Below are 72,089 nucleotides of genomic sequence, written 5' to 3'. Positions count from 1 at the left end.
CACCTACACTATCAATAAATTAAATAAACTACAAATATCTATCTAAAAATACAATTAAATAAACTAAACTAAATTACAAAAAATAAAAAAAAGATTACAAGATTTTTAAGCTAATTACACCTATTCTAAGCCCCCTAATAAAATAATAAACCCCCAAAATAAAAAAAAATTCCTACCCTATTCTAAATTAAAAATAGTTCAAAGCTCTTTTACCTTACCAGCCCTTAAAGGGCCTTTTGTGGGGGCATGCCCCAAAGAAAACTGCTCTTTTGCCTGAAAAAAAAACACAATACCACCCCCAAACATTACAACCCACCACCCACATACCCCTAATCTAACCCAAACCCCCCTTAAATAAACCTAACACTACCCCCCTGAAGATCTCCCTACCTTTTATTCATCCCGCCGGGCAGAACTCTTCATCCGATCCGGGCGATGTCCAATCAAGCGGCAAAGAAGAATTCTTCATCCCGGTGATGTTTTTCTCCAAGCGGCAGCAAAGTCTTCTTCCATCGGGCAGCATCTTCCATCAAGCGGCATCTTCAATCTTCATTCGTCGCTCCTCCAACGCGGAGCATCCATCCCGGCCGACGACTGAACGACGAATGAGGTACCTTTAAATGACGTCATCCAAGATGGTGTCCGTCGAATTCCGATTGAAACAATCAGCCAATCAGATTGAACTTGAATCTGATTGGCTGATTCAATCAGCCAATCAGATTTTTCTACCTTAATTCCGATTGGCTGATAGAATCCTATCAGCCAATCGGAATTCGACGGACGCCATCTTGGATGACATCATTTAAAGGTACCTCATTCGTCATTCAGTCGTCGGCCGGGATGGATGCTCCGCGTTGGAGGAGCAAAGAATAAAGATTGAAGATGCCGCTTGATGGAAGATGCTGCCCGATGGAAGAAGACTTTGCTGCCGCTTGGAGAAAAACATCGCCGGGATGAAGAATTCTTCTTTGCCGCTTGATTGGACATCGCCCGGATCGGATGAAGAGTTCTGCCCGGCGGGGTGAATACAAGGTAGGGAGATCTTCAGGGGGGTAGAGTTAGGTTTATTTAAGGGGGGTTTGGGTTAGATTAGGGGTATGTGGGTGGTGGGTTGTAATGTTGGCGGGGTGGTATTGTGTTTTTTTTTTCAGGCAAAAGAGCAGTTTTCTTTGGGGCATGCCCCCACAAAAGGCCCTTTTAAGGGCTGGTAAGGTAAAAGAGCTTTGAACTATTTTTAATTTAGAATAGGGTAGGGAATTTTTTTTTTATTTTGGGGGTTTATTATTTTATTAGGGGGCTTAGAATAGGTGTAATTAGCTTAAAAATCTTGTAATCTTTTTTTTATTTTTTGTAATTTAGTGCTTGTTTTTTTTTTTGTAATTTAGTTTAGTTTATTTAATTGTATTTTTAGATAGATATTTGTAGTTTATTTGATTTATTGATAGTGTAGGTGTATTTGTAATTTAGGTTAGGATTTATTTTACAGGTAATTGGGTACTTATTTTAACTAGGTAGCTATTAAATAGTTCATAACTATTTAATAGCTATTATACCTAGTTTAAATTATTAACAATTTACCTGTAAAATAAATATAAACCCTAACATAGCTACAGTGTAATTATTAATTATATTGTAGCTATCCTAGGGTTTATTTTATAGGTAAATATTTAGATTTAAATAGGAATATTTTAATTAATAATATTAATATTAGATTTATTTTAATAAGAGTTTAGTTAGGATGTTAGAGTTAGATAAGGTTATTATACTTAATATATATATATATAATATAATAACGATATTAACTATATTAACCCTAATATAATTAGGGTTAATATAGTTAATATATATAATATAATAACTATATTAACTATATTAACCCTAATATAATTAGGGTTAATATAGTTAATATAGCTGGCGGCGGTGTAGGGGGATTAGATTAGGGGTTAATACATTTATTATAGGTAGCCGCGGTGTAGGGGGATGTAGATTGTAGGCAAAAGAGCAGTTTACTTTGTGACAAAGCTCCGCCAAAAGCCCTTTTAAGGGCTGGCAAAAGAGCTGAATTCTTTGGGGCATGCCTCGCAAAAAGCCCTTTTAAGGACTGGCAAAAGAGCTTTTACTTTGGGGCAATGCCACGCAAAAAGCCCTTTTCAGGGCTATTTGTAGGGTTAGACTTAGGTTTAGTGGTAGGGATAGTTTAGTATTTTAGGGGTTAAATAATTTAATATAGATGGCAATGGGGTAGGGGGATTAGATTAGGGGTTAATAATTTTAAAATAGATAGCGGCGGGGTAGGGGCTCACTTTAGGGGGTAGGTAAGGTAGATGGCGGTGGTGTTAGGGGCTCACTTTAGGGGGTTATAGATTTAATATAGCTGGCGGCGGTTTAGGGGTTAATAACTTTATTAGGTAGCGGCGGGCTCCGGGAGCGGCGGTTTAGGGGTTATTACATATTTTATTGTTAGGATAGTGAGGGGGGATAGCGGATAGAGGGTTAGACGTGTCGGGCTATGTTTAGGAGGCGTGTTAGACAGTGCGGGTGATTTAGACTTTAGTAAGGTTTTGTAGGCGCCGGCAGTTTCTAACGTGCCGTAAGTCACTGGCGACGCCAGAAATTTGTACTTGCGCAGATTTCTGGACATAGCTGGTTTATCCGACTTACGGCACTTTAGCCTCTGACGGCGCTGTATATGGGATAGCTCGAGTTGCGAGCTGAAACTGCGGGCGACGCGGGTTCCCTCGCTTGCGCCGCAAACTACGATCTATATCGGATCGCGCCCCAAGTGGGTAGGTGAAATCTTTGCAACATATGCTAAAAGGAAAAGAGGAGATGCTATTTTGATTAACAAACAACGTTCTTATCAAATTATATCACAGGATTTGGATACAAAAGGAAGATTTCAAATAATAGAATTACTGATTAACAAATGCCAATTTATTCTATGTAATATTTATGGCCCAAACTCCTTGGATAGAGGATTCTGGGATCAGTTAAATTTAAGTTATTCCCTTTCATTGGGAGGAATGTTATCTTGGCCGGAGATTTGAATATGGCTGTAAGGATTCCAGTCCTGCTTTTACCTTTTGCTTCAACTCACCTCCCTCACCTGTACTTACGGCATCACCACGCCCCAAACAAGTGCTTAGTTGTTGAGTATTGTTTGCTAAAATCAGTGCTCTGTTTCTTATAAGCTAAATTCATATTAAGAGAAGATTTACTTTTACAACTTCAACTTTTGGATTACAAATACCAGCTGCAGTTTGGTCTCATTAAGGACTGATAACAACTAGTTACATTTCATCCTGAAGCGTACTATTCCAAGAAGTAATAATCTATCTCAACTTAACATCTCTACAGGAATTGCTACTTTGTTACCAACAAAAGGATTCTACTTACTACTGCTACGGTATTTGTATCACTTCTACTTTCCTTTGGAAGCCTAATCTAACGGCTAATTTCAAATGTCATGTTTTCTCTTGAACATTTCTAAACTGACTTTGTCTCTGAAATACTTCTAACATTTGCAACGTATGTTTCATGATAATGCTATAACCATTCTTTGAATCATTCCCATAACGGACAGTAACGGACTTTCTGTGACGTCACACAGCTTCACATATCTCAGCGTGTCAGACAGCTCCTCACAACTCAGCGTGTCTCACAGCTCCCAATACACTCTCTGGTCTGTGTTCAGTTATCCACGCTGCAAACATTATTCAGTGTGCTGTGTCTCGCAGCAGGTCACGCCCCTGTCAGCACCTGCAGTTTGTCTATCTCATGTCTCTCACGCTTCAATGGTTATTACAATGAATTCTATCTCTCCTATATGGGCTTGAACTATGCAAATGTCAAAAGTTGTTATTAATACTAATACTTATTTTCAGTCTCATAGTACTTATATGGTATAACAACAATATATAACCATATAAAGTCTTCCTGCATTTCCTTATAAAAATCACTCTGAGTAAATACAGTCTATGCTGATATAATAGCCTGTACTCCAGTTGTGAAACATATATAATTTATTTAAACTCTGCAGTTGTGACTCAAATAAGCAAAGAACCTGATATAACAACTAAGCCATATATAATGGATCCAGCAGAGCTTCCTCAAATTGTTTATAATTTAACACAAAGTGTTGATCAACTTAGTCAAGCCTTTAGAGAGTTACAATTAGAAAATGAAACTTTAAGAAAAGTCATAAAAGATACTGTCTCCACTAAACAGAGCCTCCCTGACAATCTGTCAGAACCATTCATTGCACCCCCAGATTTTTTCAATGGAGATAGGAATTTATACCATCAATTTAAAAATGCTTGTCTGCTTAATTTCACCCTTAAACCTAGAACATACCCAAATGATAGGGTTAAAGTCCTTACAATGATACGTTATTTAAGAGGTGAACCTCGCATTTGGGCAGACACTCTCTTTCATCTTTTCTGGATATCATGGATGAATAATACTATGATTCTAACCTACAGTATACTGCTGTGAAAAAGATGAGGAACCTAAAACAAGGTATCAAACCTGTTGAAAGTTACATAACAGAATTCAAGCAATATTCTATTGACTCTCAATGGAACGCCATTGCCCTAAAAAACCAGTTCAGGCTTGGACTCTCTGACGCAGTAAAAGATGAATTAGCCCGAACTGAGTTACCTGAAACATTGGAAGGCCTCATGAAGCTCAGCAGGCAAATTGATAGGAGATTACGTGAAAGAAGATTTGAACGTCAATACCCTGAAATTGTTTACAAGAAGGATAAGGTTCTAAACCATCCCACTTCTAACAGTTCTCATACTGGTTCAACTGGTGCTGAAGCAATGGATATAAGTTTTATCAGAGGACCTCTAACTCCCGAAGAAATGTATTGTGCATCCTCATCTCATGCTTTAAAGGACTGCCCCTCTTTGCCACAGAACAAGAAGAGTAAGTACCATACCAATCTTTCTATCCAGTTAAAGCATAACAACCCTCTTCATTGTTCTTTACTTCTCTCTCTACAGTGGGCAAATAAGCAAGTGACCATTCCAGCCATCTTGGATACAGGAGCACAAGGAAACTACATTGACAGTTCTCTGGTTTCAAAAAATAAAATACCATTGATCAAAAAGTTGTCTTCCATTTTCCTTTGTGTGGTTGATGTGTCTGAGATATCATCAGGGCCCATTACACATCACACCATCCCGCTCTCTGTCACCACATTAAAAACACATCATGAACATCTCACCTTTGATGTAATCACTCCATTATTCCCTATAGTACTTGGGCTAGCTTGGTTACAGCTACACGAACCAGATATTAATTGGAAATCTTTAAATGTTCAATTAAATTCAGAATTTTGCCAACAGACTTGTCATAGAACCTTTTTTCACAGTTTATCCTCCACATCAGAGACTCTGATACCAGAAATGTACAAGCAGTTCTCTGAAGTCTTCAGTAAGAAGGAAGCAGACACCCTTCCCCCACACAGAATCTACGACTGCCCTATCGAATTGAAACCTGGAACCACACCACCCATTGGACATTTATACCCACTCTGCCAACCAGAATTGGATCATCTAAAGACTTACCTAGATGAAAATCTAAAGAGAGGGTTTATCCGTCCTTCAGTTTCTCCTGCTGGTGCAGGAATGTTTTTTGTGTGGAACAAAGACCAATCTCTTCGGCCTATCATTGATTTCAGACAATTGAACAAAATCACCATAAAAAAACGATACCCCCTCCCCCTCATTCCTGAACTCATAGAAAGACTGAGGCATGCTCAGGTTTTTACTAAATTAGATTTGAGAGGGGCGTACAATCTAGTACGTATTCGAGAGGGGGATGAGTGGCATACCGCTTTCAGAACTAGGTATGAGTTGTTCGAATATCTTGTTATGCCCTTTGGCTTAACCAATGCACCCGCAACTTTCCAGTTCTTTATTAATGACATTTTCCATGATATTCTTGAGACCTGTGTTGTTGTCTGCCTAGATGACATTCTAATCTACTCCACAAATCTAGAAGAACATATCAAACATGTTAGTTGGGTTTTAGCAAGACTCCAAGTCCATCGGCTCTACGCCAAATTGGAAAAATGCATTTTTCACACCAATAAAATAGAGTTCCTGAGCTATTCCATCAGCCCGAATGGGATTCAAATGCAAGATAACAAAGTGGAAGCAGTAAAATCCTGGCCCACACCTTCAACAAGGAAAGAACTACAAAAAATTCTTGGGTTCAGTAACTATTACAGAAAGTTCATTCGCAATTTCTCAAAAATAGCGAAACCTCTGACTAAATTAACTAGTGCTAACTGCACTTTCCAGTGGACCAAAGAACAGGATGATGCTTTCAGCTTTCTGAAGAATTCTTTTTCATCTGCTCCCATTCTGAAATATCCTGATCCAAACCTTCAATATATCCTAGAGGTGGACTCTTCAGATTATGCTCTTGGCGCTGTCCTCTCCCAAAGACAGTCTCCTAAAGAACCTCTACACCCATTTGGATTCTATTTAAAAATTATGACTTCAGCAGAGATCAACTATTCCATTGGGGACAAGGAACTTTTAGCCATTAAAAGAGCCTTTGAATTCTGGAGACATCTTCTTGAAGGTACCTCCCTACCTATAGTGATTTACACAGATCACCGGAATTTGGAATATCTACAAAATAACAAAACTTAATCTGTACGTCAAGTGAGATGGAGTCTCTACTTTAGTCGCTTCAATTTTGAAATCATGTATAGGCCGGGATCAAAAAATGGGAAGGCAGATGCACTCTCTCGACGAGATTCAAGACCTGTACAAGAAGACTCTCCTACTAGCATTCTTCCCTCTACTCGTTTCCTTGCTATCCTATCTCCACAGGATAAGGAATACCATTCTGATCTATCATCAGAAGACCAAACCCTATTAGATAGTCTAAGCCTCCAGAATGGTTTTTACTTTCATGGTTCTAGACTATATATTCCAGAACGTTTCAGACAGAAAATAATCAAAGAACATCATGACCCTCCACTAATTGGCCGTCCAGGTATCAAACATACTTATGAGCTTATCGCCAGAAGTTATTGGTGGCCATAGATGAAAACCAGTATAAAAGAATATATACAACATTGTACAACTTGTACAGTATTGAAACCAGAAAGGAGACCGCCCTACGGGTATTTGATTCCTCTGGAAGTACCAGAATCTCCTTGGTCTCATTTGGGAATGGATTTTATAGTTGATTTACCACCTAGTTCAGGACAAACTACCATTTTAGTTGTTACAGATCATTTTACTAAAATGGCACATTTTATTCCTTATCACAAGTTACCCACTTCCATAGAAACAGCATACTTATTGCCCCTCTTTGCCACAGAACAAGAAGAGTAAGTACCATACCAATCTTTCTATCCAGTTAAAGCATAACAACCCTCTTCATTGTTCTTTACTTCTCTCTCTACAGTGGGCAAATAAGCAAGTGACCATTCCAGCCATCTTGGATACAGGAGCACAAGGAAACTACATTGACAGTTCTCTGGTTTCAAAAAATAAAATACCATTGATCAAAAAGTTGTCTTCCATTTTCCTTTGTGTGGTTGATGTGTCTGAGATATCATCAGGGCCCATTACACATCACACCATCCCGCTCTCTGTCACCACATTAAAAACACATCATGAACATCTCACCTTTGATGTAATCACTCCATTATTCCCTATAGTACTTGGGCTAGCTTGGTTACAGCTACACGAACCAGATATTAATTGGAAATCTTTAAATGTTCAATTAAATTCAGAATTTTGCCAACAGACTTGTCATAGAACCTTTTTTCACAGTTTATCCTCCACATCAGAGACTCTGATACCAGAAATGTACAAGCAGTTCTCTGAAGTCTTCAGTAAGAAGGAAGCAGACACCCTTCCCCCACACAGAATCTACGACTGCCCTATCGAATTGAAACCTGGAACCACACCACCCATTGGACATTTATACCCACTCTGCCAACCAGAATTGGATCATCTAAAGACTTACCTAGATGAAAATCTAAAGAGAGGGTTTATCCGTCCTTCAGTTTCTCCTGCTGGTGCAGGAATGTTTTTTGTGTGGAACAAAGACCAATCTCTTCGGCCTATCATTGATTTCAGACAATTGAACAAAATCACCATAAAAAAACGATACCCCCTCCCCCTCATTCCTGAACTCATAGAAAGACTGAGGCATGCTCAGGTTTTTACTAAATTAGATTTGAGAGGGGCGTACAATCTAGTACGTATTCGAGAGGGGGATGAGTGGCATACCGCTTTCAGAACTAGGTATGAGTTGTTCGAATATCTTGTTATGCCCTTTGGCTTAACCAATGCACCCGCAACTTTCCAGTTCTTTATTAATGACATTTTCCATGATCTTCTTGAGACCTGTGTTGTTGTCTGCCTAGATGACATTCTAATCTACTCCACAAATCTAGAAGAACATATCAAACATGTTAGTTGGGTTTTAGCAAGACTCCAAGTCCATCGGCTCTACGCCAAATTGGAAAAATGCATTTTTCACACCAATAAAATAGAGTTCCTGAGCTATTCCATCAGCCCGAATGGGATTCAAATGCAAGATAACAAAGTGGAAGCAGTAAAATCCTGGCCCACACCTTCAACAAGGAAAGAACTACAAAAAATTCTTGGGTTCAGTAACTATTACAGAAAGTTCATTCGCAATTTCTCAAAAATAGCGAAACCTCTGACTAAATTAACTAGTGCTAACTGCACTTTCCAGTGGACCAAAGAACAGGATGATGCTTTCAGCTTTCTGAAGAATTCTTTTTCATCTGCTCCCATTCTGAAATATCCTGATCCAAACCTTCAATATATCCTAGAGGTGGACTCTTCAGATTATGCTCTTGGCGCTGTCCTCTCCCAAAGACAGTCTCCTAAAGAACCTCTACACCCATTTGGATTCTATTTAAAAATTATGACTTCAGCAGAGATCAACTATTCCATTGGGGACAAGGAACTTTTAGCCATTAAAAGAGCCTTTGAATTCTGGAGACATCTTCTTGAAGGTACCTCCCTACCTATAGTGATTTACACAGATCACCGGAATTTGGAATATCTACAAAATAACAAAACTTAATCTGTACGTCAAGTGAGATGGAGTCTCTACTTTAGTCGCTTCAATTTTGAAATCATGTATAGGCCGGGATCAAAAAATGGGAAGGCAGATGCACTCTCTCAACGAGATTCAAGACCTGTACAAGAAGACTCTCCTACTAGCATTCTTCCCTCTACTCGTTTCCTTGCTATCCTATCTCCACAGGATAAGGAATACCATTCTGATCTATCATCAGAAGACCAAACCCTATTAGATAGTCTAAGCCTCCAGAATGGTTTTTACTTTCATGGTTCTAGACTATATATTCCAGAACGTTTCAGACAGAAAATAATCAAAGAACATCATGACCCTCCACTAATTGGCCGTCCAGGTATCAAACGTACTTATGAGCTTATCGCCAGAAGTTATTGGTGGCCATAGATGAAAACCAGTATAAAAGAATATATACAACATTGTACAACTTGTACAGTATTGAAACCAGAAAGGAGACCGCCCTACGGGTATTTGATTCCTCTGGAAGTACCAGAATCTCCTTGGTCTCATTTGGGAATGGATTTTATAGTTGATTTACCACCTAGTTCAGGACAAACTACCATTTTAGTTGTTACAGATCATTTTACTAAAATGGCACATTTTATTCCTTATCACAAGTTACCCACTTCCATAGAAACAGCATACTTATTTCTAAACCACATTGTACGATACCACGGGTTACCCTCCATTTTAACTACCGATAGAGGAACCCAGTTCACTTCTCGCTTCTGGAAAGCACTCACTAAAGCACTCCAAATTGATCAAAGGTTAAGCACAGCCTTCCACCCTCAGACAAATGGCCAAACTGAAAGACTCAATCAGTGGCTTGAGCAATATCTACGTTGCTATTGCTTATATCATCAAAATAAATGGACTTCTTTCCTCTCTATGGCTGAATTTGCCTATAATAATACCATCAACAGCACTACAAATTACTCTCCCTTTTTTTGCCAACTATGGATTTAACCCAAGATTCACTATTCAAACGACTTCTACATATGATTCACCATCTGTCGATGTGTTAACACAAAACATAGCTGAAAATTTCCTACACTTACGTGATAACATCAAACATGATCAGGCTTCTCAGAAATTTTTTTATGATCTATGACGTAGAGCTTCTCCGAAATATTCCATTGGGGACTATGTTTGGTTATCTTCCAAAAATATTAAAATGCACTTACCAAGTAAAAAAATTGGCTGGGTTGTTCCTTGGCCCATTCAAAATTCTACACATCATCAATGAAAATGCCGTCCGGCTTGACCTACCTGATTCTTTACCCATCCACCCAACTTTCCATGTATCATTATTGAAACCCTACTTAGGAGATAAGCCTGATGCTCCTCTTTTACCCCCTTCTCCTATACAATTAGGCACTGATATCTATGAAATTTATGATCTCTTGGACTCAAGACATTATAATGGAGAGTTACAGTATCTGGTCCGTTTGAAGGGGTTCGCCCCAGAGGATGACACTTGGGAACCTCATGCACACATTAATGCTCCGAAGCTTATTGCTCGTTTCCATAGACGCTATCCAAGTAGACCTAAATTCCAACCCGTGGTCGGCTTGCTTGAGGTGGGGGATCTGTAAGGATTCCAGTCCTGCTTTTACCTTTTGCTTCAACTCACCTCCCTCACCTGTACTTAAGGCATCACCACGCCCCAAACAAGTGCTTAGTTGTTGAGTATTGTTTGCTAAAATCAGTGCTCTGTTTCTTATAAGCTAAATTCATATTCAGAGAAGATTTACTTTTACTACTTCAACTTTTGGATTACAAATACCAGCTGCAGTTTGGTCTCATTAAGGACTGATAACAACTAGTTACATTTCATCCTGAAGCGTACTATTCCAAGAAGTAATAATCTATCTCAACTTAACATCTCTACAGGAATTGCCACTTTGTTACCAACAAAAGGATTCTACCTACTACCGCTAGTTCAGGACAAACTACCATTTTAGTTGTTACAGATCATTTTACTAAAATGGCACATTTTATTCCTTATCACAAGTTACCCACTGCCATAGAAACAGCATACTTATTTCTAAACCACATTGTACGATACCACGGGTTACCCTCCATTTTAACTACCGATAGAGGAACCCAGTTCACTTCTCGCTTCTGGAAAGCACTCACTAAAGCACTCCAAATTGATCAAAGGTTAAGCACAGCCTTCCACCCTCAGACAAATGGCCAAACTGAAAGACTCAATCAGTGGCTTGAGCAATATCTACGTTGCTATTGCTTATATCATCAAAATAAATGGACTTCTTTCCTCTCTATGGCTGAATTTGCCTATAATAATACCATCAACAGCACTACAAATTACTCTCCCTTTTTTTGCCAACTATGGATTTAACCCAAGATTCACTATTCAAACGACTTCTACATATGATTCACCATCTGTCGATGTGTTAACACAAAACATAGCTGAAAATTTCCTACACTTACGTGATAACATCAAACATGATCAGGCTTCTCAGAATTTTTTTTATGATCTATGACGTAGAGCTTCTCCGAAATATTCCATTGGGGACTATGTTTGGTTATCTTCCAAAAATATTAAAATGCACTTACCAAGTAAAAAAATTGGCTGGGTTGTTCCTTGGCCCATTCAAAATTCTACACATCATCAATGAAAATGCCGTCCGGCTTGACCTACCTGATTCTTTACCCATCCACCCAACTTTCCATGTATCATTATTGAAACCCTACTTAGGAGATAAGCCTGATGCTCCTCTTTTACCCCCTTCTCCTATACAATTAGGCACTGATATCTATGAAATTTATGATCTCTTGGACTCAAGACATTATAATGGAGAGTTACAGTATCTGGTCCGTTTGAAGGGGTTCGCCCCAGAGGATGACACTTGGGAACCTCATGCACACATTAATGCTCCGAAGCTTATTGCTCGTTTCCATAGACGCTATCCAAGTAGACCTAAATTCCAACCCGTGGTCGGCTTGCTTGAGGGGGGGGATCTGTAAGGATTCCAGTCCTGCTTTTACCTTTTGCTTCAACTCACCTCCCTCACCTGTACTTAAGGCATCACCACGCCCCAAACAAGTGCTTAGTTGTTGAGTATTGTTTGCTAAAATCAGTGCTCTGTTTCTTATAAGCTAAATTCATATTAAGAGAAGATTTACTTTTACTACTTCAACTTTTGGATTACAAATACCAGCTGCAGTTTGGTCTCATTAAGGACTGATAACAACTAGTTACATTTCATCCTGAAGCGTACTATTCCAAGAAGTAATAATCTATCTCAACTTAACATCTCTACAGGAATTGCCACTTTGTTACCAACAAAAGGATTCTACCTACTACCGCTACGGTATTTGTATCACTTCTACTTTCCTTTGGAAGCCTAATCTCAATGGCTAATTTCAAATGTCATGTTTTCTCTTGAACATTTCTGACTTTGTCTCTGAAATACTTCTAACATTTGCAACATATGTTTCATGATAATGCTATAACCATTCTTTGATTCATTCCCATACCAGACAGTAACAGACTTTCTGTGACGTCACACAGCTTCACATATCTCAGCGTGTCAGACAGCTCCTCGCAACTCAGCGTGTCTCACAGCTCCCAATACACTCTCTGGTCTGTGTTCAATTATCCACACTGCAAACATTATTCAGTGTGCTGTGTCTCGCAGCAGGTCACGCCCCTGTCAGCACCTGCAGTTTGTCTATCTCATGTCTCACACGCTTCAGTGGTTTTTACAATGAATTCTATCTCTCCTATATGGGCTTGAACTATGCAAATGTCAAAAGTTGTTATTAATACTAATACTTATTTTCAGTCTCATATTACTTATATGGTATGACAACAATATATAACCATATAAAGTCTTCCTGCATTTCCTTATAAAAATCACTCTGAGTAAATACAGTCTATGCTGATATAATAGCCTGTACTCCAGTTGTGAAACATATATAATTTATTTAAACTCTGCAGTTGTGATTCAAATAAGCAAGGAACCTGATAATGGCATTCACCCCTGCTTTAGGTCTAATTTTTCTCAAGTGTCTAGGAATAACAGGAAAGTTAGGGTATTGCAAAATGTTTGCTATAAATTATCAATAAAAGACATTTGGAGATTACAACACCCAGATAGCAAGGAGTGTACATGCAAATCTAAGACCTTCAAGTCTTTCTCTCAAATTGATTATTTTTTAATATCAAGTAATATGCTGGGTTTAGAGATTAAATCAGATATTGTGGATATTATCACTTTGGATCATGCTATTATAATATTGGAGATTAATGCTATCTGTTCACAAAGTCAAAATAAGTTGTGATTCTTTTTCCCCCAGTAGTTAGTAAATAACCTTTAATTTAAGAATTGGCTACAAGAAAGATGGAAAGAATTTCATGAGTTCAATGCCTCATATACAGACAACCCAGAAATCATCTTGGAAACGGCAAAATCTGTATTTAGGAGTGAAATTAAACATTTCTTTGTAAATGGAAGAAAAAGAACAAAAGTAGGGAGGAACAATTAGCTAATCAGGTAAAGAATACCTACAGGAAATACCTAAATAACCCATCTCAGACTACCTGGGGTAAGTATACCGCTGTGAGACTAGAGAGAGACATTTTTTTGAAATAAGGAGTTATTATGGATGACTAGAAACAGAAAGCTAGGTTCAGAGGGCATTAAGGGAAATCTGCAAAATTTTTAGCTAAACTATATAAGGGTTGGAGCCAAAAGAATTTCATAGCAACAATTAAAAGTGGCGACAAAAGAATTACTAATATTTCAGAGATAAGGGGAGAATTTGTCAAATATTTTTTGGAAGTTTATGCTGAGAATAAAAGCAAATTTTGGCAAAGTATAAAACTGCCCAAAATTGCTACTCAGGATCTCCTCCAATTAAATGAACCTATTTCACTAATCAAAATTTCAGAAGCTATTAAAAAGGCTAAATTAAACAAGACCCCAGTTCCTGATGCCCTCCAAGCCGCGTTCTATAGACTCCTGCATGACCAAATCCCCTCCCCACATTATCCTTACTTTTTAATGAATATTATATCAAAAATCAAATGCAATCAAAGTTCTTTACAGCGTCCAATGTGGCATTGATTCTCAAAACGGATAAAGACCCAGAAGACTTATTCTCATACAGGCCTATATCCTTTTTGAATCAAGACTACAGTCTTCTATCTGCCATTATTTCGCAAAGACTTAAGCAACACTTGAACTCATTGATAAATACGGATCAAGCGGGCTTTATGTTGGGAAGGAATTTGGTGAAAAATCTCCAGAAAGCTATTTTGGTCATTGATCATTTTGGAACAAACCTATAAGGAAAATGTCCCATAACAGAACAGTCCTAGCCCTGCTCAAGTTGACGCAGAGAAAGCGTTTGACTATTTAGTGCACTTGAATGATTTGGTATAGTAGGCTGTTTCTATCAATTTTTCTGTGTGTTGTATCAGGCGACATCTTCTACTATTATTGTTAATGGCGAAATATCTGATAGATTCGTTTTACAACGAGGTACCCACCAAGGTTTCCCCCTTTCCCCGATGCTCTTTAACTTATCTTTAGAACCTCTAGTGATTTCATTAAGAAAGGAGTTAAAAGGGATTAAGTTAGGCTATGAGATATTAGTTACATCGCTATTTGAGGATGACATTTTAATATTTCTGAGTAACACCAAACAGTCTATCCCCAATTGTTACAGATTATCGAAGTTTATAGTTCCTTTTCAGGCTATAAAATTAATTGGGGAAAATCGGAGCTTCTTTGGATCCATAGACCAAAGAGCAATTTTACATCCTTTTAAGGAAGTCCAGGAAATTAAGTATTTTTTTTTTTTTTTTAAGTAGGATTCCAGTGCAATTGTATGATCTAAACTTTCTGAAATGCTTCGATGTATTTGAGAAGAAATTAATTGCGTGGGATAATCTCCCCATTTCTTTGTCGGCACGTGTTATGCTAATAAAAGCAATCCTCTTTCCAAAATTATTATATTTACTCCAGAATCTGCCCCTATTACTTCTGAAGAAAGATATAAAATATCTACAAACAATATGCTCAATGTTTATATGGCACGGGAAAAAGGCAAGGATCTTGCTCTTTAAACTATCCTTTTTTAAGCCACAAGGTGGCCTGGCGTTTCCCCATATCTAATTTTATAATTATGCTACACTCACTAAATTTGCCTTGGATTGGTTAACAGAAAGGGATTATGTTTCCTTTTATGCTATGGAATCCCAACTGATGATCCATTTTCACTTAAAACATTAATCAATATTCAGTTTTAAAGATTACAAGTAAATGTTGCACAAATGTATACATTTAAATACATAGTATCTGCATGGCAAAAGGTCTGCTCTGAGATACAAATTAATTTTCGTTGATCAGAGTTTTTACCCCTAGTAGGGAATCTGTATTTTCCTCCCAGGCTTATGCGTGGAGTTTTCTCTACATGGGCCATGAATGGTCTTAGAAACGTAAAGGATATCTGCTCGAATTGGACTTTAACGATACAAATGATTACAGAGTTGAGATCAGAGTTTAATTTACCAAAAGCCTCCTTTTTTGCCTCCAGACTCGGCACTGGATTGGAACTTTACGAGCAGAGACAGGGGTTAACCTTTCACTTGGGGGACTAGATGACATCATCAGGCTATATTATGATGGGAAACTTTCTATCTCATTTCTTTACAATATGCTTATTAAGAATCATGGGATAATACATATTGAAAACGTAGCGAGAAAGTGGAATAAAATCCTGCCAAATGCTGCAAGTGAATATATATTGCAAAGTTTCAAGTTAACCAACCAAACCCTATAGATTGGAGGGAATCCCATTTTAAATTGATAAACATGCTAAATGTGACACCAAGTAAAATTACAAAATGGTACAAGAAAGTAGATAATTGTCCCAAATGTAATGCTGAGGATGCCGACAAAATGCATTGCTTCTGGACCTGCCCCAAAATTGCACAAATTTGGAGCAAAGTTTGTTTCTGGGTAAATAAGGTGCAAGCCAGTAACCTTACGCTCCGGCCAAAACAAATTTTCTTCCTTTTTAGCCACGATGAACCATATCTTAACATTAGATTAATAAATACAATAATTCTGAATGGTCGAAATGTTATTCTCAGAAATTGGAAGATCGTGCAGGAACCTAAATTTAAGCAGTTTACAAACAAGATTTATAATCATATAATATTTGAACAACTTAGTCTGAGAAGCCCTAATGAAAAGCAAGTGCAAAATCTTATCGTTACCTCTAGATGCTCAACTACAAATAATTGCTCCATTAAGGAAATCAAGATGGTTCATACAACAAATAGAACTTAGACAAGTGTCAGGATGCCAGGAATCAGACTGAGACGAGAAGTGCAAAAATAATCACACCTTTTTTAATAGCAAAAAATAATAAAAAGTCCATAAGTCAAATAACAAGCCAGGAGTCAAAACCAGAGCTGGTAGTCAGACGAGCCGAGTCAGGAGCCAAAGCGAATAGTCAGATGAGCCGGAATCAGCAACAAGGAAAAAAGCAGAGTCAGGAACCAGCCAGCGATCAGGAACCAGGAAGGACGTCAGGCAGCCAGGTAATACACAGGAACGCAAAGGCAAATCATACTGAACAGAAGCCCTTTAAATAATAAGTGATGACATCACAATTCTGAGACTGCATCCTGTCTCACACGGATGATGCACACCAATCTAGCAATAAAAGGAAGTGCAGGAAATGAACAGCATCCCCTACAATGGACCATAGTCAGGAAGAGAGGTGAGTAAAATGGCTGCCAGCAGCACATGGCAAACAAAACAGGGAAAAAACCCTGACAACTAGTAACATATAAAGGGATATTGAGTCACATATCCAACAAGACCTATTAAGTGTTTTGTGTTTTTTTCTTGTGGATCTTCGGGGTTAGTGATAGGTAGGCTATTGGTAGTTTTTTCTAGATTAGGTTTTTTATTTTGGTGTGTTTTTATTTTAAATGGGCATTAGAATAGGAATAATTTTTATTATTTTTGATCATTTGTTTGTTATTTTGCGTAATGTATTTATTTTGTTTTGGGCTGGGTTTTTATTTTTAGATTAGGGCTTGGGCATTTCATAAACAAGCTAAATGCCTTTTTAAGGGAAATGCCCATACAAATGCCCTTTTCAGGGCAACGGGTAGATTAGGTTTCACTTTATTTTGTGGGTTTGGGGGTGGGGGTTGTATACTGTTAGGGGGTGTTTGTTTTGTTTTGTAGCAAAAGAGCTATTAAGCAATGCCTTACAAAAGGCCCTTTTTACGGCCCCACAAAAGGCCCTTTTAAGGGTCCTTGGTAGTTTTTTCTAGATTAGGCTTTTTTATTTGGGGGTGTTTTTTTTTTTTTAAAGGGTATTAGAATAGGAATAATTTGTGCTGTTTTAGATAATTTTCAGCTAGATTACGAGTTTTGCGTTATGAGGGGTGCAGTGCTAATTTGCACGTTATTGTCACCGCTCACTTTCCTACAGCTCTGGTATTACAGGTTTACAAAAACCCGGCATTATTAGTCAAGAAGTAAGTGTACAGAAAAATTGTGCTCTGTACCGCACTCCAATACCAGCGCTGCTGAAAGCTGCAGTGAGCTGGTTTTACGTGCTCGTGCACAATTTCCCTATAAACAGCAATGGGGAGAGCCAGCTGAGAAAAAGTCTAACACCTGAAAAAAGAAGCCCCATTGATTCCTATAGGGAAACAAAATTTAGTCTAAACACCCCTAATCTTACACTTATTAACCCCTAATCTGCTATCCCCGACATCGCCAACACCTACATTATACTTATTAACCCATAATCTGCTGCCCCCAACATCGCCGACACCTACATTATATTTCTTAACCCCTAATCTCCCGCCCCAAATGTCGCAGCAACCTACCTACACTTATTAACCCCTAATCTGCCACCCCCAACGTCGCCGCCACTATAATAAACATATTAACCCCTAAACCTCTGCACTCCTGTATTGCAAACATTAGTTAAATATTATTAACCCCTAATCTGCCGCCTCTAACATCGCCGCCACCTACCTACATTTATTAAACCCTAATCTGCCGCCCCAATATCTCCACCACTATACAAAATTTATTAACCCCTAAACCTAAGTCTAACCCTAACACCCCCTAACTTAAATATAATTAAAATAAATCTAAATAAAAATTACTATCATTACCTAAATAATTCCTATTTAAAACTAAATACCTATAAAATAAACCCTAAGCTAGCTACTATATAACGAATAGTTACATTGTATCTAGTTTAGGGTTTATTTTTATTTTATAGGCAAGTCTGTATTTATTTTAACTAGGTAGACTAGTTACTAAATAGTTTCTAACTATTTACTAACTCCCTAGCTAAAATAAATAGAAATTTACCTGTAAAATAAAACCTAACCTGAGTTACACTAACATGTAACCTTACACTACAATTAAATAAAATACCTAAATTAAATACAATTACCTAAATTACAAAAAAACCCCACTAAATTACACAAAATAAAAAAAGAAATGATCAGATATTTAAACTAATTACACCTAATCTAATAGACCTATCAAAATAAAAAAAGCCCCCCCCCCCCAAAAAAAGGGCCTTTTGCGGGGCATTGTCCCAAAGAAATCAGCTCTTTTACCTGTAAAAAAAATACAAACAACCCCCCAACAGTTAAACCCACCACCCACACAACCAACCCCCCAAATAAAATCCTAACTTAAAAAACCTAAGTTCCCCATTGCCCTGAAAAGGGCATTTGTATGGGCATTGCCCTTAAAAGGGCATTTAGCTCTGTTTCAATTGCCCAAACCCTAAGCTAAAAATAAAACCCACCCAATAAACCCTTAAAAAAGCCTAACACTAACCCCCACTTTATGGGGAAAGCGTGCACGAGCACATCAAAACAGCGCTTGAATTGTGTGCAGTATGGAGCTTAACACCATATCGCATGCACAAGCCAGCTGTTTGAAAACTTGTAATGGCTGCGCTATAGAGGGTTAAATAATGCAACTTTTGTTGCATTCATTAATTTCCCTATAGTGCGCATAACATGTAATCTAGCTGGATGTTTTTAGCAGTTAAAATTTTCTGTGCGAGATATCATGTACAGGAACGCGCACCAGCTATTGGTTAGAAAAAAATAAGGGAAAATAATTTTGAACATCATCATATGTGTGTATATACAGTATATATATATATATATATATATATATATATATATATAAATAGAAACATAGATATTGACGGCAGATAAGAGCCATAGGCCCAGCAAGTCTGCCCGATATTACCTAACAGTATAAACTTATCTAGTTTGTAGGATAGTCTTATGTTTGTCCCTGGCATTTTTAAAGTCCCCGAAAGTGTTTGTCATTACTACCTCTTGCAGAATTTTATTCCATATATCAATCACTCTTTCTGTAAAGAAGTGCTTCCTAAAATTACTCCTGAATCTACTACCCTTCAGTTTGAGATCATGACCCCTTGTTCTTGAATTTTCAATTTTATGTAAAATACCCACAGCCTCAGTTTTACTAAGCCATTTAACATACTTGAAAGCTGCTGTCATAGCACCTCTTTCCCTTCTCTCCTCTAAGCTATATATATTTAGGTCATTGAGCCTATCCTGGTAAGTTTTATTTTTTAGACCATGTACCATTTTGGTAGCCCTCCTTTGCACAGATTCAAGTTTGTTAATATCCTTCTGAAGTTATGGCCTCCAGAACTGCACACAATACTCAAGATGAGGCCTAAAAAATGATCTATAAAGTGGCATAAGAACCTTAATATTTCCGCTGCTAATACCTCTACCAATACATCCAAGCATTCTGCTAGCCTTATTTGCTGCATTACTACATTGCTTACTAAATTTTAAATAATATGAAATAATAATTCCCAGTCAGTAAAGTGTCATTGAGTCTGTAATTAACATTTGGATTTTTCTTCCCTAAATGCATTATTTACACTTTGCTATGTTATACTTTAGATCCCAGTCATTTGTCCAATCCTCCAATTGTTGTATATCACTTCTCATTTTGTCTACCCCCCCTGGAACATCCACTCAAACAGACATACTTTCCCCTGTAGCCCTTTGCTGATATCACAGATAAATATGTTACACAAAACAGGCCCCAGCATTGACCCCTGAGGAACACCACTATTAACAGCCCCCTCTGCTGAATGAACTCCATTTACTATGACACTTTCGGCTAGATTTAGAGTTCTGCGGCCAAAGTGGTGCGCATGCTTTTTCCCCCCGCACCTTTTAAATACCGCTGGTATTTAGAGTTCACAGAATGGCTGTGTTAGGCTCCAAAAAAGGGAGCGTAGAGCATATTTACCGCCACTGCAACTCTCGATACCAGCGTTGCTTACGGACGCGGCCAGCTTAAAAAACGTGCTCGTGCACGATTCCCCCATAGAAAACAATGGGGCAGTTTGAGCTGAAAAAAAACCTAACACCTGCAAAAAAGCAGTGTTAAGCTCCTAACGCATCCCCATTGTTTCCTATGGGGAAATACTTCCTAAGTCTGCACCTAACACCCTAACATGAACCCTGAGTCTAAACACCCCTAACCTTACACTTATTAACCCTTAATCTGCCGCCCCAGCTATCGCTGACCCCTGCATATTATTATTAACCCCTAATCTGCCGCTCCGTACACCGCCGCAACCTACATTATACCTATGTACCCCTAATCTGCTGCCCCTAACACCGCCGACCCCTATATTATATTTATTAACCCCTAATCTGCCGCCCCCGCTATCGCTGACCCCTGCATATTATTATTAGCCCCTAATCTGCCGCTCCATACACCGCCGCAACCTACATTATACCTATGTACCCCTAATCTGCAGCCCCTAACACCGCCGACCCCTATATTATATTTATTAACCCCTAATCTGCCGCCCCCAATGTCGCCTCCACCTACCTACAATAATTAACCCCTAATCTGCCGACCGGATCTCACCGCTACTCTAATAAATGTATTAACCCCTAAAGCTAAGTCTAACCCTAACACTAACACCCCCCTAAATTAAATATAATTTAAATCTAACGAAATAAATTAACTCTTATTAAATAAATTATTCCTATTTAAAGCTAAATACTTACCTGTAAAATAAACTCTAATATAGCTACAATATAAATTATAAATATATTGTAGCTATTTTAGGATTAATATTTATTTTACAGGCAACTTTGTAATTATTTTAACCAGGTACAATAGCTATTAAATAGTTAATAACTATTTAATAGCTACCTAGTTAAAATAATTACAAAATTACCTGTAAAATAAATCCTAATCTAAGTTACAATTAAACCTAACACTACACTATCAATAAATAAATTAAATAAACTACCTACAATTTTCTACAATTAAACCTAACACTACACTATCAATAAATAAATTAAATACAATACCTACAAATAAATACAATGAAATAAACTAACTAAAGTACAAAAAATAAAAAAGAACTAAGTTACAAAAAATAATTTACAAACATTAGAAAAATATTACAGCAATTTTAAACTAATTACACCTACTCTAAGCCCCCTAATAAAATAACAAAGACCCCCAAAATAAAAAAATGCCCTACCCTATTCTAAAATTAAAATAGAAAAGCTCTTTTACCTTACCAGCCCTGAAAAGGGCCCTTTGCGGGGCATGCCCCAAAGAATTCAGCTCTTTTGCCTGTAAAAAAAAAACCATACAATACCCCCCCCCAACATTACAACCCAACACCCACATACCCCTAAGAATTCAGCTCTTTTGCTACTGACTTTTTTCTGCGGCTGGAGTTTTGTCGTTAGATTTCTAACGCTCACTTCATCCACGACTCTAAATACCAGCGTTAGAAAGATCCCATTGAAAAGATAGGATACGCAATTGGCGTAGGGGGATCTGCGGTATGGAAAAGTCGCGGCTGCAAAGTGAGCGTTAGACCCTTTCCTGACTGACTCTAAATACCAGCGGTAGCCCAAAACCAGCGTTAGGAGCCTCTAACGCTGGTTTTGACGGCTACCGCCAAACTCTAAATCTAGCCGTTTGTTTTCTGTCCTTAAGCCAGCACTCCACCCAGTTCACAATTTTTGAGTCTAGACCAAGGAGATACAGTTTGCAAATTAGTTTATTGTGTGGTACAGTGTCAAATGCTTTGCTGAAATCTAGATTTGCTACATTAATTGCTTCATCCTTGTCTAATACTTCTGTTACATAATCAAATAAGTCAATTAGATTAGTCTGACATGATCTCCCTGAAGTAAAACCATGCTGATTTTGGTCCTCTCCATGCTGATTTTGGTCCTCTCCATGCTGATTTTGGACCCCTAGCTAGATGTACATAGATAGATAGATAGATAGATAGATGATAGATATATAGATAGATAAATAGATAGATATATTCAAATTCGGAGACTACTGCAAAGTTAGCAGTTTCTCTGGTTTTACTATTTAAATGTTATTAAATTACAGTAAACGTAATATGGCTTTTTCATTTCAAAAAATTGGAAGAGCACATGGTATATGTCTCAAACAGACGCTGCTGCATTTCTGTCGTTAATAGGCCTCAGCAAAAGTGATAACATAAGATACTGCAAAGCAATGAAAGTTTTTGTTAACAAAATAACAGTGGCAAGCAATCACTACTCTGGTAAAGCCTTAAGAATTGCACCTACAACTAAGGTACGTGGTGAGGAAGTTTGGCTTTTATGTAAATATTCAAAAGAATTTTCCCTAACTTTGCTATTACAAGTTTCTGTAGTGCCACAAAAATCGCCATCTACGCTCAAATACAGAACGTTCTCCCAGACCAGTAGTTATTGATAGATTGTTAATCAAAACATTCACAAATTGATTCAAAAATATTATACAAAGTACACTTACACTAATACAAACACTTGACAATTAAAATTTTTCCAGAATGTATTTTGAAAAAAAATATAACGGATGAAAGATACATGATTTCGGGTGTTAGAAAAAAAGGCACAATTTTTTTTTTCACATTAACTTACATATGCCTAGATTACGAGTTTTGTCGGTAAAGACCCGCAGTGCTAACGAGCCTTTTATTCCAGCACACCCTTAAGCCAACGCTGGTATTACGAGTTGTCTGAATGGCTGTGTTAGCCTCAGAAAAGGGAGTGTTGAGCCAAATTTAGCTTCCCTTCAACTCTCAATACCAGCGTTTCCTACAGTAGTGGTAAGCTGGAAAAATGTGCTCGTGCACGATTTCCCCATAGGAAACAATGGGGCTGAGCTGGCTGAAAAAAAACCTATGGGGAAATACTTTTTATGTCTACACCTAACACCCTAACATGAACCCCGAGTCTAAACACCCCTAACCTTACATTTATTAACCCCTAATCTGCTGCCCCCGCTATCGCTGACACCGCCGCAACCTACATTATAGCTATGAACCCCTAATCTGCTGTCTCTAACATTGCCGATACCTACATTATATGTATTAACCCCTAATCTGCCCCCCGCCCCAACCGTCGCCACCTCCTACCAACACTTATTAACCCCTAATCTGCAGACCGGACATCACCGCCACTATAATAAATGTATTAACCCCTAAACTGCTGCACTCCCACCTCGCAAACACTATAATAAATTTTATTAACATTAATCTGCCCTCCCTAGCATTGCCGCCACCTACCTACAATTATTAACCCCTAATCTGCCGCCCCCAATGTCACCGCTACTATAATAAAGTTATTAACCCCTAAACCTAAGTCTAACCCTAACCCGAACACCCCCCTAAGTTAAATATAATTTAAATAAAACAAAATAAATTTACTATAATTAAATAAATTATTCCTATTTAAAAATAGATACTTTCCTATAAACCCTAAATAAATAAATGTAAATAATTACATTGTAGCTATTTTAGGGTTTATATTTATTTTACAGGCAACTTTGTATTTATTTTAATTAGGAACAATAGCTATTAAATATTTAATAACTACGTATTTACTAGCTACCTAGTTAAAATAATTAGAATATTACCTGTAAAATAAATCCTAACCTAAGTTACAATTACACCTAACACTACACTATCAATAAATTAATTAAATAAATTACCTACAATTATCTAAACTCAAATACAATTGAATAAACTAAACTATAGTACAACCCCCCCCCCCCCCACTAAATTACAAAAAATAAAAAAATATTACAAGAATTTTAATCTAATTACACCTAATCTAAGCCCCCTAATAAAATAAAAAGCCCCCCAAATAATAAAATGCCCTACCCTATACTAAAGTACAAAGTAATCAGCTCTTTTACCAGCCCTTAAAAGGGCTTTTTGCGGGGCATTGCCCCAAAGTAATCAGCTCTTTTACCTGTAAAAAAATACAACCCCCACAACATTACAAACCACCACCCACACACCCCTACTCTAAAACCACCCGATCCCCCCTTAAAAAAACCTAAGACTACCCCCCTGAAGATCACCCTACCTTGAGCCGAGTTCAGTCAGCTGGCCACCGATGGAACAGAAGAGGACATCCGGACCGGCAGAAGTCTTCATCCAAGCGGCATCTTCTATCTTCATCCTTCTGGAGCGGAGCCATCTTCTATCCAGCCAATGCGGAGCCATCCTCTTCTTCCGACGGACTAACAACGAATAAAGGTTCCTTTAAATTATGTCATCCAAGATGGCGTCCCTCTAATTCCAATTGGCTGATAGGATTCTATCAGCCAATCGGAATTAAGTTAGGAAAAATCTGATTGGTTGATTTAATCAGCCAATCAGATTGAAGTTCAATCCGATTGGCTGATTGGATTAGCCAATAGAATGAGAGGTCAATTCTATTGGCTGATCCAATCAGCCAATCGGATTGAACTTCAATCTGATTGGCTGATTAAATCAACCAATCAGATTTTTCCTACCTTAATTCCGATTGGCTGATAGAATCCTATCAGCCAATCGGAATTCGAGGGACACCATCTTGGATGACGTCATTTAAAGGAACCTTCATTCATCGTTAGAAGAAGAGGATGGCTCCGCGTCTGCTGGATAGAAGATGGCTCCGCTCCACTCCGGAAGGATGAAGATAGAAGATGCCGCCTGGATGAAGACTTCTACTGGTCCGGATGTCCTCTTCTGTTTCATCAGTGGCCGGCTGGCTGAACACGGCTTAAGGTAGGGTGATCTTAAGGGGAGTAGTCTTAGGTTTTTTTTAAGGGGGGATCGGGTGGTTTTAGAGTAGGGGTGTGTGGGTGGTGGGTTGTAATGTTGGGGGGGATTGTATTTTTTTTACAGGTAAAAGAGCTGATTACTTTGGGACAATGCCCCGCAAAAAGCCCTTTTAAGGGCTGGTAAAAGAGCCGATTACTTTGTAATTTAGTATAGGGTAGGGCATTTTATTATTTTGGGGGGCTTTTAATTTTATTAGGGGGCTTAAATTAGATGTAATTAGATTAAAATTCTTGTAATATTTTTTTTATTTTTTGTAATTTAGTGTTTGTTTTTTTTCGTACTATAGTTTAGTTTATTTAATTGTATTTGAGTTTAGATAATTGTAGTTAATTTATTTAATTAATTTATTGATAGTGCAGTGTTAGGTGTATTTGTAACTTAGGCTAGGATTTATTTTACAGGTACTATTGTAATTATTTTAACTAGGTAGCTATTAAATAGTTATTAACTATTTAATAACTATTGTACCTAGTTAAAATAAATACAAAGTTGCCTGTAAAATAAATATAAACCATAAAATAGCTACAATGTAATTATTAGTTATATTGTAGCTATATTAGGGTTTATTTTATAGGTAAGTATTTAGTTTTAAATAGGAATAATTTATTTAATTATAGTAAATTTATTTTGCTTTATTTAAATTATATTTAATTTAGGGGGGTGTTAAGGTTAGACTTCTGTTTAGAGGTTAATACATTTATTATAGTAGCGGCGACGTTAGGGGTGGCAGATTAGGGGTTAATAATTGTAGGTAGGTGGCGGCGATGTTAGGGAGGGCAGATTAGGGGTTAATAAGATTTATTATAGTGTTTGTGAGGCAGGAGTGCGGCGGTTTAGGGGTTAATACATTTATTATAGTGGCGGCGATGTCCGGTCGGCAGATTAGGGGTTAATAATTGTAGGTAGGGGGCGGTGATGTTAGGGAGGGCAGATTAGGGGTTAATAAGATTTATTATAGTGTTTGTGAGGCAGGAGTGTGGCGGTTTAGGGGTTAATACATTTATTTTAGTGGCGGCGATGTCCGGTCGGCAGATTAGGGGTTAATAAGTGTAGGTAGGTGGCAGAGAGGTTTGGGGGGGGGCAGGTTAGGGGGTAATAAATATAATATAGGTGTCGGTGATGTTAGGGACAGCAGATTAGGGGTTCATAGTTATAATGTAGGTGATGGCGGTGTCCGGTCGGAAGATTAGGGGTTAAAAAATTTTATTATAGGGTTTGCGATGTGGGGGCGGCCTCGGTTTACTGGTTCATAGGTAGTTTATGGGTGTTCGTGTACTTTTAGTACTGTAGTTAAGAGCCCCATGTTCCGGCGTTAGCCCATAAAACTACTGCCTTTTTTTTACCGGTTGGAGTCTTGGCGGTAGAGGCTCTACCGCTCACTTCTTCCAAAACTCGTAATACCGGCGTTAGGCAAATCCCATAGAAAAGTTAGGATATGCAATTGACGTAAGGGGATTTGCGGTAGCCTTGAGTCGCGGAAAAAAAGTGAGCGGTAGACCCTTTCCTGCCTGACTCGTAATACCAGCGTTAGATAAAAAGCAGCGTTAGGACCCCTTAACGCTGCTTTTTAAGGCTAACGCAGAACTCATAATCTAGGCGATTGTATTTTTTAGATTCTTTTTAAAGGAATCTGCCAGTCTCTACACTGGCTCTCAATGCACTCCAGAATATAATTTAAAGTATTAACCCTAACTTACAAAGCACTCAAAAGTCTAACTCCCAACTATATTTCCTCTCTCATCGTGAAATATTCCCCATCCCGTCCTCTTCAATCGACTTCTGACCTAGGTCTCTACACTCCTGTTATCTCTACGTCCCACTCCTGTCTCCAAGACTTTGCATGTGCTGCTCCTGTCCTCTGGAACTCTCCAGCTTTGTTAGGTATAGAAATTTGCATTATACATTACGCATTCTTATGTAGGATGCATATTCTTTTAACTATTGTATTTAAATTAATATGTATTTATGTATTCTTGTGTTTTTTTATTGTAAACATAAATATATATTTTAAAATGTATATTTATGTTACAAAAGGCATTAGTATTACAATTGTATTATTACATAACAGACAGTTATGTTAAGTAGAACTATAATGTTAATTATACTTTCTTTAATAACATATAAAAACACAACAAGCAACATTAATTACATTTTAATTTGTATGCAAATATTTAAACATCATCTCATTTATTTAGCTTCCTTTTTTGTGGTGTTATACCTTGATCTAAATGAAACCCAAAATGAGAAATCTCTCAATCTCAGAGGGCATGTGATTCTCGTTGGTTTTTAAAAAATGGGACACTATTGCAGTCCCTATTTCTCTTGTTAAGTGTATCCAGTCCACGGATCATCCATTACTTATGGAATATATTCTCCTTCCCAACAGGAAGCTGCAAGAGTCCACCCACAGCAAAGCTGCTATATAGCTCCTCCCCTAACTGCCATATTCAGTCATTCTCTTGCAAGCCTCAACATAGATAGGAGGTCGTGAGAGTCTGTGGTGCTTTCTACTTAGTTTATTCTTCAATCAAAAGTTTGTTATTTTTAAATGGCACCGGAGTGTGCTGTTTATCTCAGGCAGTATTTGGAAGAAGAATCTGCCTGCGTTTTTCTATGATCTTAGCAGACTTAACTAAGATCCATTTGCTGTTCTCACACATTCTGAGGAGTGAGGTACTTCAGAGGGGGAATGGCGTGCAGGTTTTCCTGCAGATAAGGTATGTGCAGTAAAATATTTTTCTAGGAATGGAATCGACTAAGAAAATACTGCTGATACCGAAGTAATGTAAGTAAAGCCTTAAATGCAGCGATAGCGACTGGTATCAGGCTTATTAATAGAGATACATACTCTTGTAAAAATGTGTTTTAAAACGTTTGCTGGCATGTTTAATCGTTTTTTAACATATGTTTGGTGATAAAACTTATTGGGGCCTAAGTTTTTTCCACATGGCTGGCTTAAATTTTGCATAGAAACAGTTAACTGAAGCTTCCCACTGTTGGCTGTGGCAGTTTGTTGTGTCTGTTTTTAAAAACGTCTATGTCATTTTTTTTTTTTTATCTGTTTTTTGCATTAAGGGGTTAATCATCCATTTGCAAGTGGGTGCAATGCTCTGTTACCTTATTACATGTACTGTAAAAATTTCGTTTGTTTTACTGCCTTTTTTTCACTGTTTTTCAAATTTTGACAAAATTTGTTTCTCTTAAAGGCACAGTAACGTTTTATATATTTGCTTGTTAACTTGATTTAAAGTGTTTTCCAAGCTTACTAGTCTCATTATTAGTCTGTTCTAACATGTCTGACATAGAGGAAGCTCTGTGTTCATTATGTTTTAAAGCCATGGTGGAACCCCATCTTAGAATGTGTACCAGATGTACTGATTTCATGTTAAACAATAAAGATAATTTTTTGTCTTTAAAAACATTATCACCAGAGGATTCTGTCATGGGGGTAGTTATGCCGACTAACTCTCCCCACGTGTCAGACCTTTTGACTCCCGCTTTAGGGACTCACGCTCAAATGGCGCCAAGTACATCAAGGGCACCCATAGCGTTTCTTTTACCAGGGGATTCTGTCGAGGGGAAAGTTATGCCGACTAACTCTCCCCACGTGTCAGACCCTTCGACTCCCGCTTCAGGGACTCACGCTCAAATGGCGCCAAGTACATCAAGGGCGCCCATAGCGTTTATTTTACAAGACATGGCAAAGGTGGTGAATAATATTCTGGCAGCAGTATTAGTCAGACTACCTGAAATTAAAGGAAAGCACTTAGCTCTGGGGGTAGATACAGAGCATACAGACGCTTTAAGAACCATGTATGATACTACCTCACAATATGCTTAGTCTGTGGGTGATTTTTTTTTGACTCAGGGAAGATGATTTAACCTGATTCTGATATTTCTACATTTAAAATTTATGCTTGAGAACCTCCACTTGTTGCTCAGGGAGGCTTTGGCTGCTCTGAATGAATGTGTACAATCGCAGGGCCAGAGAAATTGTGTAGACGGGATAAATAATATGCAGTGCCGGTGTGTACTGATGTTTTTTCCAATACCTAAAGAGGTTTACTAAAAATTTTTTAATAAGGAATGGGATAGACCAGGTGTGCCGTTCTCTTCCCCTCCTATTTTTTAGAAGAATGTTTTCTAATAGTTACCACCACACGGGACTTCTGGCAGACAGTTCCTAAGGTGGAGAGAAGAGTTTCTACTCTAGCTAAGCGTACCACTACCTCTGACGAGGACAGTTGTGCTTTTTAGATCCAATGGATAAAAAATGTTTATTCAACAGGGTTTTATCCTGCAGCCCCTTGCATACATTGCTTCTGTCACTGCTGCTGCGGCGTTCTGGGTTGAGTCTCTTGATGAGGCTTTACAGTTAAGCGACTCCATTGGATGAATATATTTGACAAACTTATGCTAGCCAATTCCTTTGTTTTCTGATGCCTTGTTCATTTGACTAGACTAACGGCTAAGAATTCTGTTTTTTACTATACTGGCGCGCAGAGCGCTATGGCTTATATCATGGTCAGCTGTCGTGACTTTAATAAATAAGCTACTTAACTTCCCTTCAAGGGGCAGACCCTATTCGGGCCTGGTTTGAAGGAGATTATTGCTTATATCACTGGAGGAAAAGGTCATGCCCTTCCTCAGGATAGGTCTAAATCAAGGGGAAAAAAAAAAAAAAAGTCTAATTTTCGTACCTTTTAAAAACTTCAGGGCAGGTGTGGCATCCTCTTCCTCTAAAGCAAAACAAGAGGGAATTTTTGCTCAGTCCAAGGCGGTCTGGAGACAATCGGACCTGGAACAAAGATAAGCAGGCCAAGGAGCCTGCTGCTGCCTCTAAGGCAGCATGAAGGAACGGACCCCTATCCGGTAACGGATCCTATAGGGGGCAGACTTTCATTCTTTGCCCAGGCGTGGGCAAGAGATGCCCAGGATCCCTAGGCATTGGAATTTATATCCCAGAGATATCTTCTGGATTTCAAAGATTCCCCCCCAAAAAAAGGGGAGATTTCGCCTTTCACAATTATCTGCAAACCAGATAAAGAAGGAGGCATTCTTACATTGTGTACGAGATCCATCCAGTTCCAAGAGAGGAACAGGGACAGAGTTTTTACTCAAATCTGTTTGTGGTTCCCAAGGAGAGGGAACCTTCAGACCTATTTTGGATCTAAAGATCTTAAACAAATTCCTCAGAATTCCGTCATTTAAGATGGAAACTATTCGTACCATCTTAACTATGATCCAGGAGAGTCAATAGAGGACTACAATGGATTTGAAGGATGCTTATCCTCACATTGTGATGCATAAAGATCACCATCGTTTTTCAGGTTTGCCTTTCTAGACAGGCATTACCAGTTTGAAGCTCTTTCCTTTGGGATATCTACAGCCCCAAGAATCTTTATGGAGGTTCTGGGGTCGCTTTGGCGGTCCTTAGACCGCGGGGCATAGAAGTGGCCCCTTATTTAGATGACATCCTGATACAGGCGTCAAACATCCAAATTGCCCAGTCTCATACGGACGTAGTACTGGCATTTCTGAGATCACATGGGTGGAAAGTGAACAAGGAAAGAGTTCTCTATCCCCAATCTCAAGGGTTTCCCTCCTAGGGACTCTGATAGATTCTGTAGAAATGAAAATTTACCTGACGGAGTCCAGGTTGTCAAAGTTTCTAAATTTCTGCCGTGTTTTTTTTTTCATCCCATCCGCGCCCTTCGGTGGCTCAGTACATGAATGAAATCGGCTTAATGGTAGCGGCAAGGGACATAGTACCGTTTGCACGTCTACATTTCAGACCGCTGCAACTATGCATGCTCAGTCAGAGGAACGGGGATTACACAGATTTGTCCCCCTGTTAAACCTGGACCAAGAGACCAGAGATTCTCTTCTCTGGTGACTATGTCGGGTCCATCTGTCCAAGGGTATGACCTTCCGCAGGTCAGATGGGACAATTGTTACAATAGATGCCAGCCTTTTAGGTTGGGATGCAGTCTGGAACTCCCTGAAGGCTCAGGGATAGTGGACTTAGGAGGAGACCCTCCTTCTAATAAATATTCTGGAACTGGGAGTGATATTCCATGCTCTTCAGACTTGGCCTCAGTTAGCAACTCTGAGGTACATCATACTCAGTCGGACAATATACACGACTGTGGCTTACATCAGCCATCAAGGGGGAACAGAAGTTCCCTAGCGATGTTAGAAGTCTTACAATAATTCACTGGACAGAGACTCACTCTTGTCTATCAGCTATCCATATCCCAGGTGTTGAGAACTGGGAGGTGGATTTTCTAAGTCGTCAGACTTTTCTTCCGGGGGAGTGGGATTTCCTCCGGAGGTCAAGACCAAGCAGGAGAGGGCTTTGGTGTTTTTGACAGCGCCTGCGTAGCCACGCAGGACCTGGTATGCAGATCTGGTGGACATGTCATCCTTTCCATCACGGTCTCTGCTTCTGAGACAGGTCCCTCTACCTCAGGGTCCTTTCAACCATCTAAATAGAATCAATCTGAGATGGACTGCCTGGAGACTGAACGCTTGATGTTATCAAAGCATGGCTTCTCCGAGTCAGTCATTGATACCTTAATACAGACATGAAAGCCTGTCTCTAGGAAAATTGAACATAGATATGGTGTAAATATCTGATTGTTATGAATCCAAGGGTTACTCATGGAGTAAAGTCTGGATTCCCAGGATATTATCTTTTCTCCAAGATGTTTTTGAGAAAAGGGTTGTCAGCTAATTCCTTAAAAGGGGACAGATTTTTACTCTGTCTATTTTTTTGCACAAGCGTCTGGCAGGTATTCTAGACGTTCAGGCATTTGGTCAGGCTTTGGTTAGATCCAAGCCTGTGTTTAAAACTGTTGCTCCGCCATGGAGCTTAAACCTGATTCTTAAGGTTCTTCAAGAAGTTCCGTTTGAACCTTTTTTGTTCCATAGATATCAATCTTTATCTTGGAAAGTTCCTTTTGGGTAGCTAATTCCTCGACTCGTAGAGTCTCCAAGTTATCTGTGTTACAATGTGATTCTCCTTATCTGGTCCTTCGTACGGATAAGGTAGTCCTGCGTACCAACCTGGGTTTTTTTCCTAAGGTGGTATCTAACAAGTACATCACTCAAGAGATAGTTGTTCCATGCTTGTATCCTAATCCTTCCTCAAAGAAGGAACGTCTATTACACAATATTGGACGTGGTTTGTGCTTTAAAGTTTTACTTACAAGCTACTACAGTTTTCATCAAACGTTCACCTTGTTTGTTGTCTATTCTGGACAGAGGAGAGGTCAAAAGACTTCAGCAGCCTCTCTGTCTTTTTGGTTAAAAAGCATAATTCATTTAGCTTATGAGACTGCTGGACAGCAGCCTCCTGAAGGGATTACAGCTCATTCTACTAGAGCTGTGGTTTTCACTTGGGCCTTTTTTAAATGTGGCTTCTGTTGAACAGATTTACAAGACGGAGTCTTGGTCTGCGCTTCATACTTTTCAAATTTAACAAATTTGATACCTTGCTTCTTCGGAGGCTATTTTTGGGAGAAAGGTTTTTTTTACAGGCAGTGGTAACTTCCGTTTAAGTACCTGCCTTGTCCCTCCCATCATCCGTGTACTTTAGCTTTGGTATTGGTATTCCATAAGTAATGGATGATCCGTGGACTGGATACACTTAACAAGAGAAAACATAATTTATGCTTACCTGATAAATTTATTTCTCTTGTAGTGTATCCAGTCCACGGCCCGCCCTGTCACTTTAAGGCAGGTAATTTTTTCATTTGAACTACAGTCACCACTGCACCCTATGGTTTTTCCTTTCTCTGCATGTTTTCGGTCGAATGACTGAATATGGCAGTTAGGGGAGGAGCTATATAGCAGCTTTGCTGTGGGTGGACTCTTGCAGCTTCCTGTTGGGAAGGAGAATATATTCCATAAGTAATGGATGATCCGTGGACTGGATACACTACAAGAGAAATAAATTTATCAGGTAAGCATAAATTATGTTTTTTTCTTTCTTGTAAATTATTTCTAGGCTTATGTTCTTTATAGAATTGATTCTTGGGCTTTGCTCCCTGTTTATGCCAATCTATCTATTTTGACTTTGCCTCGGTATGTGATTTTTTTTTCTGTGTAGTTGTATTCCAATGTCTCTGTGGTGCTTTGCTTTGTCTACTTAAAGGGGGGTAGTTATCAAGCCGTCAACCTCAAATACGCTGGAATTCCGCAGCGTATTTGTGGCGAGGCTGATTCGCCTTAGTTATCAAAGGCCAAAGACCGGCAAAAGTAGAATTTTGTGACGTAAACTTCGATCCGCCGGACTCAGTCCGACACAGATCGATTCTTACGTCACTCCAGATGTTTCGCGGCACAATCTGACTACTTTTGCTAGTTATCAAAAAACTAGCAGGTACGCTCGGCACTTTTACGGCCCAGCGTACCTGGTTTTCAAACCGCCAGCCTGGAGGCGGCGGATCCCATAGGAATCAATGGGAGTCTGACCATAGCGAAAGTACAAGTTCGCTGCTGATAGACATCCCATTCATTCCTATGGGAGCTGTCTGCACCTAACACCCTAACATGTACCCCGAGTCTAAACACCACTAATCTGTCCCCCCCTACACCGCCGCAACTAAATAAAGTTATTACCCCCTAAACCGCCGCTCCCGGAGCCCACCAACACTATAATAAATATGTTAACCCCTAAACCGCCGCTCCCGGAGCCTACCGCAAGCTACTCTATACATATTAACCCCTAAACCGCCGCTCCTGGAGCCCACCGCCACCTACATTATACCTAGTAACCCCTATCCTGCCCCCCCTATACCGCCACCCTCTATAATAAATTTATTAACCCATATCCTGCCGATCCCGCACCTCGCCGCAACTAAATAAATAGTTTAACCCCTAAACCGACGCTCCCGGACCCCCGCAACCTATATTAAATTTATTAACCCCTATCCTGCCCCCCTACACCGTCGCCACCTATAATAAATTTATTAACCCCTATCCTGCCCCCTTCTACACCGTCGCCACCTATAATAAATTGATTAACCCCTATCCTGCCCCCTTCTACACCGTCGCCACCTATAATAAATTTATTAACCCCTAATCTGCCCCCTTACACCGTCGCCACCTATAATAAATTTATTAACCCATATCCTGCCCCCCACTACATCGCCGCCACTGTAATAAAATTATTAACCCCTAAACCTAAGTCTAACACTAACCCTAACACCCCCTAACTTAAATATTAATTAAATAAATCTAAATCATATTTCAATTATGAACTAAATGAATCCTATTTAAAACTAAATACTTACCTTTAAAATAAACCCTAATATAGCTACAATATAAATAATAATTATATTCTAGCTATCTTAGGATTTATTTTTATTTTACAGGTACCTTTCAATTTATTTTAACTAGGTACAATAGCTATTAAATAGTTATTAACTATTTAATAGCTTACCTAGCTAAAAATAAAGAGAAATTTACCTGTGAAATAAAAACTAACCTAAGTTACAATTACACCTAACACTACACTATACTTTAATAAATTATTCCTATTTAAAACTAAATACTTACCTGTAAAATAAACCCTAAGATACATTGTAGCTATTTTAGGATTTATATTTATTTTACAGGTAACTTGGTATTTATTTTAGCTAGTTAGAATAGTTATTAAATAGTTATTAACTTTTTAATAACTACCTAGCTAAAAGAAATACAAAATTACCTGTAAAATAAATCCTAACCTAAGTTACAATTAAACCTAACACTACACTATCATTACATTAATTAAATAAATTAACTACAAATAACTACAATTAAATACAATTACATAAACTAACTAAAGTACAAAAAATAAAAAAAGCTAAGTTGGGGGGCGGAGCCAACCACCGTCCAGCATGGCTGTTAAAGAGTGAAGCTCCGGTGCTACATGCGATTTCTAAGCCCAACCTGACTCAACACAGGCCACAGAGACCTCACAGACTGCAGATTCTATCACCGGAGTATTCGAGGAACATCCAGATACAACTCCCGCTGCAATAATGCAGAGGATAGCAGAGAAACTCTGAGTTTAGTGTGAAACTCAGCATTTTAACAAGGCCTGCACACGTGGGCCGCTACAAGCTGCAGTAAGACCGCGATCTTGATCGCACATAGTATGTCATTAGTTACCCACAGACAAATAGACTAATACAGCATAAAACCCAATAGAAGCGCCAGCAAACCAAGCGGATATAAAACACAAACAGGTGCAAGGGAGGAAGGTCAAAACATGCAGGATGCGCTGGGCTGTGGACAGCTTATGAAAAGTTAAAGGTTGGGCGGCAGGGCACCCCTCGCAACAAGCAGCACACAAAGAAGGTATCACTCCTTAACCCACAGCCATACCAATATCAAACAACGACAGAGAGGCATGCAATCACTCAAAATGAGTTCAGACTACACGACCATACAAGAGCTTATGATAGACTTTGAGCTCCGGATGTGAAGTAGATTTGACCGCCTCCTGTACTCCATAGAGTGTACACATCTGCAAGTGAGGGCTTCTGGGCCTGCAGAGGTGGTGGTGACGAAACCGGCAACCCAAAATGGAGCTGAGCAGGTAGACCTGGAGGGACCCAGGAGACCTGTCTTGGTTTGGGAATTGAGAGATGCGGCAGGCCTACTGGGGGAAGATGATGACGGCTTCCATGATTGGAGGGAGTGTTTTGTCGCTGTGGTGAGGGGTCTGTCGAGCGTTCTGCCTGGCAGCCGAACGGAAGAATACTTTGTGTATGAGACTGGCTCAGACGGCTGTAGGAATCTCTCTCAGCCACTTTTGCAGCAGCCTGGCCCAGAGGAGTTGTTTGTTGCTCAGCGCACCAGGCGACTGACCTGCTTATGCAGAACTGGCATAGGGTAAACCTGTCTTTATTTATGTGACTTGTCTCTGAGTAGTTTGGCCTTATTATCCTAAATGACGGCTCCCTAGCCTGAATGATCCGACTCATGAGACCCAATATATGACAATAAGCTGTTGGACAGCACTGCAGAGACTTTTCTGTCATTTCCTCTATGTGATATAACTTGTGTAAAAATTTCCATTTTTGCAATCAGCAGCTTTCCCAGCGCATATGTTTACAAGTTAGCATGTTCCTTTACGAGGGGAGTGTCTGTATTCTACTATCATGGTTGGGGTTTAAACCTTACTATGTTTTTCACATGACAGTATTATAGACATCTTTATTGCCTTATATATGTAATTGTGTAGTGTTTAGTGCACCACAGTTGTGTGTAATAATTACTAGACAGTCCTGGAGGACCTTCTTGAGAGGATTTGCAGTGCATAACAAATTAGCTACTGTACTTTGTAAATGTATGATGTTTTTCACCTAATAGTATTATAATCATTATTGCTGCCTTAAATATGTAATTGTGCAGTGTTTAATGCACCACAGCTGTCTGTAATAATTACTAGACAGCTCTGGATAACCTACATGAACATAATATTTAGCCCTAGAATTGTCTCTGTGTGGGGAATCACAGCATTTAATGATAGACCTAATTATGGGTTAGCCCCTGGACAGCATTGTCTAAATCCCACTTTAGTGGTGGGGGAGGTCCTGGTCTTTTGTATATAGCTCCAAGTCAAAGTGTATTTGAACTAAAGCATGTGTGAGTGCTTATAAGGCATATCACAGCTGATCTCTAGAAAATCTTCTGTGGGGTTATTTAATTTTATGTTATTATATGATCTGTATAACTTAGTCCCCCCATAAACTGAATATCTATAAGGGCTTAATATGATTCCATGTCTTGACCTTAGATACCTACCTAATGTTAACTAATTACCAGTTATGCCCGACTTGTATAATTGCTTCTGTGTATTCTATGTGATAGATATCTATAGGCCCAAAAGTGGTCTATATCTTACTAAACCCCTCAGTTAGTGTGGTGTGTAATCGAGGGTCCAAAAGCGGCCTGAGCAATTATGGAGGGGCAAAAATAGAGGAGTTTGCCTATTATACTGTGAGATATTCATGTTAGTTGTTATATATGTATGTGTTTCATTGAGTAACCTGCATGTTGTATACTTTATTACCCTCAATAAAAAAAAATTAAAAAAAAAAAAAATTAAGTTACAAACATTTAAAAAAATATTACAACAATTTTAAGCTACTTACACCTAATCTAAGCCCCCTAATAAAATAACAAACCCCCCCCAAAATAAAAAAATGCCCTACCCTATTCTACATTCTATCCGGGTGAGGTCATCTTCCAAGAGGCGCTGAACAAGTCTTCTATCCGGGCGAGGTCATCTTCAAAGCCGGGTCTTGAATCTTCATCCCGCCGACGCGGAACATCCTTCTTTCCCGACGGACTACCGACGAATGAAGGCTCCTTTAAGGGACGTCATCCAAGATGGCTTCCCTTCAATTCCGATTGGCTGATAGGATTCTATCAGCCAATCGGAATTAAGGTAGGAAAAATCTGATTGGCTGATTGAATCAGCCAATCAGATTCAAGTTCAATCCGATTGGCTGATCCAGTCAGCCAATCAGATTGAGCTCGCATTCTATTGGCTGTTCCGATCAGCCAATAGAATGCAAGCTCAATCTGATTCCTATCAGCCAATCGGAATTGAAGGGACGCCATCTTGGATGACGTCCCTTAAAGGAGCCTTCATTCGTCGGTAGTCCGTCGGGAAAGAAGGATGTTCCGCGTCGGCGGGATGAAGATTCAAGACCCGGCTTCGAAGATGACCTCGCCCGGATAGAAGACTTGTTCAGCGCCTCTTGGAAGATGACCTCGCCCGGATAGAAGACTTCTTCAGCGCCTCTTGGAAGATGACCTCGTCCGGATGGAAGATTTCTTCAGCGCCGCTTGGAGGATAACTTCTGCCGGTCCAGGTCTCCTCTTCAGTTCCATCGGTGGCTCGGCTGAGTGAAGACAAGGTACGGAGATCTTCAGGGGATTAGTGTTAGGTTATTTTAAGGGGGGTTTGGGTTAGATTAGGGGTATGTGGGTGGTGGGTTTTAATGTTGGGGGGTTGTATTTTTCTTTTACAGGCAAAAGAGCTGAATTCTTTGGGGCATGCCCCCACAAAAGGCCCTTTTAAGGGCTGGTAAGGTAAAAGAGCTTTGAATTTTTTTAATGTAGAATAGGGTAGGGCATTTTTTTATTTTGGGGGGGTTTGTTATTTTATTAGGGGGCTTAGATTAGGTGTAAGTAGCTTAAAATTGTTGTAATATTTTTTAAAATGTTTGTAACTTATTTTTTTTTATTTTTTGTAACTTAGCTTTTTTTATTTTTTGTACTTTAGTTAGTTTATGTAATTGTATTTAATTGTAGTTATTTGTAGTTAATTTATTTAATTAATGTAATGATAGTGTAGTGTTAGGTTTAATTGTAACTTAGGTTAGGATTTATTTTACAGGTCATTTTGTATTTCTTTTAGCTAGGTAGTTATTAAATAGTTAATAACTATTTAATAACTATTCTAACTAGCTAAAATAAATACCAAGTTACCTGTAAAATAAATATAAATCCTAAGATAGCTACAATGTAATTATTAATTATATTGTAGCTATCTTAGGGTTTATTTTACAGGTAAGTATTTAGTTTTAAATAGGAATAATTTATTAAAGTATAGTGTAGTGTTAGGTGTAATTGTAACTTAGGTTAGTTTTTAGTTTACAGGTACATTTCTCTTTATTTTAGCTAGGTAAGCTATTAAATAGTTAATAACTATTTAATAGCTATTGTACCTAGTTAAAATAAATTGAAAGGTACCTGTAAAATAAAAATAAATCCTAAGATAGCTACATTATAATTATTATTTATATTGTAGCTATATTAGGGTTTATTTTAAAGGTGAGTATTTAGTTTTAAATAGGAGTAATTTAGTTCATAATAGAAATATTCTTTAGATTTATTTAATTTATATTTAAGTTAGGGGGGTGTTAGGGTTAGTGTTAGACTTATGTTTAGGGGTTAATAATTTTATTACAGTGGCGGCGGTGTAGTGGGGGCAGGATAGGGGTTAATAAATGTATTATAGGTGGCGACGGTGTAGGGGGGCAGGATAGGGGTTAATAAATTTAATATAGGTTGCAGCGGGTTCAGGGAGCGGCGGTTTAGGGGTTAAACTATTTATTTATTTGCGGCGAGGTGCGGGATCAGCAGGATAGGGGTTAATAACTTTATTATAGAGGGCGACGGTATAGGGGGGGGGCAGGATAGGGGTTACTAGGTATAATGTAGGTGGCAGCAGTGTCCGGGAGCGGAGGTTTAGGGGTTTATACATTTATAAGACTTGCGGCAGGGTCTAGGAGCGGCGGTTTAGGGGTTAATACATTTATAAGACTTGCGGCAGGGTCTAGGAGTCGCGATTTAGGGGTTAATACATTTATAAGAGTTGCAGCGGGGTCTAGGAGCGGCGGTTTAGGGGTTAATACATTTATAAGAGTTGCAGCGGGGTCTAGGAGCGGCGGTTTAGGGGTTAATACATTTATAAGAGTTGCGACAGGGTCTAGGAGCGGCAATTTAGGGGTTAGTAACTTTATTGAGTTGCGGGGGGCTCCGGGGGCGCCGGTATAGGGGTAGAACAGTGTAGTTTAGTGTGAGTGCTTAGTGACAGGCTAGCAAGAAAGCTGTCAAAATGCCGAAGAGCAGCGAGATCGGATGAGTGATAACTCTCACAGTCCGCTGCTCATCACCCCGCGGCTTTTTGACAGCTTTACTTGATAACTAAGACGATTTTTTTCAGGTCCGCGGCGGCGAAGGTAGGCGAGCTTAGGCGGGCGTATTGGGCCGGCGAAGGCAGGAAAGTTGACACGATGATAACTACCCCCCATAGTGTGAACTTGTCCATGATATTCTCTTTTTCTATAAGTATTTCTACTATCTACAGGTTTATCTCTATACGATGAACATTTTTGTCATGTGTCAATATATTTATTCTTATATTAATTTGGTTCTGTCATTTATAGAACCATGTATATGTTTATGTTTCACTTGATTATTCCTATGTTTTTTTATATTTATATGTAAATACTTTGTCCTTTTTATGGTCCTCATTTTTATGGCCACTTTTAATTCTTTACTCAATTCCCTATTTCTTTTTTGTTTATTGTCATTAAGGTTCTTCCATTTCTCATTTGTTTTCAGGTGTTGTATGCTGACTGAATTTTAAGATGGCCCAATAAAGGATTGGTTTTATGAGAAACTCACTGGTGCTGTGTACATTCTGTCTTTTGGGGTATGCTAATGAGGTGGGCAGAGACCTCTGTCTTTATTGGCACCTATATGACTAACTGGTTGCTGAATGAGATTCATAGTTGTTGAAAGAGCAGCAATGCACTACTAGGAGCTAGCTGAACATTTCAGTTGAGCCAATGACAGCGGTCATATATGTGCAGTCACCAATCAGTAGCTAGTTCCAAGTCACTAAAGGAGAATCAGGGGTCTTAACTGTGACTGTGCCCGGGAGATCTCCCATCAGGGGGCCCCCAACTTCAGCAAAACATTTTTTCCTTTTTGCTGAAGTTGGGGTCCCCGGCACCCGCCCACCCCACCTTTATGTGCCTGTGTGGCTGTGTCCTAGTCCTGACAGCTTTAAATCAGAGCTTTGCCGCGGGATCTGAAACATTTCCTGCTGAGCGTGAATGCAGTACACAGTTGCCTAGTGAGTACTTTCAAGTCTGTGACCCATACGAGCCAGCACACATAGCAGCTGCTCTGGTGAAAACAAAGCAGGGATACCCTTTAGCACCACCATCATGGACACAAATTAATATACTTTACACGGCACCTGTAATAAGGTATGTTGTCTATAAACAGATGAAAAAATTGTCTCAGTTGATGCATACGTAATGTTATATATTTGCAGCCAAATAATTAGCTAATAAATGGTTCTCAAAGAGCATGTTAAAGAAGACTTGCGTTCAGATTTGGATTAATACAAAAATGTACAGTTCTACACCATTCAACAGCAATCTAGTAATGTCCTGGTCAGACTGATTCCTGTGTCAGACAATAAGCTTCACTTTTGTTCTTGGCATCATTTATGGCTGGGCCTGGGGGCATACTTTTTTTGCAGGGGGACTGAGGGCATCATGTTATTACAGGGGGGGGGGAGGCTGGGGGCATTTTATTACATTTATTTAATTTTTTCCAGAATTTATTGCCCCCCTGTAGCCCCCCACACCCGCCCACCCTACCTTTATGTGCCTTTGTGGCTGTGTCCTAGTCCTGACAGTTTTAAATCAGAGCTGTGCGGCAAGATACCATGGCAACGGTCTGAAACATTTTCTGCTGAGCGTGAATGCAGTAACGCAGTTGCCTAGTGAGTACTGTCAAGTCCGTGACCCATACGAGCCAGCACATATAGCAGTTGCTCTGGTGACATCAAAGCAGGGATACCCTTTAGCACCACCATCATGGACACAAATAAAGATACTTTACACAGCACCTGTAATAAGGTATGTTGTCTATAAACAGATGAAAAAAATTGTCTCAGTTGATGCATATGTAATGTTATATATTTGCAGACAAATAATTAGCTAATAAATGGTTCTCAAAGAGGATGTTAAAGAAGACTTGCATTCGGATTTGGATTAATGCAAAAATGTACAGTTCTACACCATTCAACAGCAATCTGCCATAATTTATTGCTGGGGGGCTGGGGGCATAACTTATTACAGGGGGGCTGAGGAAATAATTTCTTACAGGGGGGCTGGAGGCATAATTTCTTACATGGGTCTGGGGGCATAATTTATTACAGGGGGCTAGGGGTATAATATATTACAGGGGGCTGGGGGCATAATGTATTGAAGGGAGCTGTGGGGGCATAATGTACTGATAGGGGGCTGTGGGGGCATCATGTTATTGCAGGGGGGCTGGAGGCATCATTTATGGCTGGGGGCATCATTTTATTGTAGGGGGCTGGGGGAATCATTTATTGCTGTGTGGCTGGGGGCATCATTTATTACAGGGGTTGGGGCATCATTTATTGCAGAAGGGCTGGGGTCATCATTTTATTGCAGTGGGGCTGGGGGCATCATTTATGGCTGGGGCATCATTTTATTGCAGGGGGGCTGGGGCCATAATTTATTGCTGGGGGGGCTGGGGCATAATTTATTACAGGGGGCTGGGAAAATAATTTCTTACAGGGGGACTGGAGGCATAATTTCTTACATGGGGTTGGGGGCATAATTTCTTACAATGGTGGTCTGGGGTATCATTTCTTACAATTGGGGGCTGGGGCATCATTTATTGAAGGGGGCATCATTTATTACAGGGGGTTGGGGGTATAATTTATTACAGGGGACTGGGAGGATCATTTATTACAGGGGGCTGGGGGCATCATTTATTACAGGGGGGGCTGGAGGCATGATTTAATACAGGGGGTTGGGGTATAATATATTACAGGGGGCTGGGGCATAGTGTATTGAAGGGAGCTGTGGAGATATAATGTATTGATGGGGTGCTGTAGGGACATAATTTATTGCTGGGGGGCATAATGTCCTGGGGGGCATAATTTATTGAAGGAGGTCAGGGGGGCATAACGTATTATGCCTGTGTTTGGGGAGGCATAATATATTACAGGGGGACTGGGGGACATAATATGTTGTAAATTGATTGATTTTATCTTTAAAACCTTTGTTGACAGATTTATGTCATATTTACACACGTGCAGCTGCACACATTTTATCTATACCTCATAGGATTTAAGGCTTGTTAAATGTTGGGGAAAAAAATATGTATGAAATTCATATTTTTTTTTGGGGGGTGAGGGGGCCCTTCTTAGATTCTTGCACCTGGGCCCTGGGGTTTCTAGTTATGCCTCTGCTTCAAGTAGTGCATAGGAGTCTACCTATGTGTGCATTTTAACAAATGACACCAAGAGAAGGAAGCAAATTAGCTAAAAGAAGTAAAGTGGAAATTTGTTTAAAATTGCAGCCAATGGGGCCTATTTATCATATATCTGTCGGACCTGATCCGACACTGCGACAGACATCGCTGAATGCAGAGCGCAATCTGCTCTCCGTATTCAGCATTACACCAGCAGCTCTTGGGAGTTGCTGGTGCAACGCCGCCCCCTGCAGACTCCTGGCCAATCGGCCGCCATCAGGGGGGGGTGTCAATCAACCCGATCGTATTCGATCGGCTTGATTTCCGGCGACTCCTGTCCGCCTCATCAGAGCAGGCAGACAGGGTTATGGAGCAGCGGTCTTTAGACCGCTGCTCCATAACTTGTGTTTCTGGCGAGTCTGAAGACTCGCCAAAAACATGGGCCTTCATGCTCCGTTCGGAGCTTGATAGATAGGCCCCTCTATCTTAGTCATGAAAGAAAATACTTGTGTTTATGTCTCTTGAAATTGTAATGTGTGCACCTCTCATTTACATCAAGAACCCTGCATAGCTAGATAAACAACTCTCAAGTTAAAATGTGCCTTTCTAAAACTCTTTGGGGTTCTTTCCAGTACTGATGAGACTTCGTAGATAATCTCTATTGCATTACATTTTTAACAACCAACAAGAAGAGCAAGCAGGCTCAATTTGCTCTTCCCGTTCACAGCCTTGACTGGCTAAAATGATAATTTCTCAATCAGAATTGTTTAAATATGAATTAACAGAGGAGGACACTCTAACTAATTTTGAATGCACTGAGGAACTTAAAGAAAACAGATTTGTTGATGACTGCAAGAGTTTTATACTTAAACATAGAGAGGACTAGGTTTTGGAGATTACAAATGAGGGAGGGTACCAATGGGATGGTGGAGAGGTCTATGAAGGTGATTAATACTAATCTCTCGGGTGCTTTGAGTCAACTATTATAAATAATGACTTAGGGAAATAGATATAGGGCTACATTATGAGTGGAGTGCAAAATTGTGAATTTGTGAGCGTGATATTTGCACTCCACTTATAATACCAGCGCACACATTTAAGCACTGGTATTTGAAGTGACTGCAATGAGAATGGGAGTTTATGTTCACATTGCATGGAAGCTTTGCGCTCAATAGAGCGTGCTTCCATAGGCTCCAATGGGATCCTCATTCTCATGCCTGTTTACTGGCGGGTGATAAATTAGCGCTCTACTTATAATATAGCTTATAGTGGTGTTTTATTTACAGCATTAACTCTGCATGATTTGAGTAAAAGTGGAGATCTAAAGAAGATGTACAACTGCTTTTAGAATTCAGAAAGAAAAAAGTTAACTTTTAGCAATATAAACTTCCACGCATTACAGAAACTGTCATACAATGTTGTTGCTAATATGTCATAGAAGCTAAGACAGAAAGTAACAGTTGTTGCTACTGCTTCCTAACTTTTGAGCAGCTATAAAGTAATAGTGACCTATTTGCATATGTTGTTACAAATATTGAGTTAAAGTGAATGTCAAGTTTGATGAATCAGTGCCCAGTTTTTAATAGGATTTTTAAAAAACAGGCACTAATTCATCAAACTTGACATTCACTTTAAGTTGTATTTGATCTAGTTCTATGTGTAAAAATAAATGTTGTTAAAATATCTGTTTAATTTTGCTCTCACAATTTGCATCTAATTCTATTATTTTTTTTGTATGAGTCATGCAGCTAATGCTTTTACTTATAGCACTGACCTTGATAGTCATATCTATATTTTCTTTTCTGTGTTCTATTTTGATTGCTATTGAACTATTATCAGAATGTCAACAGGGTAAGGCTGTTGCGTAAGTGACAACATAATAATAGTTCTTCATTTTGTTTGAACTTCCGTGTGATCAGTGTTTCTGCTCCCCATGAGACTGAACCAAGGGCTTGAATGCATTAGTTCAAATTAACTAGCTGATTCAAGCAAATAAATACAGTCAAATTATGAGATTCATCTAATCTCCAGAGCTTTTAATCAGACAAACTCAGATTTTAAAAAAAGACAATCAAAGGGTAGTTTAAAAATTATGGGATAAATGAAGAGATGTGGAAGAGCTTTGTATAGTGTGATAAATAGTACATTGGCTGTTCCAGATGGTCCCAATAGCCTTAGTGTCAGCAAATGTCATTGAAACTGATCGTAAGCTCAACCAAAATTTTAATGATTTTTCTAAAGGAATTTATTCTTATATTTTAAAAACTAAAGATCAATATAAGTTCTAATTACAAGAACATTTTACATTTAATTCAGATTAAGGGGGGTAGTTATCAAGCCGTCAACCTCAAATACGCTGGAATTCCGCAGCGTATTTGTGGCGAGGCTGATTCGCCTTAGTTATCAAAGGCTCGAGACCGGCAAAAGTAGAATTTTGTGACGTAAGCTTCAATCTGCCGGACTCAGTCCGACACAGATCGATTCTTACGTCACTCCAGATGTTCCGCACATTCTCACTACTTTTGCTAGTTATCAAATGACTAGCAGGTACGCTCGGCACTTTTACGTCCCAGCGTACCTGGTTTTCATACCGCCACCCCTGGAGGCGGCAGATCCCATAGGAATCAATGGGAGTCTGACCATAGCGAAAGTACAAGTTCGCTGCTGACAGACATCCCATTGATTTCTATGGGAGCTGTCTGCACCTAACACCCTAACATGTACCCCGAGTCTAAAAACCCTGAGTCTAAACCTGATTGGAACAGCCAATCAGATTTTTCCTATCTTAATTCCGATTGGCTGATAGAATCCTATCAGCCAATCGGAATTGAGGGGACGCCATCTTGGATGACGTCCCTTAAAGGAGCCTTCATTCGTCGTAGTCCGTCGGTGAAGAAGGAGGTTCCGCGTCGGCGGGAGGAAGATTCAAGACCCGGCTTGGAAGATGACATCGCCCGGATAGAAGGCCTCTTCAGCGCTTCTTGGAAGATGACATCGGCCGGATCAAAGACTTCTTCAGCGCCGCTTGGATGATGACTTCATCGGATGGAAGATTTCTTCAGCGCCGCTTGGAGGATTAACTTCTTCCGCTCCGGATGTCCACTTCGGTTCCATCGCTGCTCGGCTGAGTGAAGACAAGGTAGGATGATCTTCAGGGGATTAGTGTTAGGTTTTTGTAAGGGGGGTTTGAGTTAAATTTAGAATAGGGTAGGGCATTTTTTTTATTTTGGGGGGTTTGTTATTTTATTAGGGGGCTTAGATTAGGTGTAAGTAGCTTAAAATTGTTGTAATATTTTTAAAATGTTTGTAACTTATTTTTTTATTTTTTGTAACTTAGCTTTTTTATTTTTTGTACTTTAGTTAGTTTATGTAATTGTATTTAATTGTAGTTATTTGTAGGTAATTTATTTAATTAATTTAATGATAGTGTAGTGTTAGGTTTAATTGTAACTTAGGTTAGGATTTATTTTACAGGTAATTTTGTATTTCTTTTAGCTAGGTAGTTATTAAATAGTTAATAACTATTTAATAACTATTCAAACTAGCTAAAATAAATACAAAGTTACCTGTAAAATAAATATAAATACTAAGATAGCTACAATATAATTATTATTTATATTGTAGCTATATTAGGGTTTATTTTACAGGTAAGTATTTAGTTTTAAATAGGAATAATTTATTAAAGTATAGTGTAGTGTTAGGTGTAATTGTAACTTAGGTTAGGATTTATTTTACAGGTAAATTTCAGTTTATTTTAGCTAGGTAAGCTATTAAATAGTTAATAACTATTTAATAGCTATTGTACCTAGTTAAAATAAATTGAAAGGTACCTGTAAAATAAAAATAAATCCTAAGATAGCTAGAATATAATTATTATTTATATTGTAGCTATATTAGGGTTTATTTTATAGGTAAGTATTTAGTTTTAAATAGGATTAATTTAGTTAATAATAAAAATATTATTTAGATTTATTTAATTAATATTTAAGTTAGGGGGGGTTAGACTTAGGTTTAGGGGTTAATAATTTTATTACAGTGGCGGCGGCGTAGTGGGGGGCAGGATAGGGGTTAATAAATTTATTATAGGTGGCGACGGTGTAGGGGAGGCAGATTAGGGGTTAATAAATTTATTATAGGTGACGACGGTGTAGGGGGGGCAGGATAGGGGTTAATAGGTTTAATATAGGTTGCGGCGGGTTCAGGGAGCGGCGGTTTAGGGGTTAAACTATTTATTTAGTTGCGGAGAGGTGCGGGATCAGCAGGATAGGGGTTAATAACTTTATTATAGAGGGCGACGGTGTAGGGGGGGCAGGATAGGGGTTACTAGGTATACTGTAGGTGGCAGCGGTGTCCGGGAGCGGCGGTTTAGGGGTTAATACATTTATAAGAGTTGCGGCAGGGTCTAGGAGCGGCGGTTTAGGGGTTAATACATTTATAAGAGTTGCGGCAGGGTCTAGGAGCAGCGGTTTAGGGGTTAGTAACTTTATTTAGTTGCGGGGGGCTCCGGGGGCGCCGGTATAGGGATAGAACAGTGTAGTTTAGTGTGAGTGCTTAGTGACAGGCTAGCAATAAAGCTGGGAAAAAGCCGAAGGGCAGCGAGATCGGATGAGTGATAACTCTCACAGTCCACTGCTCATCGCCCCGCGGCTTTTTGACAGCTTTTTTTGATAACTTAGGCGAACGTATTCAAGGTCGGTGGCGGCAAAGTTAGGCGAGCTTAGGCGGGCGTATTGGGCCGGTGAAGGCAGAAAAGTAGACGGCTTGATAACTACCCCCCTTCGAGACCTATTTAAAAGCCTAGAATTGTTTTTATATATATATAAATAATATATTATTATTATTATTACTATTATTATCATCATGTATTTGTATAGCGCCGCCAAATTCCGTAGCCCCCTGGATATATATATAGATAGATAGATAGATAGATAGATAGATAGATAGATAGATAGATAAATATATAAATAAACACATATATAAATAAACACACACACACATATATATATATATATATATATATATATATATATATATATATATATATATATACATATGCATTGAAAATGGTTCATAGTACACTATATATTAAAGTATTTCTTTTTTTCATTGTTGCTGGGTCTGCTCAGGCCTGAAATGCTTTGGAGTTCACAAGCAATATCATGCAGGGTCACTTGTGTTAAAATTACATGATCTAAAAAGTAGAGCATGACATTTTTATGCTTTAATTGGCCTTTAATAGTAAATTAAAAAAGGCACTGATAAGCTTTTCTTTTTTAAAAGGATATTTGAAAGGATTATGATTCATATTCTTAATGGTTTATATTTACGATTTCAATTACATGCATTGAAGATAGCAATTCTACATATGTGCTAGCCCTACCGCGTTAATCCTAAATTTCAAACCCTGATGTGTGCTTTTCCATTCCTATAAAATTCTCACAGAAAGTAATGTACTTTTCATTTTTAAATATATATTTCTATAAATATCTAATACTGGGAATATATATATATATATATATATATATATATATATATATGTGTGTATTTACAATAAAAAAGTACATAGTTCCATATGTGAAGAATTTTGGAACGCAACGTAAGACAAATATATATTACATTCCAATGTTCTTCACATACACAACAATGTATAGATAGATAGATAGATATACCTACACCTGTTTTTCTTTTTCTAAAGATATATAGGTATAGATATGTATTTTACATTAACAGTATCAGATATATATATATATATATATATATATATATATATATATATATATATATATAATAGCCAGAAAAAATGCACTCTCAGGACTTTCACAATCAAGTTACTTTTATTCCTGTAACGTTTTCGGAGGTCTTGCCTCCTTCATCAGCATAGTTAAATTACAATCAAAACATATTTTAAATTCTTCAAATATATATCACAGAGTATGTTAATATAGGTATTGCGACCTGCTAGATCACATATACATCTATTGTCTAAAAATAAAAGATAAATTAATTTTGGGATCTGCTTGTCAGTGAAGCAAGGTAATGCGCTGCGGTGTACAAGTGTGTAGCGAACACAAGGCAACCCTGCATTTTGGTTTTCTTGTTTTAAATTCCAAGTGCTGAGTGTCATATTAAATTATTTAACTGTGATGTAATGCCCTCAGTGTGTATTAATATTTATGTTCAAACCATATAATGGTAATTTCCATGTTGTCACAGACTGATTGAATCCATGCCACTCATGGATTCAATCAGTCTGTGACAACATGGAAATTACCATTATATGGTTTGAACATATATCTACATATCTTTTGAGCTGAGGACATGCAGTAAAGCAAGCTTTTTCAGGATATGTAAATATCTTTGGAACAGTAATAGTATTTCAAGAACCGGATTGACTTTGAGGTTGCGGCCTACCATCATATTAACCCCCCGGCAGGGCATTGACTTGCCTCTGTAGTTATGAAGCAGTGAACACCGCAAGACACTGCATATTTCTTTTTTCGCAAGGCGCAATATACACCCAGAACAGCATTGCTTGTCTTATCTTTACTTGATGTACACTATAATCTACTCATTATGGAGATCCCACCGAGTTTCATGGAAGAGCTGCGCAATTTACTTAGGAACCATCATGCTGCATTAGGAGAGAGAGAGAGACTCTATTGATAGGACTCATATTGTAAATCTCCTATCAAGTGAAGTGAGGGGAGTACACCATGGTACTTTTATTTCTCTTATAGTTACTAGGGTCAACAGGTTAGTTTCATGGGGATATACTGCACATCCGCTAATATGCTATACAGACTTGTAGTTACTCAGTCCATAAGTAATTTTAAAATCTCATCTAGCTTTTGAAGCCCATATACTTGGAATTTTGATCCTCCTTATTCACTCATGTCAAAACTGGGATCTCCAGGCCCATAGTTATACCCCCTGTCCATAGCAAGCATATTTTCATCAACCAACCAGTTTGTTTGTACAATAAGTGTTAGCACCAAGTTTATTGCGTCCTTTTCACAGTTAACAGATATAGCATTCTACTATATTCCTAAAAAAAAAAAAAAAGAGGTTCTCATTTGAAGATCCAAAAGTGGTCTTTTATATTTGAAATAGCCCCCTATATATTAGTATATACCACTGGCTGAGGTCCAAGAGTGGCCTCTGTTACCATCTAGGGAGCATACAAAATACTAGGCATTGTACTTTCACAACATTATTTTGAATTATTGTCTCAGGTATGCATTGTGTTTCTATTCAAACCCATGTTATAATCTACCTATTATTTCTTATTGTGACATTTTGTTTATTATACTCTATGAATGCCTTATTCTGAACCTCAATAAAAAAAAAAAAAAAAAAAAAAAAAAAACGAACCGCCCGCATCAAGTATTAAAAAAAAAAAAAAAAACTAACCGCCCGCATCAAGTATTAAAAAAAAAAACGGCCTTGCAAAATATAACAAAAAAAATCCTCACGAAGTATTAACTCCTAAACCGCAAAATCCCTACATCGCAATAAACCTATTTCCCTATTAACCCCTAAACCGCAAAATCTCTACATCACAATAAACCTATTTACCCTATTAACCCCTAAACCGCAAAACCCCTATATCGCAATAAACCTATTTACCCTATTAACCCCTAAACCGCAAAACCCTTACATCACAGTAAACCTATTTAACTTATTAACCCTTTAAACCGCAAAACCCACAACGCAAATAACTATTTAAATAACTAAGTACAGAAAACTAACCTAACACCCCCTAACCTAACAATCCTTAACCTAACACCCCCTAACCTAACAACCCTCTAACCTAACACCCCATTAAATAAACCCAAATTACCTAAACTAATACATTCTAAAGTTACAAAAATAAAAAAAGCTAACATTACAGAAAATAAAAAAATCAAATTACCAAATTTAACAAAATTAAACCTAATCCCTATTAAAATAAAAAAGACCCCCCCAAAATAAAAACACCCCCTACTCTAATAATAAACTACCAGTAACCCTTAAAAGGGCTTTTTGCAGGGCATTTCCCCAATATAATCAGCTCTCTTACAAAAAATATACAAAGTCTCACCTAACATTAACCCCCCCACCCCACAAAATAAAAGAACCTCACACTAAAAAACCTAAACTACCCATTGCCCTGAAAAGGGCATTTGTTTGGGCATTTCCCTTAAAAGGGCATTTAGCTTTTTTTCTGCCAATCCCTAATCTAAATAAAACAAATCCCCACAAAAAAAACCTTAAAAAATCCCAAATCTAACCCACAGGTTGGTACTCACGGTTCCTGAAGTCCGGCGGAGAAGGTCCTGTTCCAGGTGATGAAGTCTTCTTCCAAGCGCAATCTCTTCTTCTTCCAGGAACATCCTGCATGGAGCAAATTTCTCAGACCTAGAAATTACATTTTGTTTCTCTTTCTGAATAAGCTCAACTGGATAACCTCTTGATATAAATTTATTTGACATTTGTTCAAAACATATTTTCTTCATTTCAGGATCAGATACAATGCGATCAACTTGCAACAATTTTCTCTTATGTATAGCCTTAAAGGTAGATGGTGGATGAAAACTGCCGAATAATAATGTATTTTTCTTATCAGTAGGCTTAGAATAAATATCAGCATTTAATCCATGCTCTCCTTAGTAAATTTGCGTATCTAGAAACTGAAATGATTGCTCATCATATGTCAAAGTAAATTTAATGCCATTTACTGAGCTGTTAAGGTCATCAATAAAGACAAGTAGGGATCCAATGTCGCTGTACCATATGCCAAACACATCGTCGATGAAACGCACCAAGTGGCACCATAGTTTTTGAACAAAAAATGTTCATAGACAAATAGTTCTCCAAAATTGTTCATAAAAATGTTGACATAGGTTGGGGCGACATTGGATCCCATGGCTGTCCCTTTCCTTTGAAAGTAAAATTTATTTTTAAAAAGAAAATAATTAGTATAGAGAATTAACTCCAATAGTTACAAGAAAAGATGGATTTGGGCCATACTATATTTGTTGTCACTCCCCAGTACTTTTGCTACAGAGGCAATCCCGCTTGTATGTTTAATTGACATATACAAACTTGATTCGTCAAGGGTAAATAGAATTGCTTTTTGATTTTGTAAGTTAAGTTCCTCAAACTTTTTGAAAAAATCATAAGTATCTTTAAGAGGAGGATTTGATTACATGTGGTTGCAGAACTTAATCAAGAAAAACAGAGACATTCGTAAAAATTGACCCTGAGCTAGCTACTATGGGTCTGCCAGGTGGTTTCGATTTGTTTTTATGAATTTTCGGCAAGCAATATATAACTGGTCTAATAGGATGTTTGATCTGTAAAAAATCTCTTAAATCACTTGAAATTAATTCACCTTTTACAGCATATGATAAGATGCTAGTTATTTAATTCTGTATCTTATGTGTAGGATCATAATCAATTGCTGTATATACTTTTGTATCACTCAATTGCTGTGTAATTTCTGTTATATAAGCCTCCTGATCCATTACTACTAAGGTCATAAAAGTCATAATATCAAATTATTATTTGCTCAAAATATTCTCAAATCTTGCACAATATTCTGGTTTATCTGCAAGGGAGTGGGTCTGGTAGACATGTGCAAGCCTCTAGGAATCCGCTGCAATTTACTCTGATAGAGTGACAGCATGCAGTTGCAACACCATCTGTTTAACGCTGTCCTTTTCAAAACATTTACTTGACCTTTCTTTAGGGGCAACATTAAGAAAGGCGGTGCCTTAGTAGTAATGGATCAGGAGGCTTATATAACAGAAATTACACAGCAATTGAGTGATACAACAGTATATACAGCAATTGATTATGATTCTACACATAAGATACAGAAGGAAATAACGAGCATCTTATCATATGCTGTAAAAGATTAATTAATTTCAAGTGACTTAAGAGATTTTTTACAGATCAAACATCCTATTAGACCAGTTATATATTACTTGCCAAAAATTCATAAAAACAAATCTAAACCACCTGGCAGACCCATAGGAGCTGGCTAAGGGTCAATTTTTTACGAATGTCTCTGTTTTTCTTGATTAAGTTCTGCAACCACATGTAATCAAATCCTTCTCTTAAAGATACTTATGATTTTTTTAAAAAGTTTGAGGAACTTAACTTACAAAATCAAAAAGCAATTCTATTTACCCTTGACGAATCAAATTTGTATATGTCAATTAAACATACAAGTATTAAAAAAAAAAAAAAACTAACCGCCCGCATCAAGTATTAAAAACAAAAATGGCCTCGCAAAATATAACAAAAAAAATCCTCACAAAGTATTAACTCCTAAACCGCAAAATCCCTACATCGCAATAAACCTATTTCCCTATTAACCCCTAAACCGCAAAATCTCTACATCACAATAAACCTATTTACCCTATTAACCCCTAAACCGCAAAACCCCTACATAGCAATAAACCTATTTACCCTATTAACCCCTAAACCGCAAAACCCTTACATCACAGTAAACCTATTTAACTTATTAACCCTTTAAACCGCAAAACCCACAACGCAAATAACTATTTAAATAACTAAGTACAGAACACTAACCTAACACCCCCTAACCTAACAATCCTTAACCTAACACCCCCTAACCTAACAACCCTCTAACCTAACACCCCATTAAATAAACCCAAATTACCTACACTAATACATTCTAAAGTTTAAAAAAAGAAAAAAAGCTAACATTACAGAAAATAAAAAAATCAAATTACCAAATTTAACAAAATTAAACCTAATCCCTATTAAAATAAAAAAGACCCCCCCCAAAATAAAAACACCCCCTACTCTAATAATAAACTATCAGTAAGCCTTAAAAGGGCTTTTTGCCGGGCATTGCCCCAAGATAATCAGCTCTCTTACAAAAAATATACAAAGTCTCACCTAACATTAACCCCGCCCCCACCCCCCAAAATTAAAGAACCTAACACTAAAAAACCTAAACTACCCATTGCACTGAAAAGGGCATTTGTTTGGGCATTACCCTTAAAGAGGCATTTAGCTCTTTTTCTGCCAATCCCTAATCTAAATAAAACAAATCCCCACAAAAAACCCTTAAAAAATGCCAATTCTAACCCACAGGTTGGTACTCACAGTTCCTGAAGTCCGGCGGAGAAGGTCCTGTTCCAGGTGATGAAGTCTTCTTGAAAAGTAAATAGAGAATAAGGGAAGCGCTATAACAAAGCCAAAGGTTCCAATCACTTAAAATATTTATACATTTATTAAAACATACACATATAAGAGATCAAACTACAAAAGGATCAAATACATAAGGATATTTGAGTTATTTCAGAAAGGTATATAACATTTCTCTTTTAAATTGTTGTTACTTGAATAGTTTGTACTTTCAGATAATATATTTTGTATTTCTATTAACTTTATATTTTGTTTTTTTATAGGTGGTAGACCTGAACTGTGAATTAGTTTCACTACAGAAATTGAATAGTTAAAGGTTTGAGTTAATTTACATTCTTTTGTATTCTGGTTTTTAGTATTGCAATTAGATAACAATTAGATTGTTTGCATAGGTGAGCAATTAGGAGGGACCCCACCCTATCTTTCTGAGGGTATTTAAAGAGATCTGTTTAGCTCTGCTTCTTAGCAAAGAGATCAAACTACAAAAGGATCAAATACATAAGGATATTTGAGTTATTTCAGGAGTTATTCAGGGTTATTCAGGCTTATTCAGTAGTAAATAATACTTATATTTTTCTTATTGTTAAAGTGTTGCATAGTTTAAAATGTCTCAGATACAGTGCAATGGGTGTTTTGCACTTTTTAATCGTTCTACTTTTTGGAGATTTAGGGGCTGTCCTGTTTGTAAGCAGTTTTCCCTGTTAAGGGAGGAAATAGCTAAACTTCAAGCTAAGGTAAGTAACATACCTGTTACCTCTACAAAGCTGCCTCAGAAAGAAGCCCCTCTACCCCAGAGATCAGCAAGGAGAGGCAGATGGATCACTGTAGGCTCTGGAAGAATTAGAACAGTAGACCAGAAGCATTGCCCACAACCTCTGCCATTGCAAAACTCCTATGCTGCTCTTGCCGAATATACTTGTGATGAGGAGATTGCTGTTTCTGAGCCCTCTGAAGCTGTAACAGGTAATTTAAATCTATTGGCACCTGATTCTCCAGGTAACATAACACAGGAAAGAACTGCAGATGTGTTTTTGAGAAAAAGACTGTTAGTGGGTGACTCTATTTTGAGGAATGTGTATTTAGGTGAAAGTAAAGGAGAAACAAGGGAGGTTAGATGTCTTCCAGGAGCTACTGCTCACAGGGATAAGAATCGTATTTTGAGAATTGTTAAGGCAGCAGAAAAGGGAAGTGAGTTAGATGTGATTGTACATTTAGGAACAAATGATCTGGCTAGTAATCATGTTGCTGCTGTTCAGAAAGAGTTTTGTGACCTAGGTAATCATTTAGAGACTGTGGCATCAACTCTATCATTTTCTGCTATTTTACCTGTGTATGGCCAGGAAGCAGGAAAGATGGAGCGGATAACAACATTTAATTCTTGGTTAGATAAGTGGTGCAGGGAACGAGGATTTGGTTTTATTGGCCATTATAGCTCTGTTTGGAAAGATACTAGGTTATTTAGGAGAGATGGTTTGCATTTGGATGCTAAAGGAACAGAGTATCTGGGAGAGGAGTTTAAATACTTTATTAGAAATCATTTAAACTAATAAAGGGGGGTAGCATTAATATATCCACCTGCCCCCCACAGCATGCCAAAACTGTTAGTCCAAGTAACAATTCTAGAAATTCTAGTAGAAAAAATCTTCGTGCCATGAGCACAAATGCTCGCAGCTTAGGAAATAAATTACCTGAACTCATTTCAATAATGACTAGGGACAACTTGGATTTAGTAGCTATAACAGAAACATGGTACAATGATTTGCATGACTGGGACATAGTCATACCTGGATACAGGTTATTTAAAAAGAACAGAGTAGGAAAGAAAGGTGGAGGAGTTGCTTTGTATGTAAATGAAAATATAAAGGTTACTGAAATTGTAGGAACAAATGATGAGGTGGAAAGTATTTGGGTGACTTTGGAAATTGGAGATAAAAATGTTTTTAGAATAGGGGTTGTATATAGGCCTCCATTGCAGGATGAAAAACTGGACAATCTGTTATTAGATGAAATAACCAAAATGACCATGAAGGGTAAGGTTATAGTACTGGGGGACTTTAATTTGCCAGATATAGACTGGAAGATTCCTTCTGCCAGATCGGCTAGAAGCAGGTATATTCTTGAATCTCTGCTAGGGGAATCACTTGAACAATTAGTCAAGGAACCAACTCGTAAGGAAGCTATATTAGATCTAATACTTACAAACAGTGATACAGTTTCAGATGTGTCTGTAGGTGAGAACTTAGGATCCAGTGATCATCAATCTGTTTGGTTTAGTATTCATGTTCAGGAACTGTCCACCCAGACTAAAACAAAAGTTTTAGACTTTAGGACGGCAGATTTTTCATTAATGGGAGAATACCTAAAGAACTATTTAAAGGGGAAAACTCTTATTACAGGGGTTCAAGAACAGTGGGAATTTGTGAAAGGTGCCATTTTAGATGCAACCGCACACTGTATTAGACATGTCTGTAAAAGTAAAAGAAAGCGGAAACCAATTTGGTTTTCCAAAGAAGTAGCACATGCTGTAAAGACAAAAAAGATAGCTTATAAAAATTACAGACACACACAAGCAGATGATGATATGAAAATATGGAGACTCCAACAAAAAAAGACTAAGCAGTTAATTAGGAAGGTTAAAGCTCATGCAGAAGAGAAGATAGCACAGTCAGTAAAACATGGGGACAAAACATTCTTTAGATATATCAGTGAAAGAAGAAAAAATAAGGTAGGAATAGTAAAATTGAAATCAGTTGATGGTAGAATAATAGAAGGAGATAAGCAGATTGCAGACTGTCTCAATGATTACTTCTGTTCTGTTTTCACTAAAGATTGTGAAGATACAATGTCTACATTAAGGGATGCAACGCAAAATAGAAACAAGCTTAACAGTAATCTTTTTACAGAGGATGAGGTTTTGTTAGCATTATCAAAAATAAATGTTACAAAGGCAGTGGGTCCTGATAATATTCATCCAAGGGTTTTAAAAGAACTTCGATCAGTGCTAACTGTCCCATTAACTGATCTGTTTAATCAGTCACTATTAACAGGAGCTGTCCCAGATGATTGGAGAATAGCAAATGTAATACCCCTTCATAAAAAGGGCAGTAGAGAAGAATCTGGCAACTACAGGCCAGTTAGTTTAACTTCAGTAGTAGGGATATTAATGGAAAGCCTCTTAAAAGAAAGAATTATGACTTACATAAAGACAAACAATTTAGAGGACCAAAATCAGCATGGTTTTACTTCAGGGAGATCATGTCAGACTAATCTAATTGACTTCTTTGATTATGTAACAAAAGTATTAGACAAGGGAGGAGCAGTTGATGTAGCATATCTAGATTTCAGCAAAGCATTTGACACCGTCCCACACAATAAACTTATTCACAAACTATATCTCCTTGGTCTAGATTCAAAAATTGTGAACTGGGTGGAATGCTGGCTTAAGGACAGAAAACAAAGTGTCTTAGTAAATGGAGTTCATTCAGCAGAGGGGGCTGTTACTAGTGGTGTTCCTCAGGGGTCAGTTCTGGGGCCTGTTTTGTTTAACATATTTATCTGCGATATCAGCAAAGGGCTACAGGGGAAAGTATGTCTCTTTGCAGATGATACAAAAATTTGCAACAGAGTGGATGTTCCAGGGGGGGTAGACAAAATGAGAAGTGATATACAACAATTGGAGGATTGGACAAATGACTGGGGTCTAAAGTTTAACACAGCAAAATGTAAAATAATGCATTTAGGGAAGAAAAATCCAAATGTTAATTACAGACTCAATGACACTTTACTGACTGTTACAGACGAGGAACAGGACTTGGGAATTATTATTTCAGATGATTTAAAACTTAGTAAACAATGTAGTAATGCAGCGAGTAAGGCTAGCAGAATGCTTGGATGTATTGGTAGAGGTATTTGCAGCAGAAATAGTAAGGTTCTTATGCCACTTTATAGATCATTAGTTAGGCCTCATCTTGAGTATTGTGTGCAGTTCTGGAGACCATATCTCCAGAAGGATATTAACAAACTTGAATCTGTGCAAAGGAGGGCTACCAAAATGGTACATGGTCTAAAAAATAAAACTTACCAGGATAGGCTCAATGACCTAAATATGTATAGCTTAGAGGAGAGAAGGGAAAGAGGTGATATGATAGCAACTTTCAAGTACATTAAAGGGTTTAGTAAAACTGAGGCTGTGGGTATTTTACATAAAATGGAAAATTCAAGAACAAGGGGTCATGAGCTCAAGCTAAAGGGTAGTAGATTCAGAAGTAATTTGAGGAAGCACTTCTTTACAGAAAGAGTGATTGATTTATGGAATAAACTTCCTCAAGAGGTAGTAGCAACAAACACTGTGGGGGACTTTAAAAATGCATGGGACAAGCATAGGGCTATCCTACGAACTAGATAAGTTTATACTGTTAGGTAAGGTCGGGCAGACTTGCTGGGCCTATGGCTCTTATCTGCCGTCAATATCTATGTTTCTATGTTTCTATATATCTTACATAAAAGGGACGTCTCCCCTGATATCACTGTATAAAATAGTTTAAAATCAGACACTAAAACGGGTGAAATACTGTATGAACCGCTACAATAAAATCTATGTGCACTTTGTATATGGCTCTATCAAAAACATTAGGTTCAGTATATAGTCAGTTATATTTCAAATACAGTCCAAGAGAATATAGAAAGTTATGCCACCAAGCTGCCAATAAAAAAAAATGAGGTAGAAATACCAATCAGAAGTTCTCTGAAAAATCCACAATTCTTTATGTGAGATTGATACCCAGCGTTATATCAGAGGTAATAAGAGTTAAGTTCTAGGCAATTTACTTTACCCACGATCTCCTGATCATATATGGTGCACCTTACCTATTCGGTATCCTCCTCGAGTGGATCCGACTGGGGCTTCTCGGCGTCTGACGTCACTGAATGGAGTTCTGGTAAGAGGAAAGCAGCCAGAACTTTGCGTTTCTTGTTAACTTCACAGGTACGGTTCTCTCACACCCACCCTGCACTTAGTGCTTGATGCACGCAAGGGTATAGACAAATATTGTAGAACGGTGGGCACTGTGGTGAATATTCAAACTTCATTCAAACCACATGCCATAACATAGGTACTCCAATTAGGAAAACAAAAGTTCCAATACTGTAACCCGGGTTAAGATTAGAAAATCCAAAAGGTGTAGATATATTGCAAATAATAAATGCCAAAAGTGTAGTCCTGCCAACACAGCCGACGCGTTTCGCCCACTTATGGGCTTTATCAAGATAATGATGGCAAGTCTGGATCTCTTTATTTAAAGGGGTATCTTCAATTTGATTGGTGCTGGTTTAGATTGACAATCTCTTTTAAGGTGGTATTTTGCTCTATCTGCAGCTTCTTCTTAAGGTGGTATTTTGATATTTCAAAAGTGCAACATAGATAGACCTTAGTGCATCTATACAATTATAATTACTCTATTTCACAATAGAAATCCTAAATTTATTATCTATTCCCCATAGGGATGAACTTAGATACGTTTATGGTGATAGTTTAAATATATTCTAAATCTCATGTATCAAACATATACAAATATAGATATAGCTAGTATATAACTAGCATCAAAAGTGCATACATACAAATATAAATATAAAGTTTATTTGTGATAGTCTTAAAAGTGCTACGTGAATAAATAAAAACAGATACAAAATTTATATAAAACTGTGTTACTCAAATAGGAAAGGGGACTAATCTAATTCCGAATTCAGCCCTTTGGGGTATAAAGTATAATACTTATAAATGTATTTGGCCTCCCTTATTAGGAGCATTTTTTCAATATTCCCACCCCTTCAGTGATTTTTTATCTTGAGTATCCCCCAATATTTTAAATCCTTAGTGTTACCCCCGTGAACCTCCTTAAAGTGCTTGTATAAATGTGTGTCTTCTTTCTCTTTTTTTTTTAGTCTCTCCGAAATAGAATAAGTTACATGTGCATCTAAGTACATAAATAACATTCTTGTGGGTGCATCTTATTAGTTCCTTAATTGTGATATCTTCACCTAAATTATTAATCCTGAGAATGTTTAATTTAGAGCTATGTGTGCATGCTTTACAAGTATAGCAGGGGAAATATCCTGCTATCCTCTTACCCTCCAGGTCTAACTGCTTGGTATTTCTAGTTTTATGGCGTATTTCACTAGGAACCAAAATGGTTTTGAAATTTTTAGCTTTCTTAAAGATAAAGGTTGGTTTGTCCGCCAGCTGGTCACCTATAATATTATCTTCCTTCAATAAGTGCCAATTTCTCTTTATAATTTTTTTAATTAGATAGTGGTCTGCATTATAGTATGTCTCAAAGGGAACAATAATTTTATCTGTTGTGATAGGTTCTTTCATTCTGTAATTTAACAGGTCGTCCCTATTTTTCTTTTTCGCTTTCTGTATTGCTTCTGAGATATTATTTTCGTCATAACCCTTTACAGAGAATTTTTCTGCTAGCCTCAATACCTGCCTTTCAAAGTCCTCGACTCTTGAACAGTTCTTTCTAATGTGTAGGCTCTGGCCAAAGGGGATGTTATTCTTCCATAATTGCAAATGACAGCTATCCGCATGTAGCAGATTATTGCAATCCACCTCTTTGAAATGGGTTTGTGTTTCAAATTTCTCATTTAACACCATAATCTCCAAATCTAGGAACACCACTTTTTCTTTACTGTAGTTACTTATAAATTTAAGACCGTAGTTATTAACGTTCATCTCCTCAAATAGTTTAGCCAACTCTTGTTCAGGTCCCTTCCATACTATTAATAGGTCATCTATATAACGCTTATAGAGTACGAGGTTTGCACCGAGATCACTTCTATTGAAAAAAATTTCTTCCCAAACACCCATAAAGAGGTTTGCATAACTCGGTGCAAACCTCGAACCCATCGCGGTCCCTTCTATTTGTAGGAAGAATTTATTGTCAAACGCAAAACAGTTGTGCTCCAGTATATATTTAATATTATTTAAAATAATTTTTTTCTGGTCATCTTTCATATTGGGGTCTTTTTCTAAATAATGTCTGACAGCATTTAGGCCATGTTCATGCTTAATTATAGTATATAATGACGACACGTCACAGGTCGCCATTATCATATTATTACTCCATTCTATCAATTTTAAAGAGTTTAAAACTTGAGTGGAGTCTTTGAGGTAAGAGTCTAGATTAGATACATAAGGTTGAAGAAATTTATCGATATATTGAGATACATTCGCTGTAATAGAGTTTATCCCAGAGACTATTGGTCTCCCGGGGGGTTAACCAAACACTTGTGGATCTTCGGTAAAAAATAAAAAATAGGGATCCTGGGGTGATCTGATGTTAAGTATGCAAACTCTTTATCATTTAAAATTCCCTTTTTGTGACCCTCTATTAAAATCTTATCCAGAATGGCTTTATATCTTTTTGTTGGATCATTTGTTAATAGTCTATAAGTTTTCTTATCGTTAAGGAGTCTGTAGGCTTCTGTCATATACTTAGTAGTGTCCATCACTACTACCCCCCCCCCCCTTGTCCGCTGGCTTTATGGTAATGTGGTTGTTAGTTTGTAACTCGCTAAGAATCTCTCTTTCTTTTTTACTGATATTCTGCTTTCTTAATTTAGGGAGATTGCATTTTCTTACATCATTTGTTACTATTTTCTCAAAGGTTTCCAAAAAGTTGCCTTTGGCAAAAGTAGGGTTACATTTAGATTTTAACTTCAGATTATTATGTTGAAAATTATCTGTATTTTCATGGTCATTTATTACTTGTCTCTCCAAAGGGGTTTTCATGAAATATCTTTTGATAGTTAAATTTCTGACAATTTTTTTTTATGTGGATATGAGTATTAAATTTACTCATCCTCACCGTGGGGGCATAGGATAATCCCAGATTTAACAGTTTCTCTTGTTCACTATTTAGTTTACACTGACTTAATTTAAAAATACTTTTCTTTTCAATCTCAACTATCTTATTCTTTTGGCTATGTTTGTGTGTTCCTCCTCCTCTCTTTCCTCGTACCTTCTTTTTCTTCTTTGAGATTGTTCTAGATTGAACCTTATTGTATCTTTTTATGTGCTCTCTCTTGGAGGGCTGTAATCTAAAAAAGATTTCTCCTCAGTGGTTAAAATTTCAGTATCGGTAGGCTCAGTTCTTAGAGGAGCAAATCTGTTGTATGTTGGTGTTTCTTTCTCCTTATAATCCTGCCTATAGTCTCTTTGTCTCACAGTATTTCTGTGTCTGGGATATTCCCATTCGTTATGTCTTGAATAATTATCTCTTTGATGTGAATTATTATAATAATCATCATGGTTATATCCCTGTTGGGAATAATATCTATTTTGATACTGGTTGTACCCATAATTATTATAATTCCTGTTATAACCTCTATTGTAATAGTTGGTTCTATAATTATCCCTATTGTAATTATATCCATTCTTTCTCTCCTGAAAGTTACGCTCTTGATAGTTTCTACTATAGTTATAGGGTTGTTTGGAATTAGGGTTATCATTAGCTTTACTCGTATATGTATGTGTACCTTGCAACTTTGTACTAGTTTTCTTGCTAGTACTGTTTTGTTCCTTTTTAGCTTCAGTTCTTTCTGTGCTCTATTTAATGTCCCTTTCCATCTTGCCCCATTTTGATTTTAGTAAATCTTTGTTTAAATTGTCTAATTTATTGATAATGACTTTTTGTTTTTCTTTAAATTCTCTATCCTCCTTAATTCCCTCTAATTGTTCTTTTAGACTGAGTATTTCATTGTCAATAGTTTGTAGGGACTCTTTCCGTGACCTTTTCAAAATGTCTAATAAATTATTTGATGCCTTTTTCAAAGTATCAGACCATTCTCCCTGTAATTTCTGACTTAAAGTGAAAGTGCAGCTTTTGTTAAATTGTAAGCCTTTGGGTATTAATCCTTTATTTGTATATCTGTTTAAAAAAACTAGCTCCATTTTTTGCTTGAGCTCTTTAGTCATTGCAATTTCAAGATTATGCATAATATCTGAGAGGTTAGAGATACTCTCCACCATGGGGACCCCTGTATTACTCTCCTCATCCATATCTAGATAGATCTTATCTCTAAAAACAAATAGATCCTCCATTTTAGAAATAATAATAATAATATATTAAGGTATCTACCCTATAAATGCATTAAGTTGGCCTGAAGCAGCAACCAAAAAAGTGATATTAATCGATATTGATAAAAATAAGTATAAGGTGCGCTAGGACATAAAGAAACCAAACTCCCCTTAAATGACAATATCCCTATATATGTCACAAGTAGGCTATAGAAAAGTAAAAGAGAATAAGGGAAGCGCTATAACAAAGCCAAAGGTTCCAATCACTTAAAATAATTATACATTTATTAAAACATACACATATATATCTTACATAAAAGGGACGTCTCCCCTGATATCACTGTATAAAATAGTTTAAAATCAGACACTAAAACGGGTGAAATACTGTATGGACCGCTACAATAAAATCTATGTGCACTTTGTATATGGCTCTATCAAAAACATTAGGTTCAGTATATAGTCAGTTATATTTCAAATACAGTCCAAGAGAATATAGAAAGTTATGCCACCAAGCTGCCAATAAAAAAAATGAGGTAGAAATTCCAATCAGAAGTTCTCTGAAAAATCCACAATTCTTTATGTGAGATTGATACACAGCGTTATATCAGCCTCACTACCTGCCTTTCAAAGTCCTTGACTCTTGAACAGTTCTTTCTAATGCGTAGGCTCTGGCCAAAGGGGATGTTATTCTTCCATAATTGCAAATGACAGCTATCCGCATGTAGCAGATTATTGCAATCCACCTCTTTGAAATGGGTTTGTGTTTCAAATTTCTCATTTAACACCATAATCTCTAAATCTAGGAACACCACTTTTTCTTTACTGTAGTTACTTATAAATTTAAGACCGTAGTTATTAACGTTCATCTCCTCAAATAGTTTAACCAACTCTTGTTCAGGTCCCTTCCATACTATTAATAGGTCATCTATATAACGCTTATAGAGTATGAGGTTTGCACCGAGATCACTTCTATTGAAAATATTTTCTTCCCAAACACCCATAAAGAGGTTTGCATAACTCGGGGCAAACCTCGTACCCATCGCGGTCCCTTCTATTTGTAGGAAGAATTTATTGTCAAACGCAAAACAGTTGTGCTCCAGTATATATTTAATATTATTTAAAATAATTTTTTTCTGGTCATCTTTCATATTGGGGTCTTTTTCTAAATAATGTCTGACAGCATCTAGGCGATGTTCATGCTTAATTATAGTATATAATGACGACACGTCACAGGTCGCCATTATCATATCATTACTCCATTCTATCAATTTTAAAGAGTTTAAAACTTGAGTGGAGTCTTTGAGGTAAGAGTCTAGATTAGATACATAAGGTTGAAGAAATTTATCGATATATTGAGATACATTCGCTGTAATAGAGTTTATCCCAGAGACTATTGGTCTCCCCGGGGGTAACACTAAGGATTTAAAATTTTGTGGGATACACAAGATAAAAAATCACTGGAGGGGTGGGAATATTGAAAATATGCTCCTAATAAGGGAGGCCGAATACATGTATAAGTATGATACTTTATACCCCAAAGGGCTGAATTCGGAATTAGATTTGTCCCCTTTCCTATTTGAGTAACACAGTTTTATATAAAAAATTTTATCTGTTTTTATTTATTCACGTAGCACTTTTAAGACTATCACAAATAAACGTTATATTTATATTTGTATGTATGCACTTTTGATGCTAGTTATATACTAGCTGTATCTATATTTGTATATGTTTGATACATGAGATTTAGAATATATTTGAACTATCACCATAAACGTATCTAAGTTCATAGGGAATAGATAATCAATTTAGGATTTCTATTGTGAAATAGAGTAATTATAATTGTATAGATGCACTAAGGTCTATCTATGTTGCACTTTTGAAATATCAAAATACAACCTTAAGAAGAAGCTGCAAATAGAGCAAAATACCACCTTAAAAGAGATTGCCAATCTAAACCAGCACCAATCAAATTGAAGATACCCCTTTAAATAAAGAGATCCAGACTTGCCATCACTATCTTGATAAAGCCCATAAGTGGGCGAAACGCATCGGCTGTATTGGCAGGACTACACTTTTGGCATTTATTATTTGCAATATATCTACACCTTTTGGATTTTCTAATCTTAACCCGGGTTATAGTATTGGAACTTTTGTTTTCCTAATTGGAGTATCTATGTTAGGGCATGTGGTTTAAATGAAGTTTGAATATTCACCACAGTGCCCACCGTTCTACAATATTTGTCTATACCCTTGCGTGCATCAAGCACTAAGTGCAGGGTGGGTGTGAGACCTTACCTGTGAAGTTAACAAGAAACGCAAAGTTCTGGCTGCTTTCCTCTTACCGGAACTCCATTCAGTGACGTCAGATGCCGAGAAGCCCCAGTCGGATCCACTCGAGGAGGATACCGAATAGGGAAGGTGAACCATATACGATCAGGAGATCGTGGGTAAAGTAAATTGCCTAGAACTTAACTCTTATTACCTCTGATATAACGCTGGGTATCAATCTCACATAAAGAATTGTGGATTTTTCAGAGAACTTCTGATTGGCATTTCTACCTCATTTTTTTTTTTATTGGCAGCTTGGTGGCATAACTTTCTATATTCTCTTGGACTGTATTTGAAATATAACTGACTATATACTGAACCTAATGTTTTTGATAGAGCCATATACAAAGTGCACATAGATTTTATTGTAGCGGTCCATACAGTATTTCACCCGTTTCAGTGTCTGATTTTAAACTATTTTATACAGTGATATCAGGGGAGACGTCCCTTTTATGTAAGATATATATGTGTATGTTTTAATAAATGTATAATTATTTTAAGTGATTGGAACCTTTGGCTTTGTTATAGCGCTTCCCTTATTCTCTTTTACTTTCTATAGCCTACTTGTGACATTTATAGGGATATTGTCATTTAAGGGGAGTTTGGTTTCTTTATGTCCTAGCGCACCTTATACTTATTTTTACCATTATTGATTTCTATTCCTTTTTTGGTTGCTGCTTCAGGCCAACTTAATGCATTTATAGGGTAGATACCTCAATATATTATTATTATTATTTCTAAAATGGAGGATCTATTTGTTTTTAGAGATAAGATCTATCTATCTAGATATGGATGAGGAGAGTAATACAGGGATCCCCATGGTTGAGAGTATCTCTAACCTCTCAGATATTATGCATAATCTTGAAATTGCAATGACTAAAGAGCTCAAGCAAAAAATGGAGCTAGTTTTTTTAAACAGATATACAAATAAAGGATTAATACACAAAGGCTTACAATTTAACAAAAGCTGCACTTTCACTTTAAGTCAGAAATTACAGGGAGAATGGTCTGATACTTTGAAAAAGGCATCAAATAATTTATCAGACATTTTGAAAATGTCACGGAAAGAGTCCCTACAAACTATTGAAAATGAAATACTCAGTCTAAAAGAACAATTAGAGGGAACGAAGGAGGATAGAGAATTTAAAGAAAAACAAAAAGTCATTATCAATAAATTAGACAATTTAAACAAAGATTTACTAAAATCGAAATGGGGCAAGATGGAAAGGGACATTAAATAGAGCACAGAAAGAACTGAAGCTAAGAAGGAACAAAACAGTACTAGCAATAAAACTAGTACAAAGTTGCAAGGTACACATACATATACGAGTAAAGCTAATGATAACCCTAATTCCAAACAACCCTATAACTATAGTAGAAACTATCAAGAGCGTAACTTTCAGGAGAGAAAGAATGGATATAATTACAATAGGGATAATTATAGAACCAACTATTACAATAGAGGTTATAACAGGAATTATAATAATTATGGGTACAACCAGTATCAAAATAGATATTATTCCCAACAGGGATATAACCATGATGATTATTATAATAATTCACATCAAAGAGATAATTATTCAAGACATAACGAATGGGAATATCCCAGACACAGAAATACTGTGAGACAAAGGGATTATAGGGAGGATTATAAGGAGAAAGAAACACCAACATACAACAGATTTGCTCCTCTAAGAACTGAGCCTACCGATACTGAAATTTTAACCACTGAGGAGAAATCTTTTTTAGATTACAGCCCTCCAAGAGAGAGCACATAAAAAGATACAATAAGGTTCAATCTAGAACAATCTCAAAGAAGAAAAAGAAGGTACGAGGAAAGAGAGGAGGAGGAACACACAAACATAGCCAAAAGAATAAGATAGTTGAGATTGAAAAGAAAAGTATTTTTAATTTAAGTCAGTGTAAACTAAATAGTGAACAAGAGAAACTGTTAAATCTGGGATTATCCTATGCCCCCACGGTGAGGATGAGTAAATTTAATACTCATATCCACATAAAAAAATTTGTCAGAAATTTAACTATCAAAAGATATTTAATGAAAACCCCTTTGGAGAGACAAGTAATAAATTACCATGAAAATACAGATAATTTTCAACATACTAATCTGAAGTTAAAATCTGAATTTAACCCTACTTTTGCGAAAGGCAACTTTTTGGAAACGTTTGAGAAAATAGTAACAAATGATGTAAGAAAATGCAATCTGCCTAAATTAAGAAAGCAGAATATCAGTAAAAAAGAAAGAGAGATTCTTAGCGAGTTACAAACTAACAACCACATTACCATAAAGTCAGCGGACAAGGGGGGGGGGGTAGTAGTGATGGACACTACTAAGTATATTACAGAAGCCTACAGACTCCTTAACGATAAGAAAACTTATAGACTATTAACAAATGATCCAACAAAAAGATATAAAGCCATTCTGGATAAGATTTTAATAGAGGGTCACAAAAAGGGAATTTTAAATGATAAAGAGTTTGCATACTTAACATCAGATCACCCCAGGATCTCTATTTTTTATTTTTTACCGAAGATCCACAAGTGCTTGGTTAACCCCCCGGGGAGACCAATAGTCTCTGGGATAAACTCTATTACAGCGAATGTATCTCAATAGATCGATAAATTTATTCAACCTTATGTGTCGTCATTATATACTATAATTAAGCATGAACATGGCCTAAATGCTGTCAGACATTATTTAGAAAAAGACCCCAATATGAAAGATGACCAGAAAAAAATTATTTTAAATAATATTAAATATATACTGGAGCACAACTATTTTGCGTTTGACAATAAATTCTTCCTACAAATAGAAGGAACCGCGATGGGTACGAGGTTTGCACCGAGTTATGCAAACCTCTTTATGGGTGTTTGGGAAGAAAAAAAATTCAATAGAAGTGAGCTCGGTGCAAACCTTGTACTCTATAAGCGTTATATAGATGAGCTATTAATAGTATGGAAGGGACCTGAACAAGAGTTGGTTAAACTATTTGAGGAGATGAACGTTAATAACTACGGTCTTAAATTTATAAGTAACTACAGTAAAGAAAAAGTGGTGTTCCTAGATTTGGAGATTATGGTGTTAAATGAGAAATTTGAAACACATACCCATTTCAAAGAGGTGGATTGCAATAATCTGCTACATGCGGATAGCTGTCATTTGCAATTATGGAAGAATAACATCCCCTTTGGCCAGAGCCTACGCATTAGAAAGAACTGTTCAAGAGTCGAGGACTTTGAAAGGCAGGTAGTGAGGCTAGCAGAAAAATTTGCTGTAAAGGGTTATGACGAAAATAATATCTCAGAAGCAATACAGAAAGCGAAAAAGACAAATAGGGATGACCTGTTAAATTACAGAATGAAAGAACCTACCAAAACAGATAAAATTATTGTTCCCTGGGACTTCTGGTGGGCGGGCCAGTAAATTAGCCTCTATAAGCGCCCCACAGCTCAAATCCTAGACAGTATCTTCCACGGTACCTGTCGGACATCCGTTAGAGCACAGAGCAACCATCAAGCTCCACACCGGAGGATGGCAAGAGATATCGCCGAACGGCGGATTGCAGCAGTCGCAACTACTCACAAAAGTGAACATTGGCTCAGGTGAACACACAGGGACACTGTAAGTGACTGGGACACAAAAACTGGGTTTGGAGAGACAAACGACATAAACGTCTTGCAGAAAAAAGTATTTAGGCGCGAAAACAAGCGCCATTTTGGCCTAGACCCTCAGTTGCTCCCGACCACCTATGCAGCAGTTTGGGAGTGGAGGAAAGTAGAAACAAAATTAATTAAAAAAAAAACACACAATAGAATCAGGGATTGTAAGCTGGAAAACGTTAAACAAAGACATTATAAACAAAGCGCTTGCGGTTTAACCTCTGGAGTGTCAGAGCACAAAACACCTTTAGCTTCCAGCCCCACATAGCACTCTGACAAGGGCAAGACAAGACTCATTATAAGGAGGCAGAAGGGGATAACAGAAACCGTGATAAATAAGCCACAAACACCAGAAGAGAAAGACAAAAACAGCCACACTATCCACGCTTCACTGTTTTTTTCTTCCTTCCATTGAACTGTGAGATAAGCAGCAAGAATGACACACTAAATAAAGGCCATATTCCCCCCCCTCCTCAAAACCCTCTGCACCTTGTGGAATCCTGATTTTCTATGCATGATTTGAACTTAAATAAAACTCTCTCTCTAATTCATAGTCTTTGGAACCAGGCCTGTTTGCATGCAAAGATATTTTTCACCATATCACAAAAAGACTGATACAATGTCGGGGAGACAGAAACAACCAGATAGGCGCACTAAAAGCCACGTGGAAACCCCAGAAATAGACCACTCAAGAACGGACGCTGCTGATCTCCCTGCGCTAGATACTCACCCAATAGTGTCCCAACTTTCTGCTCTTTTCTTGCCCAAGATTGAGCAGCTTCAGACCGGCATGGACACGCTTTCTACAGACTTTAAAGCTTTTTCGTCACGCCTAACAAATGTGGAGCAGAAGGTGGGGGAGAATGAGGAAAGACACAGAGAAGCTTCATCGTCTATTACCAACCTCCAAAAGCAAAATAGAATGTTACAAGCCAAACTAGATGACCTGGAAAACAGGTCAAGGAGGAACAATATTCGTATAGTTGGAGTTCCAGATTCTGTTCCATCAAGAAATTTGATAGACTTTGCAGAAACAGTTCTCCCAGGCCTTTTAAAGCTCCCAAATTCCAGTATACCATGTGTGGTTGAGCGAGCCCATAGAATTGGAATGTTACAGAGAGATAATGTGGAGGAAAGAGCCCCAAGACAGATAATGGTACGTTACCTTAATTATAAGGACAAAATGATGATGATTAGAGCCTACAGACAAATGCCAAATATCACATTTGAGGAGAAAAAAATATATATCTTTCAAGATTACTCGGCAGAAGTCACAAAGAAAAGGAGAGAATTCTCGCCATATTGCAAAGAGTTGATAGCCCAGGGGGAATCAGTGGTGCTACTATACCCAGCCAAGCTACGGCTGCAAACAGCACAAGGTCCGAAAGTATTTGAAACCCTGCAGCATTTGCAAGTATTTCTGGAACAGGCAAAGAAACCTCTAGGTAACATGCAAAGAGAGAGACAAGAAGAAGACATTGACACTTAAATCAGGAAAGTATTTTGAGACTCTTGAAAAGAACTATATCTAAGGCTGAATAGCCTTCATTGATCCATAAGAGGGTTGTTAAGAACTCTGCGTGGCAATGCCACAGATTCAATATCTGTACTAGAGACTAGGGAGGGGGGGAGGGCTAGTGGGATTTTGCAGTCCATTTATCCAGTTATTCTATTGTTCTGTTTGATTGTTAACTTGTTTATTTAGTTGCTAATTTGTTTATTCTGTATTACTGTTTCACAAAAGGGATCCAGCTTACTGCCTATGTGTTGCAGATCATCACTGCTACCAAGAAAGTCTACTAACATCTAGCTGTGAATTTTATCTTCATAACTAAGGAAAAGGGAACTGATCTAAACTCAGGCATTTTGGTAAGACCGTACTCTCTCCCTCTACCATCCAGAAGTAAGTAAATACAGCACAAACCACAACCACAAACAGAATACTATTGCACTGACTAATTTGCATACACTCAGTCTTACAAAACATGAAAATTGTATCATGGAATGTGGGGGGAATCACATCCCCTATAAAGAGAAAGGCTATACTTAAATACCTTAGAAACCAGAAAGCTGACATTGCTATCCTTGAGGAAACTCACTTATCAAACATAGAACATCAAAAACTGAAACAAGGGTGGGTTGGTGAGGTGATCCATACCACATACGAGACAAAGAGAGCGAGAGGAGTTGCTATCCTTTTTAGGAAAAACTTAGAATACACAAGTGTCAAACAACATGTAGACACGGAGGGGCGATATGTACTTATTAAAATACAGTGCGGGAGGAAAACTCTTACTATTGGGGGGGTATATGGCCCACACACTAACAAAAAGGAGTTTTGGGGAGACCTAAGTACCAAAATATTACAATTTTCAGACACCCAACTGATTTTGGGTGGCGATTACAACATAGCCCCGCAAACTCCGGCTGACAGATTTAGAGACCCTACTTCAAACATTATACAGACGACAACCCTGCGCAACACTAGAAGAGATTCCCTTATCCTGTCTAAATTTAGAAACTCACTGACACTAACAGACATATGGAGGGACAAACATCCAGAGGAGAGAAGCTACACCTGCTCGACGCCAGCTAAAAATACACTTTCGAGGATCGACTTATTTTTGACAACACACTCACTAGGACCCAATATCACTGATGCACATATAGATGTTCCCGCACCTATTAGTCTTCACATTAC

This window comes from Bombina bombina, chromosome 1 (assembly GCF_027579735.1).
Source record: "Bombina bombina isolate aBomBom1 chromosome 1, aBomBom1.pri, whole genome shotgun sequence".
Taxonomy (NCBI): Eukaryota; Metazoa; Chordata; class Amphibia; order Anura; family Bombinatoridae; genus Bombina; species Bombina bombina.
This window is presented reverse-complemented; position numbering follows the sequence as displayed.